This window comes from Arachis ipaensis, chromosome B7, assembly GCF_059453495.1.
Source record: "Arachis ipaensis isolate K30076 ecotype BB chromosome B7, ASM5945349v1, whole genome shotgun sequence".
Classification (NCBI taxonomy): domain Eukaryota; kingdom Viridiplantae; phylum Streptophyta; class Magnoliopsida; order Fabales; family Fabaceae; genus Arachis; species Arachis ipaensis.
In genome coordinates, this window is record NC_142442.1 from 21,584,011 (window position 1) to 21,656,099 (window position 72,089).

At 32.0% G+C, this 72,089-nt stretch overlaps 3 protein-coding genes across 3 annotated transcripts; 2 read left to right on the plus strand and 1 right to left on the minus strand.

Moving 5' to 3' along the window:
- Nucleotides 1-20,991: 20,991 nt before the first annotated feature.
- On the plus strand, nucleotides 20,992-22,724 carry LOC148550555 (uncharacterized). Its single transcript, XM_088494534.1, has 2 exons — nucleotides 20,992-21,633; nucleotides 21,738-22,724. Exons 1-2 carry the CDS (start codon nucleotides 20,992-20,994, stop codon nucleotides 22,722-22,724), a joined length of 1,629 nt encoding a protein of 542 aa, XP_088350660.1.
- Nucleotides 22,725-24,621: 1,897 nt separating this feature from the next.
- LOC107609251 (peroxidase P7) lies at nucleotides 24,622-29,891 on the minus strand. Its single transcript, XM_016311137.3, has 4 exons — nucleotides 29,594-29,891; nucleotides 26,438-26,629; nucleotides 26,012-26,180; nucleotides 24,622-25,368 (listed from the first exon to the last, which is right to left on the minus strand). Exons 1-4 carry the CDS (start codon nucleotides 29,804-29,806, stop codon nucleotides 24,974-24,976), a joined length of 969 nt encoding a protein of 322 aa, XP_016166623.1. The 5' UTR covers nucleotides 29,807-29,891; the 3' UTR covers nucleotides 24,622-24,973.
- Nucleotides 29,892-67,958: 38,067 nt separating this feature from the next.
- Nucleotides 67,959-68,432, plus strand: LOC148550556 (uncharacterized). Its single transcript, XM_088494535.1, has one exon. The coding sequence runs from the start codon at nucleotides 67,959-67,961 to the stop codon at nucleotides 68,430-68,432; it is 474 nt and encodes a 157-aa protein (XP_088350661.1).
- Nucleotides 68,433-72,089: the final 3,657 nt, after the last annotated feature.

The window sequence follows — 72,089 nt, forward strand, 5'->3', positions numbered from 1 at the left end:
AAACCTCATGCCCCTCTCTGTAATAGAGAAACTGGGAATCTATGGGGTGCAAGCTGCTAAAATCTCACTAGAGATGGCAGACAGCTCAAGAAAACAGGCTTATGGACAAGTAGAAGATGTATTAGTAAAGGTTGAGGGCCTTTACATACCTACTGATTTCATAATCCTGGATACTGGAAAGGAAGAGGATGAATCCATCATCCTAGGAAGACCTTTCCTGGCCACTACAAGAGCTGTGATTGATGTTGACAGAGGTGAAATAGTCCTTCAATGGAATGAGGACTCCCTTGTGTTTAAAACTCAAGGATCTCCCTCTGCAACCATGGAGAGGAAGCAGAAAAAGCTTCTCTCAAAGCGGAGTCAACCAGAGCCCCCACAGTCAAACTCTAAGTTTGGTGTTGGGAGGCCACAACCAAACTCTAAGTTTGGTGTTGAACTCCCATATCCAAGATCTAAGTTTGGTGTTGGAGAGTCTCAACAAAGCTCTGCACATCTGTGAGGCTCCATGAGAGCCCACTGTCAAGCTATTGACATTAAAGAAGCGCTTGTTGGGAGGCAACCCAATGTTTATTTATCTAACTCTATTATTCTTGTTTTTCATGTTTTCTTAGGTTCATGATCAAGTGGAGTCACAAAATAAATATAAAAATTGAAAACGGAGTCAAAAAATAGCAGAAGAAAAATCACACCCTGGAGGAGCATCTGCCTGGCGTTCAACGCCAGAACAGAGCATGGTTCTGGCGCTGAACGCCCAAAATGGCCACCAACCTGGCGCTGAACGCCCAGAGTTGTGTACAAGGGCATTTTACATGCCTAAATTGGTGCAGGGATGTAAATGCCTTGACACCTCAGGATCTGTGGACCCCACAGGATCATCCCAGGATCTGTGGACCCCACAGGATCCCCACCTACCTCATCATCTCTCTTCCCATTCATGATCATCCCTTCTGTTTTTCATTTACCACTCACATCCATACAACCACTACCTTCAAAATTCAACATCTCTCTCCCACCCAATCCCACCCATATGGCCGAATACACACATCCATCCATCTCCTCCATATCTTCTTCTTCTTCTTCTTCTATTCTTTCTTCTTTTGCTCGAGGGCGAGCAACATTCTAAGTTTGGTGTGGTAAAAGCATAGCTTTTTTGTTTTTTCCATAACCATTGATGGCACCTAAGGCCAGAGAGGCCTCTAGAAAGAGGAAAGGGAAGACAAAAGCTTCCATCAAGGGTCTATAGCTCAGTGGTAGAACATTTGACTGCAAATCAAGAGATCCCTGAGACACCTCAGGGGATACATTTTCTTCCACACAATTATTGGAAGCAACTAAGGGTGGAACATCAAGAGCACTCCATCATCCTTCATGAAATCAGAGAAGATCTAAAAGCAATGAAGGAGGAGCAGCAAAGGCAAGGAAGAGACATAGAAGAGCTCAAGGACATCACTAAGGTGGACTCATTCCTTGTTCTTACTTTCTCTGTTTTTCGTTTTCTATGTTATGGTGCTTATCTATGTTTGTGTCTTCATTACATGATCATTAGCAGTTAGTAACTATGTCTTAAAGTTATGAATGTCCTATGAATCCATCACCTCTCTTAAAATAAAAAACTGTTTTAACTCAAAAGAGCAAGAAGTACATGAGTTTCGAATTTATCCTTGAACTTAGCTTAATTATATTGATGTGGTGACAATGCTTCTTGTTTTCTGAATGTATGCTTGAACAGTGCATATGTCTTTTGAAGTTGTTGTTTAAGAATGTTAAATATGTTGGCTCTTGAAAGAATGATGACTAGGAGACATGTTATTTGATAATCTGAAAAATCATAAAAATGATTCTTGAAGCAAGAAAAAGCAGCAAAGAACAAAGCTTGCAGAAAAAAAAAAAACAATAGGCGAAAAAAAAAATATATATATATATATAGAAAGAAAAAGCAAGCAGTAAAAGCCAAAAGCTCTTAAAACCAAGAGGCAAGAGCAAAAAGCCAATAACCCTTAAAACCAAAAGGCAAGGGTAATAAAAAGGATCCCAAGGCTTTGAGCATCAGTGGATAGGAGGGCCTAAAGGAATAAAATCCTGGTCTAAGCGGCTAAACCAAGCTGTCCCTAACCATGTGCTTGTGGCGTGTAGGTGTCAAGTGAAAACTTGAGACTGAGCGGTTAAAGTCAAGGTCCAAAGCAAAAAAAAAAAAAAGAGAGTGTGCTTAAGAACCCTGGACACCTCTAATTGGGGACTTTAGCAAAGCTGAGTCACAATCTGAAAAGGTTCACCCAATTATGTGTCTGTGGCATTTATGTATCTGGTGGTAATACTGGAAAACAAAGTGCTTAGGGCCACGGCCAAGACTCATAAAATAGCTGTGTTCAAGAATCATCATACTGAACTAGGAGAATCAATAACACTATCTGAACTCTGAGTTCCTATAGATGCCAATCATTCTGAACCTCAATGGATAAATTGAGATGCCAAAACTATTCAAGAGGCAAAAAGCTATAAGTCCCGCTCATATGATTGAAGCTATGTTTCATTGATAGTTTGGAATTTATAGTATGTTCTATTCTTTTTATCCTATTTTGATTTTCAGTTGCTTGAGGACAAGCAACAATTTAAGTTTGGTATTGTGATGAGCGGATAATTTATACGCTTTTTGGCATTATTTTTAGTATGTTTTTAGTAGAATCTAGTTATTTTTAGGGATGTTTTTAATAGATTTTATGTTAAATTCACATTTCTGGACTTTACTATGAGTTTGTGTGTTTTTCTGTGATTTCAGGTATTTTCTGGCTGAAATTGAGGGACTTGAGCAGAAATCAGATTCAGAGGTTGAAAAAGGACTGCTGATGCTGTTGGATTCTGACCTCCCTGCACTCAAAGTGGATTTTCTGGAGCTACAGAACTCGAAATGGCGCGCTTCCAATTGCGTTGGAAAGTATACATCCAGGGCTTTCCATCAATGTATAATAGTCCATACTTTGGCCAAGGATAGACGACGTAAACTGGCGTTCAATGCCAGCTTTCTACCCAAATCTGGCGTCCAGCGCCAGAAAAGGAGCCAAAACCAGAGTTGAACGCCCAAACTGGCACAAAAACTGGCGTTCAACTCCAAGGAGGACCTCTGCACGTGCAACACTTAAAGCCCAGCCCAAGCACACACCAAGTGGGCCCCGGAAGTGGATTTATGCATCAATTACTTACTTCTGTAAACCCTAGTGACTAGTTTATTATAAATAGGACCTCTTACTATTGTATTTGACATCTTTGGATGCCTGGTTCTTAGATCAGAGGGGCTGGCCATCTCGGCCACGCCTGGACCTTCAATTATGTATTTTGAACGGTAGAGTTTCTACACTCCATAGATTAAGGTGTGGAGCTCTGCTGTTCCTCAAAGATTAATGCAAAGTACTTCTGTTTTCTATTCAATTCATCTTATTTCGCTTCTAAGATATCCATTCGCACCCAAGAACGTGATGAAGGTGATGATTATGTGTGACGCTCATCACCATTCTCCCCTATGAACACGTGCCTGACAAACACTTCCGTTCTACATGAAATAAGCTAGAATGAATATCTCTTAGATCTCCTAACCAGAATCTTCGTGGCGTAAGCTAGAATGATGGCGGCATTCAAGAGAATCCGGAAGGTCTAAACCTTGTCTGTGGTATTCCGAGTAGGATTCAATGATTGAATGACTGTGACGAGCTCCTAACTCGCGATTGCAGGGCGTTAGTGACAGACGCAAAAGGATAGTAAATCCTATTCCGGCATGATCGAGAACCGACAGATGAATAGCCGTGCTGTGATAGGGTGCGTGAGCATATTATTCACTGAGAGGATAAGATGAAGCCATTGACAAGGGTGATGCCTCCATACGATTAGCCGTGCCGTGACAGGGCATTGGATCATTTTCCCGAGAGATGACCGAAAGTAGCCATTGACAGTGGTGATGTATCACATAAAGCCAGCCATGGAAAGGAGTAAGACTGATTGGATGAAGATAGCAGGAAAGCAGAGGTTCAGAGGAACGAACGCATCTCCATACGCTTATCTGAAATTCCTACCAATGATTTACATAAGTACCTCTATCCCTATTCTATTAATTATTATTCGAAAACTCCATTATCAATTTATATCTGCCTGACTGAGATTTGCAAGGTGACCATAGCTTGCTTCATACCAACAATCTCCGTGGGATTCGACCCTTACTCACGTAAGGTATTACTTGGACGACCCAGTGCACTTGCTGGTTAGTGGTACGATTTGTGAAAAGTGTGATTCACAATTTGTGCACCAGACGGCTCACAACAATCTTCCATATGTTGTAGTCAATGGATTGGATGAAGATCATCATCCTCTCTTTCCAGTAGGCATAGTTCTTCCCGTTGAAGAAAGGAGACCGGTTGTTTGACTGGCCTTCAGTGAGGGTGTAGGCAACTGTGGTTGTGCCCAAGTTGTTCGCCATTGGATCTTTGCTCCAAGCGGTGAAGCTTGATTCTTGAGACCTTAGCTCTGATACCAATTGAAAGTTGTAGAAGGCCTAGAGAAGGAGGGGTTGAATCTATGACCTTCTTCTAAGTTACAGTATTAACCCTTTTAAAACATACTTGCTGTCTGAAACTGTTTGAACTAAGCAGCGGAAAATTTATGAGATAATTTCATTTTGTCTCATGAATATCAGAAAATAGGACAGAGCAGAGAAGAAAAAAGCTAACACCATCATGTATCCTGGTTTGGTTACTTTGTGCTATGCAACCTACGTCCAGTCTCCACCACAACAGTGGTGGAATTTTCATTATAGTTGAAGTATTACATACACTAATTCCACAGGATTGACACAATCCTTTCATACTCAAGTTCTAACCTAACTTGACATTGGCTATGCTAATACCTAACTCTTCACCCTTAGTGCTCACCTAACTAAGAAAGAGGTACCTCACTGGTACAAGATACAAGACACAGACTTACCTAAAGAAATCTGAAAATAACTCTAGGCTTTTCTCTCAAGTGTATCACTCAGCCTCTTTCCACTCATTGGCTTTTACTTGAGCTCTCTCATTATGCCTTTTCACTCAAGAAATTACAGAAAGATAAACATTGAAAAAAATTACAATCTGTAAAACATGAAGGAGATTGACTTCTTCAACAGCCTCTTTACTATGTGATAAACCAGATTTGCTAGTCTCTGATTCAGTTATTCATTCTGGCGGAATGCTCCTTTGACTAGGAAACACTGTCCAGTTAGATGAACTTCTTCAAAGAACATTTCTCAGAACAAAACCCTAATACACTGGTTATCTCTCCTTGCTTCTGAATGATGAAAAATCTTCTTTTATCTTATTGCATGTTGCTGGGTTCCTCTTCCTAGGTCAGCTTCTTGAGCTTTGTGCTTCACCAACCCACCAACTCACTTTTTCCACTAATCCTCAGAATAGAAACTTTGGTTCTGACCTTCTCTTGTTGACCGAACACCATAGGAAAGTAGAAAACAGATTTTTCTCAATGGTAAACCCAGATCTTGGCCATTGAAAAGCTACTTGGTCTCCAAGACATACTTGTGACCGTAGATGCACAGCAGTGGGAGCAGAGATCATCTTTCCCATGTATCTCAGAATGGATAGGCAGAACATTGAAGATGAAGAGAGGAAGATATGATGCATGTATAAGGAAATGGGTTACCTTTTAGCTCTGCCTTAACTTGATATGGTTTGAAGTGGTTGATTAGACTTCTGCCTTTCAAGCTTAATCTTTCTCTTTCTTGCTTCTTTAGTGATTAGCTTAGGGAAGAAGCTCTCTCTTTCTTCTGTGATTTCTGACCAAAAGGAAAAAAAGTAAACGTTGATTTGGTGAAAGCAAATGAGAGGGAATTGCTTGCTATCAGGCTTGGATCGGATCATTTCATTTAGCCCGTTTTGATTTCTCAGCTTTGTTTCCTTTTGGGTTTCGATTGTGTCACCAGCCCACCAGTCTTGTTCTAATTTCATCCAATTGGGCTACTGAATTAATTTGTGACCTGCAATGCTTAATTACAAATATTTAACATTAGTTAGATAATTTTCCAAAAATAATGTTTGTCATCATTAATTAATTTGGTTAATTTCTTAACTCAACAAGTATAATTTAAATTTAAAAAACAAATTGAAGTTTGATTTGAATATAAAAAACAAACAAACCTCTTAATTCAGTGAGTTTTTAAATTAAAAAAAAAAACTTAAATAAATAAAATGAATAAATAAAAATAATCTATGTACAAAAAATTGAAATTATCTTTTTCTTAAATTTTTTTCAGTTAAGGATATTAACTGAAAGTAATTAATTGTACTAAACAATAGAGATATTATATTATGTATTTCTAACTCGTACTTTTATAATTGACTTATAGCTAGAATTTTCTGAAACGTAATTGAGTTTGATTTAAATTTGACTTAAATTTATAGATAAAATAAATAAATTTAAGTTATAAACTCTAATAACTAACTAATTTAACACTATAATTCTTTGGAAAATCAAAGAAAGTAAAAAGGAATATAAGGTAACTAAATAATTACGTGAACTTATTTATTATTATTAGTTATTAAGTGAACTTAATTTTTTCAAAAATAATAATTATTAGTTTTTTTTCTTAAATAAAAAATTAATATTATTATAATTAAAGTAAAATATAACTATAATTTAAAATTTTAAAAGTAACTTTTAAAGCAAATAATTTATAAATAAAATTTTTAAATTAGCTCAACAATATTAAAACTAAATATCTAACAACTTAAGAAAGTACATTTAAAAATTTAAAAACTAACAACCTAAGCAAATAACTTAAAATTTAAAAAATAACAATCTAAGCAAATAACTTAAGCAAATAACTTAAAATTTAAAAAATAACCACCTAAACAAATAACTTATAATTTATAAATAAAATTTTAAAAATTTCTACTGACGACACCTAAAAAGTTTTTTCAAATTCAATGTATGAGCGACACGTCAAAAAAAAACTCTAAATTTAAAAAATAATAATCTAAGTAAAATAACTTAAGCAAATAAATAATGTTATGGATAAAAGGAGACGGCCACAACTTGAACATTTGAAAGTTTTTGTAAAAGCATATGTGGACCTGTTGCATTCACATTGGCCACACCACCAGTCTGGAGTATTTATAATATGACTTATAGTAGCTAAGACAACACAAACAGCATTCTGAAAAAAATTAATGATTTAAATTCCCTGAATTTGGTAAGTTTTTAAATCTAAAAGATATATCTAAATAAATAAGATGAATAAACAAAAATAATCAATGTACAACAAATTTAAATTAATTTTTTTCTCAATTTTTTTACAAAAAAAAATTATCGTATCTAATTCTTTTAACTGCTCAATAATTTTGCCTTAATAAATTTTTAATAATGCAGCCTCATTTAAAATTCTGCCAATATTACTCCTAGGTTCTTCAAATCTTACAAAGCTAGATAAATAAAGCGAAAAAAACTACGTTAGATAACACACACAATATTAAACTAATTAAAGAATTAAAAAAATATATATATACTCACCTATTTTTAAATTGGATGACATTTACTTCTTTAATATTGAAGAACATTTTTGTGCCATACATGAAATTCTGTAAAACAATTTTTCTTGAAAAGTTTAATTTAATACAAAATGAGTAAAAACTCACATAAAAAATGAGTAAAAGCTCACATATAAAAATTCACATAATTATGGATAAATATTACTGTTATATAATTTCACTCTAACAAATTGTAAGACGACAACAGTTCCATCTTTATTGTCGGATCCCAAAAAAATATTTAATTCATGTGCATAGTTGTCCAGAAGTGCGCACTCCATTATTTTTTTATGTCAAATAAAATGTTTAATGTTAAATATTTTTTATAACAAAATAAATAAAAAATAATCACAACTAAAAAAGTAACTACCAATAAAATAATATTAAATTATATATATTTTATATTTTAAAATTTAAAAATTAACAATAAAATTAAAACGTCAAACATAATTTTAAAAAATTAATAATTAATTTATTAATTATTTTAAACTCATAAAAAACTAACTACGAAAAGAATGCTTTTTATTAAAATTCTTTTTAAAAAAATATTTAAATACTTTTTTTCAACAATTCAAACTGATTTTTCAAAAAAATTAAATACTATTAATAAAAAACGTTGCCTTTTTTTCAAAAACGTTGCCTTTGAATAAAAATATTTGTTACCTATTAATAATATTAACAAAAATATTCATAATAAAATAAATTAAAATAACAATTTAAAGAGATGAGAATATCAAAATTTTTAGATTTATAAAAATAAATATATGATTACCCATCATTAATCTCTAATTCAATAACAACAGTGTATTTGGTAGATTTGTTCTCCTTTTCAAGAGTCCTCTTACTCCCAATTCCAACAAGATATCCAATAATATCTGAAATGATTTAAAATAAAAAAAAATTGTTGTCAATAAGTTTGTTAAAAAAAATACAGCCGAAATTATCAATAAAATAAATTATACTTTTTCTAAAACAATAAACTTACTAACTAAGTAGGTGTAATCGTACCCAAGAGTATTGAGAGTATCAAAACTCACAAAACTAAATCCATATCGTGAGATACTTGACGATTCTGGAAGTCTGTGCACATCGATACGTTGGTTTAAATTAACCACATACTCATGATGTGTAGTTTTGAAGTCACCCTCATTGAGTCCATCACCAAAATATCTTATTTGGTAAGATATTCCTTCCTTTAACACATTTACAAATCGGGATATCCTCTCTAAAATTGATAAACAAAAAATCAAAGAACAATTAGATGGGGATAAATAAACAAATTTAAAATATAAATAATATAAATTTAAAATAAAATAAAAAATATTAGTAGAAAACTCACGTTTTCATCGAGTCAAATCATCTCAATTGAGTATGACAATGAAGAATTTCCGTAACTTGTTAGGGTCTATAACCGTATCGTATACGTGCACGTAAATTATCGATTGTAGGATTGATTTCTACGATTTTGTGAATACCACCATTGAAATCAGTAGAGAAATTTTAGATTTTGGATGTATTTAAAGAAAGGATTTTATGTACTTTAAATTATGGTGCTACACATTTTTCATAACTTATACTTTTATAGTTGATTCATAACTACAGTTTTTTAAATTTGATTGACTTTAATTTAAATTTAAATTAAATTTGTAGATAAAATAAATAAATATATTAACAATTTTTAAAATTCTAAATTAACGTAAATATATTTAAATTTATGTATGTAGCTGCAATTTTTGAAAAAAATCTACAAAAATTTAAAAAATAGTGTTAAAATTTAAAAAATAACCACATAAGTAAAACAATTTAAAATTTAAAAAATGACAATCTAAGTACAACAATCTAAGATTTAAAAAATAACAACTAAAATAAAATAATTTAAAATTTAAAAATTAACAACCTAAGTAAAATAATTTAAAATTTAAAAAATTAAATAACAATCTAAGTATAACAACCCAAACAAATAATTTAAAATGTGAAAATAACAATCTAAACAAATAATAATTTATAATTTATAATTTATAAATATAAATCTAAAAATTTTTAGTAACGACATCTAAGCAAATAAACTCTTAGACTTAACATATGAGCGCCATGAACTCCCCATTTATATTACTATAAAGATAAAGATAAGAGTGTGCCGCTGTTGAAGAGCTGCAGCCTTACATAACCCTTTCAGATTCGAATCCCATGTGAAGCATCTTTTGTGAATGAATTCACAAGTGTCTTCTATTGTGATTCAGCATTTCCACTACCGTGGAGGCGTGCTGGTTAGCTGCCCGAAGCCCGAACTGTACTGGTTTGTGTTGAATCGGCTGCTCTGATCCGGTTATAATAACTATATTTCAGAATTTTTAATTTATTGGTAAAGTAAAGATGAAGTAGTGTTGAAAATTAAAAGATGTGTGATTGATTAATTAATGACTTTTATTAGAAAAATATTTATGTAAAATATAATTTTTTTTTTTTTGTAGTTTATTAGTAGTAAATTTTAAGTGGTCTCATGCATATTTTGATATGGTTATACTTATTTTAATGTGAAATATATGAATATTTAAAATTATGATCATCTCAATACTTTTGGTTCATTATAAATATATTTTGTTTAAAGATAATATTTATTATTTAAAAAATATTGTATAATATTATTATGTATTTATTTTATTTTATAATATTTGACTAATATAATTAGAAATACAGGATTATATATATAATTACATTACTAAATATTAGGTTTTAGAAAAAAATTATTAGAAGATAAATGTAGCCTATTTTAATAAACATGAGTAATAAAAAGCATAGCTTTTAATTCTCCAAAAAAATAGCTTTTGTTAAAAACATAGTTTTTTTTAAATACATCTTGTAAAGAGGAGTTAAATGTTTTTTAGAGTAGTTACTCAAAAAAAATCTTAGAGAAAGTGAAAAAAAAAGTGCAGAGAACACATATAAAATGACAATTTAAATAGGTTAAACTCATGAAGATTGAGTTTTACACCAACCAAATGAGATATATAATTGTGTGAGCTTTATTATATTTTGCTTGCTATTTTTAATATTCAAATAAAATTTTTAAAATATACAAAATTTATCATTTTAACTAATTTCATATTTATAATTATTATATATTTAATTTATAAAAAAGACAATGTGTCTATTAATACACTAATACAATATAAACATATTTATATGATATACTTTTACAGAACATCATATGTAATATACAACAAAATTTAATTTTTAAAAAGACTAGAATTAAGTATTTGTTATGGTACCTAAAAAATTAATAACAAAATTAAATGGTACATTAGTTCATGTTGTACTGGTAGATATTGTGCATAACTTTTTGTTCCATATTCAATTTATCCTAATAATATAAAAATATAACGTATCGGTTTTATTTTATTTATCTATTAACACCTATAAATTAGTGGCATGTACTCTTTTATTTTATCAGGAAATACACATATAATAGATTCGTATAGTAAATAATTAAATATATAAATACATTCATTTAATCTCTTCTCTTGGTTTAACATATGCAATTTGGACATGACAATCATTAAGAAGTTGAGGATGATTATTATTTTTCAAGACTTCACAACTTCTGTAGAAATTTTTTATAGTGTTATTATTGTTAAAGATATAAAAATTTATTTTCCAATTTAAAATTGAAGTTGATTTGTTTAGTTTTAGGATTAAATTTAAGTTTTATGTTTATTATTTTATTATTTATTTAATTATATTTATAACTACTTTTAGTTAGAATTATAATAAACTAATTTATATATAGATATAATAAATACTGATCGAATCTTTCATTCAAAAGTTATTATTATTATTATTATTATTATTATTGTTATTATTATTATTATTATTATTATTATTATTATTATTATTATTATTATTATTATTATTATTATTATTATCCCTTTAAAATAGTAATTGATTGAATTAGAAAATTTTAGTGTTTTTTATTACATTATGAAAAATGATAATGTCACTTTTACTTTTTTTATAATGTCAGTTCTCGCAATTTTTTTTTGCATTATATATTTTTATGAATTTATTAAAAAATAAAAAAAGTGTCATTATGAGATTATTATTTTTTTTTATAATATTATTAGTAGACGTTAATGTGCTTCAAGTAAGTTTGAATTTTATTCAATATTATTAACTTATTATAATTGTTCAATTGTCATCAATTAAAGGCTTGCTTAGCTGAGTTTATAAGAAAATATTTTTTTTCGAGTTATCTTTTTTTTAAAAGATCTTATAAAAAAGTAAAAAGTAATCTTATTTAATTATAAAATCTATTTTTTATTTTATAAATCATTATTTTATCATTCATTTATCATAATAAAAAACAAAAACAATAACGTCGTAATAATTTTTTTTGACAATTTTAATCGATTAAAATTTTATCTTTAATCTGTTACATTTGTATAGGGTTGTGAAATCGTGTTTCTTATAAAATCAACTCGATTGGAATAAAACAATCGATTGAATTTCAGATTTCCACAAAATAATCGATTGAATTTCAGATTTCCATAATTCAAGTGATTAGAATTCAGGTTCATAAAACAATCTATTGAATGTTGGATGATAGTATGGTTTTCTCAAAAATCAATTGATAGTAACTTTTACACAATCGACTAGATGATGATTAGAATGTGGATTTTTTCTAATTCAATAGTTTGTTCATGTTACCCAATCGATTTAAGTTTTCAAAGCAATATAGATTTTCACAATTCAATCGATTGGTTGCGTTATCCAATCGATTGAATTGTGCACTACGTTATATGTTACGCCGTTCTCAATTTTCCTAATCGTGTTTATAAATTATTATTTTATTATCGATCTATCTTATCTTTAAAATTCTATCCTCAATTTTTAAGTTTTTATTTTAATTTAGATACTCTAATCTTATCTTTTCTTTAATATTAAGGTTATAGATTGGTGAATGTAGAATTTTCACCCTCAACCCTACCTCTTTTTGCGTTTTTAGTTCTTACCATTTTGGAGATATTGGTTGGGTGGGTTTTGTAGGAATTTGGATGAGAATTAATAACATGTATCTAGTTTAATGATGAGATTGGAGAAGAAGAAGAGAGAAATTTTATGGATTTAGAGAGAGAAGAGAGGTGGTGCACAAATGGGGTTGTAAAATTTAAAAAGGGGAGGGAGACTGAACACGGATAGTTATCAGGCTTAATATATAGCGCATATCAAAATTCAATCGATTGTATTATCATACCTGAATGCAGGAAAAAACCTTATTCACGTCATATTTAAATCGATTGAATGCTCATATCAATCGATTGAACTGGAAAATACCATTAGCAGCGTACAAACTTCAATCGATTGTGTATCAATTCCAATCGATTGAATTTCTAACAAACACAAATTTTCCAATCTAATATGTATGTAACGGATCAACGATAAAATTATGATCAATTAAGATTGCAAATATTTATTACGATTAATGGAAGATCTAATTTGTTATTATTTTAGTTTTTTATTATTAATAAACATGACAGATGAATGATAAAATAATGATTTATAAAATAAAAAATAGATTTTATAATTAAAAAATATATAAGAGATTAATTTGTAATTAAAATTAGATAAGGACTATATAAGAGATTAATTAGATAAGAGATTTAGTAGTTATTAAAAGAGAAAATCTTTACATACAAGTGTTTTGTGTTTATAAGCTTTACAAGTCTGAGAGAACAAAACCTACTAAATGCGCTGCTTATGTTACGTGCCTCTTTAACAGACTTTTAAATCAATTCAAATCAATTAACGCGCAAATATATAACTTCTATTTTTCAAAAGATTTCGTTTCTTTTTTTGAGTTTCTTGCCAAATTTGTTGGATCTCCTTCGTGTGTTCTCTCTTTGCTTCGTTTTTTTTTTTTTTCGATTTTCATGGTTTTTGAAATCAAGCTTTGAAATCGTTTTGAAGATAATGAAACTTCATAAATACACCCAAACGATTACATAAATACACCCAAACGGTTACAGAAATACACCCAAACGATTACAGAAAGGATTACAGAAATACACCCAAACGGTTACAAAAAAATACCCAAAGAATTACAGAAATACACCCAAAGGATTTAAGAAATACACCAAAAACAGGGGGAGACAGTATATTTCTTCTTGAAATCTTTTAATGTTTTGTTGGTTAAGAATGAGGCATGAGGCACAGTAAAACAGTACCTTGAATAATGTTTCTTCGTTTTTTCTGGTGATTTTTGATAGAGATTTGTATCTCTTCTTCTTGATTTCTTCTACTCTTCGCGAGGAGTTGGAACGTTTCTGCAGAATCGTAGTTTGTTTCGAATGTCCCTTGAATATTGACGGTTTGCGTTTTGATTGAGGAAGAAGAGGAAGAGTGAACGTGTTGTGGAAGGGTGATTAAGGCGCGTGCGTTGGACGCTTGATCCTAAAAGAGTGGTGCGCGTGTTTTTTCTTGAATTTGGAGCAACTTGTATAGCTTGTAAGCCAAAAAGGCTTGTATGTATAGCAGGCATGTTATTAAAAAACTTAAAAAACATGTTTTGTTATGAGATCATTTAATGGTCTAAACGTTCTGAGACCATCGAATCCAGTGCCCAAAAAGATTTTTTTATCTATCAATTATGTTTGGATATAACGATATAAAAGTACTTTTTTGTTTATTTATTACATAAAAAAACATCTTAAAAAAAAGATGTAAATTACATCTTCTCAAAAAAAATATTTTTTAGATTTTTTTAATGCTTTTACTTTTACTATTAGAAATTTGTCAAACACATTAAAAAATAAAAAAAAAATTTTATTGAAAAAATATTTTTTTTATCAAAATAATAGCGCCCACTAGATCTACATGAACTACATTATAATCAGAAAAATTACAAAATCTTTGTTGTCTCAATTGTTTTTCATTGTTAATAGTCCATTCTTGTGAATAGCTTTTTCAATGCTCTTTACATTGCTTTTGTTCAAAGGTCAGTGTTGTCGACATAGATGTAGCCTCACCTTCAATAACAAGCAGTTCGCCATTCATGAGGCACCTTGTTTTGAACTTTGCACTGAATCACATTGACAAAGTTATTCCTTTTCAAAAAGAAAAATAAGAAATATTAATGTCAAGACAAAACTTACAGGTATCTGTTTTTATTTTCTTTCAGATTTGTTGCTTGTACTTCACCAGTAATATGGTCTCCAATATGCACAGGGAACTTAAAATTCAAGCTTTGAGACACATAAACAGCTCCAGGCTTCAATCAACCAATGATGTTATAATAGTGAAGGTTACCATAGAAAACTAAGAAAAGAAAATTTCTTCAAATAAATTTCTTCTCTGATAAAATTTCCATTTCAAATAAATAACACACTTATTTAAAAGGTTTTCATCAAGTTGGTGCCACAATTCAAAAAACCATTCAAAAATTTGGGAATAACATCTTTTATCTGAGATGAAAATAGAGTCCTTTATACGTAAGCATGCATAGAACCCATGATAATACCTAAAAAGACTATTTGTGTTTATTTCATATCCCATCTACCTATTAATAGCTAGAGAATGGTTATTAGTTCTGTTGAAGGTTGCTGAAATAATGTAGATGAAAAAGACCAAACTATACTTCTGTTACTTTTCATCTCACTCTAAGCAAGATCATATCATAGTCTAATTCATCCGTTTTAGTCACTCGATTTTGGTTTACCAAGATTGTTAACTAACACATTTCCATAATATTGATATCACAAATCAAAACAGAGAGATTAGCATGTGATTTACAAAATATGACGAGATGATGCAAGGAAACAGAGAAGCAATGAGCATCCCATGGACGAGAGGACCTTCGAATCCGACATCTCTGGCAGCCGTAGGATTAGTATGCAAAGGATTAGAATCATGGCTCACTTTAGAGTATTGAATGACATCTTCCTCGGTAAAAAGTCTTGATTGTCTCAAGACATCACCAGTTCTAAGAACTTGGGGAGTTGTTGCGGATGAAAACCATCTCTGACTCAGAGTCTTGCTGGAAACTAAACTCCAAATCAGGAACATTCTTGAAAGGGTTCAGCTCAACAAAACAAATAAAGCTCCAATATTTAGGGGTATTCATGGATCGGATCCGATCCGTATATCCGCGGTATTTATCCGAATCCGATCCGAAAATTGCGGATATGGATCCAATCCGCAAAACTTTTGGATCGGATCTGCACACTAACTGGATCGGATTGCGGATTTTGTGTTGGTATCCGCACATCCGATCCGTATATCCGCGTATCTGTAAAAATAAAGAAATAAATAAATAAATATTCTTTTTATGTTTTATTTCAACTAATAATTATCATATATATTGTATTATTTTAATTTATTATTTAAAAAAAGTATGTTTAATATTATTTTAAGAGTAAACATATTTAAAAGAATAGAAAAAATGAATTTTATTGATATTTTTTAATAAAAATAAACTTTTAAAAATATTTTTGTGTTTTGCGGATATATCCGATATCCGATCCGATCCGCACAGGATCCAACCATAAAAACTGCGAATATTAAATCCGATCCGATCCGATGATTTTAGTGCGGATCGGATCGAAATTTTGGCCATATTCGATCCGATCCGATCCGCGTTGGCAATATTTGCTACACTGATTGGAAATGAAGCAAAATTCGAGTTAATATCATCACAATTCACAACTAAAAACCAGATTTTTCAGAAAGGGTAAATCTCCATTACTGAGGGGTGTCCGCGGATCGAATCGGATCGGATATAGTTGAAAATTCGATCCAATCCGCACAATTTTCATCGGATCGGATCGGATATGATATCCGCACGTTTTAGTGCCGGATCCGATCCGATCCGCACATTTGCGGATCAAATCGGATATCGGATATATCCGCATAATTAAACATTCTCTTTTTAATCATATTTCTATGTAAAAGAATTCGATAAAAATATTTCTTTCATACTTTTAAACTTATTTATTCCTAAAATATTTTTAATCAAACTCTCTCTAAATAACAAAAATAAAATAATACAATATATGAATAATAATTACTAACTAAAACATACAAACAAGTAAATATAATACCAAACATATATATATTTATTTATTTTTAATTATTATAGTGCGGATTTGCAGATCCGCGGATCGGATATGCGGATGTAGAGCAGATATCCGCGATCCGATCCGCAAAGGGTGCGGATCGGATTCGATCCGATCCGATCAATTTGCGGATCGGATCGTATCCGCAATTTTCGGATCGGATGCGGATATTTACCGCGGATCTGCGGATATGATCCGATCCATGGACACCCGCATTACTAGTTGTAAATTAAGCCAAAATGCCAAATATTTACATGCTCTTAATTATCTAGAAAATGAACTTTAAAAGTTCCACCCTAAAGAAATAATAAATTAATAATAAATTCTTGGGGCCTTGGGGGGATTGCTATAATCATTGAAACATTTCAACAAACAGGTGAGCTGCATAGCAAAAGCAACCATATGAAATAAAGAACGAATTAACTTCCAACAAAAAAAATCAGTGGCCAATCGTGGAACTACTGACAAAACGATTTGAACGTAGATACATGATTCTTCTTAAGATACACACAAGACAAAACCATCATATTACTAATGAAAGAAAACAAAAATAATTGTTAATTAGCAGCTGTAAGTTAGCTTGGTAAAAGCACCGAAGCACTATAACAAGAAAAAAGATTGAAAAGTAATACCCGGAGCTTGCAACTTTTTTTTTTTTTGTTGTGGTTGCATACGGTATTCTACGCAACATAGGCCTGCAATAGAAACATGAGAGCCCTTTAGAAAGACATCTTTATAGTATACAAATGGGAAGCTCATTTGCTGACGTGGCGCTCATACGTTGAGTCTGGGAGTTTTTTTGCTTACGTGTCGTCACTAGAAATTTTTGGATTTATATTTATAAATTATAAATTATTATTTGCTTAGGTTGTTATTTTCAAATTTTAAGTTTGGGTTGTTTTACTTAGGTTGTTATTTTTTAAATTTTAAATTGTTTTATTTGTTTGGATTGTTTTACTTAGGTTGTTATTTTTTAAATTTCAAATTATTTTATTTAAGTTATTATTTTTTAAATTTTATTTAGATTTTACTTAGATAGTTCTTTTTTATATTTTAACACTATTTTTTAAAAATCTGTTAATTCTTTTTAGAATTATTTTTTAAAATTTTGTTGATTTTTTTTAAATTGCAGCTACATAAATTCTTTTAAAGAAATTTAGAGTTTTAAAAAAATTTACGTTAATTATTCTTCGGTTGTTACATACTAATATTACTATAAATAAAGATTTACGTTAGTTTAGAATTTTTAAATTATTATTTATTTAGGTTGTTATTTTCAAATTTTAAGTTTGGGTTGTTTTACTTAGTTTGTTATTTTTTAAATTTTAAATTGAAGTCAACCAAATTTAAAAAAATTTAGTTATGATGCAACTATAAAAGGATAAGTTATGAGAGATGTAAAACACCACAATTTAAAGTACATCAATCCCTTTTTTTACATATATCCAAAATCTCCATACTTATTCCAATGGCTGGTATTCACAAAATTGCTGACATCAATCCTACAATCGACAATTTGTGTGTACGTATACGAGTGATACGGTCATGGACACTATCAAGTTACAAAAATTCTCCATTGCCATACTCAATTGAGATGGTTTGGCTCGATGAAGACGCAAGTTTTCTACTAATATCCTTTTATCCATGACTCCAAGGTTATTTATTTATTTTTTTAAATTAAAGTCTATGTATATTGGATTAGATATTGAATAAGTCTATATTTAACTTTTTTTTATGTTATTTTCTTTTTTAAGTAGGTATCGAATAAAGCTTGATGTCATTGATGATTCTGACTATGCATGTTATGTAGTCTTTGACAAGGAGGCAAAACAAGTTTTGGGAAAGAGCTGTGTAGAGATACTTGATCCACTCCTATTGATAAGATCTTTCTCTTCATCGTTCAAGTTCAAATATCTGATAATCCACATTTTTCACCTTCTTATAAAGTTAAGAAGATAACTGATAATGTGGACCTCATAAATAAATTCAAAGAGGCTCACCCTATTCAAATTTTGAGTATATATAAGTGTACTTTCTATTAAAAATTAATTTATTTTTTGCTTCCTTGGTCATTAGTAGTATCTAATTTATAAATAATAATTAATTATAATTTTAGGATGTTGACTATATCGGTGGTTTGCTTCCAATTTCAAAGACATCCTCAATCATTGAAGGGGAGAAAGTAGAAGGTGCTAAGGTATTTGTTCAAAAAATAATTTTTTTTTTGTTTGTTCTCTCAAAATTAGATCTTAATTTTATTCAAAAAATATTAGTGAGATAAAATCAAAGGTTAGAAAGAAGTCTTTAATTTAACGTGGTTTTTTGTAAAGAATTTGTTGCTTGAATTCCAATGAAGTTGCGGCCAATGATGAATCCGAATTGTTGGAAAATGCTATTACACCAACTAAGCGACTATCCTCGGAGTCGGAAGATTCGAAGGTGGAAGGAGATACCTCAACTTGCAAGAAGATCAAGATTGAGAAAGAAACTTGAGAATTTTGATGCACATGTTTTGGAATCCCTTTTAGAGTCTATCTAATAGAATAATGCCAAGCATATGTTTGTTTTGGTGGAAACATTGTCTTTTCTTGAGTTGTTATTTTTCTTTTGGTTCTTTTCGATTTTTATGTTTGGAATTTAGAATTTTTTTAAATATAAATTGAAGTTATTTGTAAATAGAATTATCAGTCTTATTAAGATGTGAAGTTATTTATACTATTTTAAAAAAATATAATACTGTTTAAATTTTAGAAAAAGTATAATAAAGTTAATAATGTTTATGATAAAACTAAAAAAAATCATTTTTAAATTTACAAATTTCTATATTTCTAATGGACAGCGGACAACGGACGTTTGATTAGAAAAATTTATTTAAAAATTTAAAATTTATATTAGCTAATTAAAAAATTTTATTTAAAAATTTTAAATTTGAATTTCTAATACTAATTTCTAATTAAGTTTTTAACCATTTCGATTTTTAAATTTAAATTTTTTTACTTGCCATATTTATAAATTTTTATTATTATCTTTTAGATTGTAGAAGTACTTTCATCTTTTTCTCTTTTTTTAAGTATTTTTTTCTAAATTTACGTAATTTATAAGGTTATTAATTTTTAGATTATATTTAATTTTATTTATTTTTACCGATAAATAATAGGATTGATACTATTTATGACGAAACTAATAAAAATTATTTTTAAATTAACAAATTCCTATTTTCTTAATGAATAGCAAACGTTTAATTAAAAAAGTTTATTTAAAAATTTTAAATTTATACTAGCTAATTAGGAAACTCTATTTAAAAATTTGAAATTTAAAATTTTAATACTAATTCCTAATTAAGTGGCTTCTTAACCGTTTTGATTTTTAAATTTAAATTTTTTTATTTGTCTCATTTATAATTTTTTTCTATTTACTCCTTTTACATTGTTATTTTTTAGATTATCCCAGTACAACAATAGAGGTACTTTCATCTTTTTCTCTCTTCTTACTTATAAGTTATTCATTTTCAATCTCTTTATTTAAGGAAATAAAAAAAAAAAGATTTTAACTATAAGTTGAATTTATTGATTGTGAGATTAAACTTATATTTTTTTTGAAAAAAGATACTTTTGTAGAAAAATATATATTATTTTCCGTAAAATATGTTTAAGTAACTAAATAAATGAGAATAAAAAAGAAATTAAAGCAGCCATTGAAAATAAAACCTGTGCGATTTTACATAGACATAAGAAGACACTAATTTCATATTCTATTTGGTAAGTTAGACATGAAAAAAATTATAAAAAAATTAGTGTCTCAAGTTAAAAATTAGTGTTTCAGCATTTTATTTTAGAGAGACACAAAATACATGTTTTTAATGGGTGTTTGTGTATGACTATGTCTTTCATCATTTTTATCTCAATAAACAAACACCATACATGTACTCCTGTGTACTCCTGTGTCTATGTTTTGATGGACATGTATACCAAAAACAATCGCTGTCATATGTGTACTACTTTATTTTTTTTAATAATATAAAAAATTTGATAATAAAAATGTATTATGTATAATGTATATATATTTTTAATTGGTTAAAAAATTTATTTATTTAATATTTTTAGGTATATATTGAAAGATGCAAGAAGTCCAAAGAGAAGCAAGATTATATTGAAGAGAAAATTGATATTAAAAGACAAAGAAAATACAAAGCGAAGCACAACTTAAAGTAGATTTCATATAAAAAAATAAATTGATTATTTTATCATTTTTGTTTTTAGGTTAGAATAATATATTTGGTAGATCCTGTTCAGCACCCAAAATTTTTTAGAGCTGTATCTACATATATGATTCATGGACCATGTGGTAGAGCATTCTCAAAATCTCCTTGCATGAAAGATGGGTATTGCACCAAATATTATCCCAAGACATTCAGTAAAAACACAGTTATCGATGATAGTGGATACCCATCATATAGAAGACGAGACACAGGGGTGGTTACTGAGAAGAAGGGAGTCCATATGGATAACAGGAATGTGGTTCCATACAATGCATATCTGCTGATGTCTTATCAAGCGCATGTTAATGTAGAGTACTGCAACAAGTCGAATGCTATCAAATATTTGTTCAAGTACGTGAATAAAGGTCCAGACAGGGTAGCAGTTGGAGTTACAAAGGAAGTTTCCAGTGGAGAGGATGCTCAGGTTATTGATGAGATCAAACAATTTTATGATTGCAGATATTTGTCTGCATGTGAGGCTGTGTGGAGAACCTTAGCGTATGATATTCATCAAAGGTGGCCTTCAGTGATGAGATTAACCTTTCATTTGCCTGGAGAGCAAAATATCATCTTTAAAGATGATGATGATCTTGAAGAAATCGTGGAAGAAGAGGAAGGAAAATGTACAATGTTCTTAGCATGGATGGAAGCTAATAAAAAATTTGAAGCAGGTCAAATTTTGACGTATGCTGAGTTTCCAAATCAATTTGTTTATGATAGAGAATCAAGGGAATGGCATCCACGCAAAAGAGGGTATTCTATCGGGGGGTTAAATTATGTTCCACCGGGTACAGGTGATATTTATTATATGAGATACTTCCGGTGATTCCGAAAGGAAGTAGACACGATATATTGGCATCCGCTATTAACTCATCCCATCTGTGGTCATTTTGTAAGGTTCTGAAACTGCATACGAATATGAGGCTTCTAATGTCTTCTTCGGATCAAGATGAAGGTGAAATGAAGAGATTTGCTAATTGGATACTTGATGTTGGAAATGGAAATATTGGCTCTGTTGTTGGTGATGAATCAGAAGTTGAAATTCTAAATGATCTATTGATTACAACTACTGATGATCCTCTCCCTCATTTGGTAGACTTTGCATATCCAAATTTATTGCAAAATATGTCAGATTACAGGTATTTTCAGAGTAGGGCAATTCTTGCACCCACGCTTGAGAGTGTCGAGAAGGTAAACGATTTTGTCTTGACAATCTTTCCAGGGATGGAAAAGGAGTATTTGAGCTCTGACACAACATGTCAAGCTGATGAGAATGAAGATGTACAACAAGAGTGGTTCACACCAGAGTTCCTAAATGACATCAAATGTTCGGGACTACCCAATCACAAGTTGACTTTGAAGCCAGGAGTCGCTGTAATGCTACTGCGAAACATAGACCAGACTTCAGGTTTATGTAACGGGACAAGATTAATAGTTAACGAACTTGGCAGCAACGTAATTGGAGCGACGGTAGTGACCGGTAGAAATATTGGAGATAAAGTGTACATTCCAAGAATGAACTTGATCCCTTCAGATTCAGGATTGCCATTTAAGTTCCAACGGAGACAATTTTCATTGACAGTATGCTTTGCAATGACCATTAACAAGAGTCAGGGTCAATCATTATCACATGTAGGGCTTTATTTGCCAAAATCAGTGTTCACCCATGGACAACTTTATGTTGCTTTGTCAAGAGTTAAGAGTCGCAGTGGCCTCAGGGTTTTAATTCTAGACGAAGACGGCAATCCAAAGTCATCAACAACAAATGTTGTGTTCAAAGAGGTTTTTAATAATATTTAGGTAAGAATAATATTATTTTTATTTTAATAGCATGTTATGATTTATACTTTTGTACAAATATTTACTATAGATATAACTAATTTATCTATAACTCTTTTTTCAGATTTGAAATGAAGTGTGTAACAAGGAGCCCAACATCCTATGCCAATTGCTTTTCTAATGAAGTTAGTAAGATACTAGATTATCGATCGATAAATTTTTATTAGCTTTTTATATAAAATTTAGTGTAAAATTAACATGCTATTATTACAGTTATATATGTTCTTATTTTTTTCATATCTCCCTCCTTATGCTTTAAGAATATTATAAACTTCAAACTCTTCTATTTATATTTTACTTTGAATAAAGATAAAATAACATATTTAACACGTTTATTATATAACGACGATGATAGTGTTATACTAAATTTAAAAAATATATGGTTATAAAATATTATTTTTAATTTAACTTATCAAATTTAAATATAAGCCCGTGCATCGCACGGGTTTAACACTAGTATTTATATATAGAAGGATAAATATTAAAAAAAATGTTTGAGAACTGGTAGAATTTATTATTTTTTGTTATCAGTTAATTAACAATATTTAAAAATGTGGGTTAAAAATATATTATTAAATTATTAAATTAAAAAAATTAGAATAATGACTAAAAATGCTAGACAAAAATAATAAATTATGCTGGTTCTAAAGTTTTTTAATCAAAGATTAAATAAATGTAAGTTATATTGCGAAAACAATATAAAAAACAACACGGAAAATTAACCAGTCACAACTCAATCACATGGAATTCAACCTATTTGAGGTAACATCCTCAAGAACAACTGTAGAATTGATATATATTTGGTCACTAATCTAATCATGCAATATATAATAATAAAGCAATATAAACTTCAATTGAAAGACATATATACTATATTGGTAGAATTCCCCTTCTCTGTTGTTTACGTTCACCATTGCATCCTAGTTTAACCTCAATATTCCTTTAGAGTATAATTCTTTGTTACCCAACTTCTTCTACCATCCAAAAGGTATTCAATTGACTCTCAAAGAATGTTGCTAATTTATGCATTTACAATTTCTTGCAAAGAGAATAAATATGGATTATATGTATCCAATTGTAAACAAACCTTACAAGGATGTGAAGAAAAAAAATTGATGTCTAGCTTTTGCTTTTGAGTTATGCAAGTTGTTCTTTGACAAGCATTTTAGTTGACTCATTTAGTTATTTATTAACCATCCAATTCATTTACATAGACTGTATTTATTTTTTAAGACTGAAATTAAGAGACTGAGACTTACTATTATATTTAGTGACTAGAGACTAAAACTAAAATTTCAGTTTTGGAATATAAAATTTCAATCCCTTCAGTATCTCAAAAAAGCAAAAATACAGGTGATTGAAATTTTAAAAAATGGAAATTAAAATTTTAATAACATTTCTTTTAAAAGCTACTCTTATTTAATTTTTCAAATTTTAAATAAATTTACAATATCATATTTATCTTAAATTAAATATAATACTAAAACATAACTCAATTCTATATATTTTTACTAAACATAATATAAAGACTTAATTTACTAATTTAGTCTTTGTTTCTTAGTCTTTATATTACCGTTTCTGTCTCACCGTCTCAATTTCCTTTCGAAACGCAGTCATAGAGTTACTCATAGGGATCTGATCTCTTTATTCACTCTCAATATGTCCAATAAGTGTCGATAGTCTTTTTAAGTGATAGACATAGTCTTCTCTCTATTGGAGTTATCTGTTAAGATGAAGTTAGGTCCTCTAAATGACGATAAAGAGATGTATACAAACAAGTGCAATTTTGATTGCTAAGTGGTGAGGTTGGTAATAATTCTAAAACTACTTCAATAAAACACCATTTGAAAGGTGGCACTTATTAAAACACTCTTTGTAATTTATTCCTTACAATATTTTGATTACAACAAACAAATTTCCAAAGCAAGAGAAAACAACTAAACAGTTTAAAACTCACCTCCCCCACTTTTGGGGGTATATGTACTCAAAAGAAAAATAAAAAAAAATAAAAAAGTAAGGGCCTATTTGACTTTTGTTCTCATTTTCAGTTGTTTTCTGTATTTTGTAAAGAAAAAAATGAAAACAAAAAACAAGATGTTATTTGTTTTTATTTGTTTTCATGGCTTTTGCTTTTATTCTTCCAAAAATTCAGAAAATCAAGAACCAAACAGGCCTTAACTTATCTTTATCTGATTTTTTTTTTCTTCTTTCTAATTTGCTCTCCTACAGTTCCTTCTGATGATCCCTTGTGAACCAGTTAAGGGTTTGATGTTCCCCATCTTAATCATTGCGGTCGCGAAGTCGGCGAAGAAGGCCTTCTGATTGTTTGTGTAAGTCCTAACCAATGAATCAGTGGATCCTCCATTGAAGAGTTCTTGGTCAGAATGAAGGAGACCCTTTTTGTTCAAGAGATTACTGTAGTAGCTGTTGTCAAAATGGTTTGGGGTTTTAAAGTCCAAGGGTGCAACATTGTTGTCCTTTGGTGTTCCAGTAATTATTGGACAATTCTTCTTTCTGGCATTGGCAAATGTTCTGTCAATGTTGGTGTCATTGTATATGCGGCTTCTATAGACAGTGCACCTTGTCTTTCCAATTGTGTGTGCTCCTGAAAATCACAAAGATTTACGTGAGTCAAATTGGTTATTCTGTTAATTTTTTGCTTTCTTAAGACATTTATCAAACATGTCCCCAATACGTTTGAATTTGACCAAATAATGATTGCTCAATAATGACATATGTTAATCTATTGTAGAAATTGAATGTGTGACAAGCATATACAACTAAAGTATTTATTAGTGTCCCCTAATGCTATACCTTATTTACTATTTTGCAAATGAAAGAATATATATTTAATGTGCTCCAAACATAACTAACCAATTAGTTAGCCAAATTTTCTGAGTCTACTCAACAAGCTTATCTGTTTGTGTTGAATTATATTATGGGGAGTGCTAGGTAAATAATGATCATTTTGAACAACATGAACAACCCCCAATCAAATAAAAATACACTACATCCTAATTTAATGCTACTAATTAAATTAAAATTAATTTACTCTTTTAACCCTATTAATTCACATTATTCACACATTATTAAAAAATGTTGTTGTTTACCTATACTTTTTCTTATATTATAGAAGTGACATGTTTGAAAAGGAGTTGTGCCTCTTGGTTGTTTAAATGTCATGTCCAGGTCCACCATATGAAATCATAATGTGTCAAATAATGGAAGAGAAAGAGAGAGATATGTACCAGATAAGGCAGCCATGTCCTTGGTAGAGAGGCCTACAGCTTGAAACTTGGAGATAAGTTGGCTGAGGGTAGCAGTTGGAGGTGGGAGCACACCACTGTTTGCAGCTGCCAAGCTTGCTGTCTTTGAATCCCTTCTTCCTAGTTTTACATTCCAATTAGGCCCTCCAAGCTGCACATTAACAAACACGCTAATTTACTAATTATATTTAACTAACCAAGTTGGATCGGTCTAGTTGTTTGCTCACTAGTCCGCTTAAGTAAGTGTCATGAATTCGAATTTCGCCTTATCACAAATAGTTAAAAACTAAAAAAGGCATTTACTTAAAATCTTTTTGTATCCTTTAAATGAATGTAACTGAGTGCGAATTGTATTCGAATATATTGATCTAACAGCAAGAAATGGATGATCTGAATCGAAGAACTTACAAGAACAACAGAATCTCGAGCTGTAATGGCTAGAATATCAGCACAAGAAACCACACCAGGGCACACTGATTCCACCTTGGCCTTTATGGCATCAACAACATCAAAGCCTCTCAATGAATTATTGTTTGGACCTGCAGTCTTCTCTCCTTTGAAAGAGGATGTGTCATCAAGTAGCACAGATCCATCACAACCCTGTTCATAAGCACCATTATCAACCGAAATATTAGTTAGTCGTCAATATTTTTATTTCATGGTTTTATGAAGTAGTGCATTGCAGAAAGAAAAATATAAACATTATATCTAAGATTTTGAAGTTTATTATAATAATAACAATAATAAAAAAAGTCAAAAAACAATTTACCAAGATGTGGTTGATGATGTTTGAAAGCAGAGTATAGTTTAATAGGAAAATCAATCACATGGATAATTATGATTATGATGCATTTTGAGTTTCACTTGCACAAGCATGGATATGGTCGGTGCTGGCTACTATAGAACAATACTGTTGAATTAATATTTACATAAAACTGTATATATAAATTACTTTTTCATAAAGAAAGATTTCCTTTCTTCAATATGATTGTTATAAAATAAGAATCAACCATATTAGTTTTATACTAAAATTAATTATCAAAATAAAATATACATTAAAATATAAAATATATAATAAAAATAAATTAAATTAATATATATTTAATAACTAATTTTGATGGATAAATAATATATAAGAATATTTGGATGTTATTAAATTTTATCCATGACAGTGATTGAAACCAATGGGCTGTTATTCTTAGTCCTATGCCTTAAAAGAATTTGTGCTTATAGAAACCAATAATAACCATATTAAGGGTGATTAGGCCATTAAAATTCCTTTGTTATATGTGTTTCACTTGTTCCATTATTAGAGATGTCACATCGTTGTCTACCTAAACAAAATGTCACAACATTCAATAATGAAGACATATGAAAGAGACAAGAAGAAAATAATACATGGATATGAATGGTGAGTAGCATAACTAACTACAAAAGAAAAAACATGCATATATTTTATATGGCATATTAAGTATTAAGAAAAGTATAGGGTACTAACATATTATCTGCCAACTTCTCCCAACTCTTATTTATAATTGTGTTTTATGGAAGTGTGGTCGTAGATGTGTCTAATAATTAATATATTTTAAATACATATATAAAGAGACACATCCAGAAAATATATCTATAAAGACACTTCTATTAAACACAGCTATAAAAAAGACATTTTTATTAGACACATCCAGGAACACACTCTCATAAAACACAATTATAAATAAGAGTTGGCAGAAGTTGGCAGATATACTGTTAATAACGTAGCGAAACCGTAAGTATTAAATACAAGGGTATATAGCAATAGTTTAGTGAGATTATCCACATACATACAAAGTTTACGCTGTTAAGGGAAACTCAAATGAAATTTCTTCATTTTCATAATACCGTATGTGATTGGCTTACAACCGGGGACGGTTCTATGTTTTGTGTTGTGGTGGCCGGGTAAGTGTCTTTATTATAATTTGAAAATTTTTAAATAGTATAGGATAATAATATTTATTTATTTTTATTAAATTATTGAATTTAATTTTATAATAATTTTTTATTTAATTTTTAGTATTTAATAGTTAATTTAAAATTTTATATTAAATATTTATTATAATAATTAATTCTCAATTTAAATGAAATTAATATTTTTTTTAGAAATTAACTCGAAAGAATATTATTTATCTTTTTTAAAATTAGTTTTAGTTTTTTCTGTAGCAATTATATTAATTGAAAAAAAAATTTAACAATAAATATTAGTAAGATTGAGTTGAGTTCTAATTATATGAAAATTATATTTTTAAATAATTATTTAGTAATATATATAGAAAAAAATATTTGAATTGTATTATTAAAAAAATTATTGCTCAATTTTTATAAAAATATAAAATCTAAAAAATAAAATTTTAAATTATATATTATTATTTAAATGACTATTTTAGTATTTTAATTTGTAAATTAAATATTTTAAAAATTAATCATATTTTATAATAAAAATATAATTATAATAATAATCGTACTATATATATATATAAAAAAGAATCACCTGTATATAATATATATCAAAATATAAAATATACATTAAAAATGAATTAAATAACATATATTTATATATAAAAATATAATAATTAATAGATAAGTTAATAACTAATTTTTATATATACATAATAATTTTATTATAAAAATTATTATTATATTATATATTTTGTTGTCAAAATTTTTTGAACCCATCACTACTTACAACTAAAGCATTGTAAACGGAGAAAGCTCATGTCCAAAAAAGAAAAAGAGAAAGCTAATTGAATATTCCCTATATAAAAGAGTTTGTCTAAAACATTCCAAAAAGAATCAGAATACCACTTATTTGGATATAAAGAATACATACATCTCTTGGAGAAAAAAATATTATATTTATATTATAAATGTGTAAGAAAAATTGAATTTAGACTAGAGATATAAAGATATTAAAAAATAAAAACAATACAAAAATTAGTATAAAAAACAACAAAAATGTCTTTGTCTTAAAGAGAATTTTTATCTATCTAAAATTCAATAAAAAAAAATTCATCTAAAAAAAAAAGAACTTGTCAAGTCTCTGAGTATATATTTCAATATTTTTTTCAAACCCACTAATAAAAACATAATTAAATAAAGACTTCAGTTATTAAAAACATCAATCATATCAAGTATACAAAAAAAATCAATAACTAAATTAATTATTAATATAAAATACATATTAAAATAAATTAATTAATACTATATATATTTATATATAAATATATACACATAATAATTGATTTTACATGCACATAATATTTTTTTAATAAAATTATTATTTATATATTAAAATTAGTCATTATATATTTATATATAAATATATATATTTATTAATTTATTTTTAATATATATTTTATATTTTAATATATATTTTATACTAATAATTAATTTTAGTAATTGATTTTATTATGTATCTAGTATGATTATTTTTTTAAACAATTAAGTGATAATACAGAGAGATAGAAAAGGAAAATAAATGAGATAGATTAAGCTAACTAACTAAGGTGATGAGGGAATGAAGAAAATTACATTGACAAAGCAATCATGAAAGTGAAGACGAAGAAGAGAAGCAGCCATGCGAGGTTCTTTAGCAACAGCAGATCGAACAACAGATCTTATTGCTTTAAACACATTCGGACACTTCTTTGAATAGAAGTTCTCATTTGAGAGTTGACCTGAACAACTTCCTACAAGGACAACCATCATCATCAACAAACCAAACTTCCAAGAAATTCGCGCCATTTTTGTATGTATGTTAAAGCTTAAGATACAAGATAATAATGAAGGAATTGAATAAGTTGCAAGAATGAGATATGTTATGATGAAGGAATCATATTACAATTTATAGACACTGCTTTTTATTATTTTTTATTTTTTATTTTTTCTTGTCTGCTTGTCTGGTTTTCTTTTTTAATTTATTTTAATCATCTTTTTGACTATTCTCTACATACCTTTTATTATTGGCTGTTGAGATATTCCTATCTATCAGAAAAATAAACAAACTAAAAACTAAAAAATTAATAAAGAATTTTAGCTTACAATTATAAATTATTAAATAAGTCTAATATAAAAATTAAAAATTTTTTGTTGAATTTAAATTTTATATTTTTTAATTAAGTTTTAGATATTTTTTATATAAAAAAATGTTAGAAGACTATCAGAATTTATTGATTTTGACTATTATTTTTAGTCATTAATCTAATTCTTTCGATCTAGTAATCTAATAATATATTTTTATTCATATTTTTAAATATTTATAGTTAATTGATGACTAAAAATAACAAATTATACATGATGACTTTCTAACATTTTTTTTTTGTATATGTTAAAAATTGAATATTTTTTAATATTAAATATTAATTGTAATATTAACGTACGATATAATATTGATTTCTAAGACTTTTTAAAAAATATAGAAAGAGGGCGTATATATGTCTGTGGTTAAATATGGCGGGCCAAACCGACGCCTAATCATCAAAATTCGACAAATTTAGTTAGTGCATGTCATATTATTTCTATTCTATTATATATCAGACTACGTCTCTCTACGTAGAGAGATGATTGATGAGGATGACAATATAAACTCTCATTTCTTTTAATTTAATTAAGAAACAAAATTCGTCAAATAGCATAATTTTTTTATATTTATTTAAAAAATTGTGAATTTAAGTTTCATTTCTAATAATTAAAAAGATTAAGAAACAAAATTCTTTATGCACCGTCAATTAAGAGAATCGTTTGGTTTAGTTTTTAATTTGAGAATATAATTACATGATTATTTGATGTTAGTGAAATTAAACTAATTAAAGTATATAGATCTTTCTGTATATGTTAAATTGAATTGAATTTGAATCAGATTAATCAACGTGTGTTACATTCCGAATAATATTATTATTCTTCTTTTTTTAAAGAGAAATATTGTAAATATAAAAGTTTAAAAAGCTTTATTTTTATAATAAAAAATACAATCATACTAAAATATTATAAATAACAGAATATTTTAAAAATAAAAAGATACTTAAATTTAAAGATTTAATCTTTAAATGTGACTTTTTTAATTTAAAAATAAATATTTTATTAATTATAATATTTTTTACACGATAAGATCTTAATTATAAAATTTAAAATAATAGCATAAAGATTCAATTAAAAGTTTTTAAATTATAAAAATTTAATTATAAATTTAATAAAAATAACAGAATTATTTATTTATTTATTTATTTATTATTATTATTATTATTATTATTATTATTATTATTATTTCAAAATATATATGTTGAAAGTTTGATTTGTAATTTGAGAGGCAAATGCATGTTGCAGTGAATTGAAGATTGTGGAAGCAGGGTCTTATGATTGAAATTGTATGGTCACAATTTGGGGTGTATATGGGTTGGATGAAGTTGGGTTCTCTAGACTTATATACGATTGGGTCTATTTTTGATATTTTTATTTAATTTTAAATTCAATAAAATTATATTACTTTTGAGTTATACTAAAATCGGATTTAGACTGGTGAAGTTCGAATTTTAATAAACTTTATGTCAAAAAATTATGATGCATTTATTTATAAAAAAATATATTTGTTACTAACAAGTTGATATCCATATTTAAATTTAAATTTATTTATAAATTTTAATTTTATACTTCTTTAATTTATTTTTTAATTTAACAAGTGTGATTAAAAATAACACAATAAATTTATATTAATATAACATAATATTAAAATTAATTTAAAATATATATACGTTTTTTTAGCTTCTTTTGGATGCACATAAGACCGGATAAAGTTAGGTTCGTCTTGACCTGGTCTCGATCTTAAATAATGATTTAATCTATTTTTAAAATTTTTACCCAATTTTAAATTTAATAAAATCACACTAAATTGATCCTTCAAATATTCATATCTAAGTCAAATTTTCGAATTGAGTCAGGTCATATGCACTCCTAATCACAATAGACAGAGAGACGCCTGTTGCTGTTGGGATTAATTAAAGAACATAGCGCATGTTAATTTGACGACAAAATAGCAACGGAACCATGCTCCTTATTTTATTATTATTTTTTTGTTACAAAATTAAAGGAGAAATGCCACTTCTCTTTTGCTTACATCTTAGTATTTATTTTATCACATACAAATTATTAATTAATTGAAAAGTGGCATAAAAAGCTTGCATTATATTGTGATTCGTTGCATGTATATATGGACATGCATTGATTAATGAAAAATAGGTGACACAAAATCGAATCTCTAGACCTAATAAGATTATTTATTATGCCCTCATCTAATGGAAATTTAATTTAATTTGATGATGACATTAAAGTTATATTTCATGCAGATCGAGTGAGCCTAAATTAAATAGCGAAGTTGACAATTCATAAAGTTGACACTTGCCACTTTGCCAGAGCAAACTACATAACTGCAATTATATAAAAGGAAAAAGGTAATAAGCATAATAATAAATATTTGAACTTTATAAAAAATATATACAAACTAAAGATGATGGAGCTTTAATCAAAATTTTGAGGCTGGAGTTTATGGGAATATATGCTTTGGTGTTTAATATACTTTTAGTGTTATTTATAGGTGGTTTTAACGATTCTATAATAACGATACTATTCAGCACTCAATATATTTTAATATTTGTAATGATTTACAAATTGAATGAGCAAACTTCGTTATTTAATTTGTGGCTAGCTTGTTTAATAAAATATATATTTTTTTTAAATTTAAGTCTTAGGTATATAACCCTATTAAAATTAGTAGAGTTTCATATATCATTTAATAATTTTTAATTATTTTTTATATCCACGTGAGTTTTTGCTATTAAAATTCAAAAGAAAATGTTTTGTTATTCAAGTGGTTTTATATTCTTCTGGATCGGATCATGGTAGTTTTATTAAATAAATAATCGTGTTTATTAAATAAATAAAAAAAATCCTATAAGATAAGGTCATTGGAATAAATGATTGGTATGTAATAAAAAAAATAAAATGGACAGAAACATTTTTTTAATGTTTCAAATCATGAAAAGTCATATAATAATAGCTGGCAGCAGTTGATATAGAAGCCATCAAGGCTCGTCGATCATATTTTACTGGGAGAATTTTTTGGTGGTCAAGAATATAACGATAAAGAGTGATCAAATTTTGACTGATTTGTGTTAAAACTTAAAAGAACAACTGGTAATATTATTGAAATTATTTTGACTAATAATAATCATTAATAATTCTATTAGGTGGGTGACTGCTATAAGTTTCAAAAGTTCACTTGCAGGATACATTTATAATTATATTTTTAGAAAAATTCTCAAGGTGTATGGATTTTATATGTAATTAGATAAAGATAAATATTAAATAATTACTATTTTTTTTAAATTAATTTAATTGTTAGTCGAAATAATTATTTTTGAAACGCTGATGAAGGATTAAGAGAGAAGCAGAGGACGAAAAGACGTATGTGCAGGAATTAATTGAAAGTTATTTGACATAGACTTGATTTAGACACTTTGTTAAATCGAATAAGCACTCCAATGAAGAATCGAATAGTTGTTCGAATCGAGAATCGAGCGGTTACATTAAGTAAAGAAGTCGAAGGCTTTTTTTGAGTGAGGAAGTTATGGGTAACATCCGTGGACAAATATTTATAGAGTAGGTTTCGCTTCAAGACTATTAGAATCGAACCACCATCGATTTGCTAAAAATCGACAAAACACTAATATAAGATTTAGAGTGAGTTCGTCTAACCCCGATGAACTCTATAATTTATAGAGTGCGCCAGACCCACGAATTTCATCTAAATTTTTGAAAATTTCAATTTCTAAACCATTATCATCGTCTCCAACATATATAGAAATACACAAAAAGTACACAGACAACAAACATGACTTCTTCAATATCACCAGCACCAATGACCACCATTATCATTATCTCCAGAAATACATAGGTACACAGGAATAAGTCATATTTAACAAAGATTTTTTAATTATAAATTAAAAAAATATACTATTTTCCAAAAAAAATACCACTTATTCTTGTGTACTCTTGTATATTCTTGTATACTCTTATGTACTCTAGTGTAGTAATAATATTAATGGTTGATAATATTAATGGTCAATATGAATTTTACTACTAATATTTTGATTTTTTTATTAGAAATTTAATACTAATTATCACCACAATATTCATATTTACTATATCTTATCTGCTAATATTCAATAATGTCGTTTATTGAATATTAATAGGTAATTTTGTATATATATTGTATAACTATACACATTATTGTGTTAATTGATATTCTAAAGTTAATTCTTTGTAAAGAAATATGATATAATTCTTAAAATAATAGCTTAAAAAAACGTATTCCAATTTTTTTTAACACATAACTAGTAATATTATAATAAATTATTTTAAAATTTTTGAAAAAAATTATTTAGTGCAATATAATTCGAATAAAGTGAATTTAAATTTTATATATAGAAATTTGTGTGTAAATCGAATAAGGATGGGTCGATTTACCTTGAAGTATGTTTACATAAAAATAGTTCACTATATCAATTAACTATGGACGATCAAACCCAATAATTTGAAGTAATCTCATTCGAATTACTAGCTGCTCTAGACCATGCATAAATCTAATAACACTCATTCGATTTACTATTATGGACAACATGCATAAATCAAATCAGTTCAATCCGATTTGCATGAAAGCCTAATAAATCGATGGAAAATGCACATAAAATTTTTAATTTTGGGGAATTTACGTAATTTTTTTCTTGAGCTAGTTTAATTATATTTTTTGCCCTAAAAAATATTAGAGAGATAAATAATTAAGATATAAATCCATCACATAATAAAAAATAATATATATAAAATTATTAAATTATATAATATTTTTTATTTTCTTAGACATATATCCTATATGTAGGTATAGTTCTTTAAAATTTTGGAGTGGACAAAGTCACTACTACCCCCTATATGTTATAATAAAAGATGAAAAAAACTTAAAATTTAATAAAAACTGAAATTTAAATTTTGTATTTAACTCGAACTCAACAAAAAAATGTTTCTACAAACATATAACTTTAAACCATAAATTTTGTTTTTAAAAAAAGTTACTTATATATAACTCTCCAAAGTGGCAACTGTCAGCATAAATTTTATACATTTTAGATTTTAAAATAACAAATAATTATAATAAAAAAAATTTTAAAAGTCTAAACTAGATTTATACAGTAAAATTTTGAAAATATTAAGACATAACATTAGTAAAATTATTATTTAACTTTTAAAATAAATATGATATAGCAATGCTCTCGAATGTTTATGTAACTCTAAAATTTCTTAAATTTAAGCTCATGTCTCCTATATCACATGAAGGGTTATATACCAATATTTTACATATATCTTTTAAAAATAAAAAATTTCGATAATAATTTTTTAAATAGTAATTAATTAAATAATAAATTTTATAAAAATATTAATCGTTTTATTGAAAAATCGTAAATTTAGTGAAATATTAATTTTACTAAACTTAAACTAAAGCATGAAATTTATATTTTTATTCGTATAAATTTATTTGTTAATATTTTCTTTAAATCTAAATAGAAATAATTTTTTAATAATATTTTATTTGAATATAAATAAAAATAATTTTGTATTCAAATCTCTTTGACCCTGCTTTTGGAGTTTTTTATATGTAAACTAGTATTTTTATTCGTAATAATATTATAAAAATATAATTTTTTTAAAAATAAATTGGTTTTATCCTGACATTATACATTATGACACTAATTTTACAAAAAGTTGTAGTCGACAAAAGTTCCTGTCGACTAAAAAGATCAAGGTCTTTGTAGATAAAAGAAAATAAATAATGAGCCTTTTAGTTATTATTTTTTTGTAAAAGAGTTTATTTTTTTACTAACAAATAATTTTAGTATTCATTATCTGAAACTTAAAAAAGTTTAATGTGTATACTTTTATATTTGATTAGTTGTTAAGTTTGTTACAGAAATAATAATATTAACTTTCATACTTGTTATTTAAAATTAACTAATGTATGTTCTCGTACACTGCACGAAATGATTCATAAAAATATTTAGTAATTATCACTATAAATATTTTATAAAGCTACAATTAAAACCAAAGTTTAACAGTTTTCAATGCTAAAAACATTAAAAATAATTAGTATTTAGTTGACTAATTATCTCACTCATCTGCTTAAATAAGTATTAGGATTCAAATTTTTTTTGTAGTAATCTATCGGCTAGTGGCAGACCATTAAATGGACTTATAGATTAGTCCTCGACCCACCGAGTTGAGAAATACCGTAGAAAAAATAGTATTTGTCTTTAAAGACTGTCGAGTTGAAAAATATGGTAAAAAAATAGTATTTGTCTTTAAAGTAGATCAATTTTAAATCGATAGTAATATTTACGGAGATTTGTCTTTGTTAAATTTTATCTGGGACAATTTCATTTGTTGGTATCATATTGATTTTTGAAATCAAACGAATGTATCAACATTATTATCTTTTGAGACTTCACATTTTACTACCTAATTTTGAAGCTTCCAAAATTTGATGATTTATGGGATTTTTTATTTAAATAATTAAATAAATATTTTACTTATTGAAATAAATAATTATAAAAATTTTTACGATATAAGCTTGCACGTATCTCATTTACACGGTAAATGAGATAAAAGTAGTGTACGTGACACATGTGTATCTCGTTTACAATGTCTCGTTTACACTGTAAACGAGATATATGTTTAATTAAAGTGTTTACTGTTTAAACAAGATACATTAAGACAAATTTCTAATTGCTTTAAAAGGATATGCAACCATTGGGATTCTCCACATACATTTCATATCTTCTTCTCCTCTATTTTTCTTCCAAAAAATAGGCAAAAATGTCCAAGGTGGTACGCCACGTCCTACAGGGTGATAATGGCCTCACCCACGGCAGATGAAATGTATGGGTCTCCGAACGTCATCGCTCCATGAATGCCGTGATCAGGGAGTTGTCGAATACGAAATCCCTGAGAGGCACCTTATTGCCGAATCTAGCCTCCCTCACTCGTCAGGATAGAAGTAAGTGAGGCCTCTAACAACAACAAAAAATATGTTACTGAAATTATTAAAAATAAAAAATTTCTATAGTTCCATCAACAAATCGATGTATTTTTGGATAGTGAATCATTTATTATATTTTGAATTTCTATACAATTTTTCACAAGTACTCCCCATTTTGCCGTTGCCGCTTGACCGCGGTGCACCTTTTGACTTGATAATCTTCGGATCCAAAATATCGCAACCATTTGCAGCAGCATGCTCGAAAGTTGAACTTTTGACCCCGTTCAAAACTTCTGCTTTAACCTCTTTTAACAGTTGCACTATCTTTACAGCAGCGTACTCAACGTGGCAAGACGTTGTGCTGCTAACAAACTGGTGCACAAATCCCCACACTTACTACAACTGAATCAGCAAGTGCACTGGATCGTCTAAGTAATACATGAGCGAGTCAGGGTCGATCCCACGAGGATTGTGGTTTGAAGCAAGCTATGGTTATCTTGCAGATCTTAGTCAGGCGGATAGAAGAATTGATTTGATCGTTTGATTGCATAAAAGGAATAAAGAAAAGGGTATAAAAATACTTTGTGAATTCGAATGTAACTAGTGATAAGAAATTGGTTAAGGTTTGGAGATGCTTTATCCTTCTAGATTAACTCTGGTATTACTGTCTTCTTCAATTGTGAATGATTTTTTCTATGGCAGGCTGTATGTGACTGACGCTGGTTTGAGCAACCGCCAATACTCCTCCAGATCTGAATCCCACGGTTAGTGCGGATCCATTCTGATTGAGGGTGAAGCTCCTGCAGTTCATTTAGAGGATGTTGCGCCTTGGTTCTAGCCTCTACCACAAAGACCCCAATCTCCCCATACCTCGGCTGAACTGGTGTCTCGAGAAGTCCCCAACGAAGTCGTGGATTAGCCATCTATGAGATGTATAATCAAGCTGGTGGTTCAATGCTTTCCACTTAAGTATTCACACGAACCCAAGAAGAACACGGGTGGTTGTCAGGCACGCGGTCTTAGTATAAAGAACGAAGATGATTGTCACGGGTAATCTCATTAATCAAGTTGAAGAACGAAAATATATCTTAGGATTAAATCAAACACGGATTGAAGAGAAACAGTAATACTTTTATTAATCTATAAAACTCAGCAGGGCTCCTCCCCTTAACCTAGGAGATTTAGAAACTCATACTGATAGAAAATACAATGATGAATGAAAATATGGCCTCCTCCCTTTATGAAAGGTGTAAAAGTTCTTTAAATACTAAGCTAATGACTAAGGATTACATAAGAAAAGGTAAAACAGTCTTTTAGTGCTAAACTCCACTTTTGGGGCCCATTTGGTGAGTGTTTGGACTGAGCTTTGATGAGATCCATGTGCTAGGAGGCCTCTACGGCATTGAACGCTAGCTAGGGGGTCCTCTTTGGGCGTTTGGACGCTAGTCTCTTTCTTTGGGCGCTGGACACCTGGAATGGGGCAGGAGGCTGGCGTTGGACGCTAGTTTTGGGCCTTCTAATCTGAAGCAAAATATGGATTATTATAGATTTCTGGAAAGCTCTAGAAGTCAGCTTTCCATATCCATTGAGAATGCTCCATTTGGACTTCTGTAGCTCCAGAAAAGCTCTTCCGAGTGCAAGGAGGTCAGATCCGGACAACATTTACAGTGCTTTCTCTGTCTCTGAATCAGACTTTTGCTCTAACTCCTCAATTTCAGCCAGAAAATACCTGAAATTTTACAAAAAAAAAAAAAAAAAACTCAAAATAGAATCCAAAAATATGAATTTAACAGTAAACCTATGAAAACTTAATAAAAATTAAACAAAATATGCTAAAAACTATATGAAAATGATGCCAAAAAGCGTATAAAATATCATCTCATCACTCCACATATCTTGCATAAGCCTCTTCAACCCCATGAAATTTGGCATCAGCCAATGCATCCACGTTTGAAAGCATGGAAGTTTCCAAATCATCACTTATTTGATCGCCTGAAGCACCTGGTGACTCCGATGAAGGCATTGTGCCAACCTTATCCCCTAAACCAGATACATCAACTATCTCTATCGGCTCGCTCTCCTTGCTCACTCGTGATGGTGACTCTAACCCCTTCGATACCTCTTCCTCGTCGGAGTCACTACTCCATCCATCAGTCCATTGATTCGAAAACTCCGAGTTCCCTTCGCTCCCACTATCCATTCCAAGGCGTTCTTAAGTACATGCATTACACAATTCAAAATTAAACACACTGACAACAATGAAGATAACATAAAACTCCAACATTTGATTCACAACATGGATGCCAATTCAAAAAAGTTTAATGTTCAATTCTCATGAGAATTTCAATTCTCTTCAAACAATCAGACGAACAACAGAGTACTAATTGGCTTTCCTAATGCTTTGAAGATAATTTAAAGCCTTTAATATGTGTAGGGCTAATTATACAAAAAGAAGCAACTTTATACATAAGGGAATAAATTCAACAAAGAAAGATACATGTCATTTTATTTGCCTAATCAATTCTTGTGATGGGTCTGGTACCCCAACCCTTCCACAAAAAGAAGAGAAAAAAGATAAATAAGAAGTTATTTGAACTCAGATATTGCATAAGAAAGAGTACTAGTAGAACTAAAGCATAATTCAAAAGTAAAAGGTTAATTTTGTGCGAAAAAATTGAAAATCAAAATAAAATAAAATAAAATAAACTCAAATAGATACATTAGATCATAGCTTGCAATGGCATTTGTGGAGAAGTCTTCAAATCTCTTTCAACCCTTCCAACAAAAGAAGGAGAGAAAGAAGATAAACAGGGAGTTAATTTGAACCCAGGATATCGGAAAAGAAAGATTACTAGTAGAACTAAAGCATAACTCGAAAGTAAAAGATTTATTCTTTATGAAAAAAATTAAAGTTCAAAATAAACTAAAATAAGAATAAGAAAAATTAAAATATATACATTAGACATAGCTTGTAGTGACATTTATGAAAAAGTACTCAAATCTCCTTCAACTCTTCCAATAAAAGGAGAAAAAGAAGATAAACCGAAGTGTGTATTTGGGTACTATGCTGGGTTCTTGTTGATCCATTACATATTTGCAGGAAAACTTTAATTACTTCTAATGCTTTTATTTATTCTTAAATATTTTTTTAAAGGGCCTAAATAAACACCTTTTATCTATTAGTCGAACAGATTTTAGCAAGAAACCTACATTTCATTGGATGGGCACACTGAATAGAGAAGTAGAACTAGCTATCAGAAATTCAAAGGTTTTGTTATGGATATGGCTTTGATGAGCTCTCTCCTAGTTTAGTGATCTCAGCAGTGGACTATGCTATTGATGTCCGCACATCGATATTCTTTGTTCCTGAACCGATAGAACTGCGGAACAACAAAGAGTTCTTGACCAGTTTCTCAAAATGATAGATGTTCTTCTAACTTTTGATGAGGTTTCAATTATAGCTTTTCTCATATATAGAATACATATATCCTTAATACTGTTATGATGGTCTATCATTATTGTTTTTAGCTCGTGCTCTACAGTTTTGGGTATGATGTATAACATTATTTTCCTTACTTTATAAATTGTGGGAACTCTACTTTTGCTTGTATATCTATCTTCTGTGCTATATCATATTTTACACTTTTCTTTTGGATGATGACAAAGACTCTATATTGTTACTATCTTCAGTTTCTTATTCTGAAATTAAAAAAAATTAATATTCATACTGTGGAGAAGTACTCAAATCTTCTTCGACCCTTCCAACAAAAGAAGGAGAGAAGAACATAAATAGGATGGTTTATTTGAATTTAGAATAGCTGAAAAAGAATGAATACTAGTAGAACTAAAGCATAACTCGAGAGTAACAGGTTTATTTTGTGCGAAAACATTTTAAAATCCAAATAAAATAAAATAAGAAAAACTCAAATAGATATGTAAGATCATAGCTTACAATGGCATTTGTGGAGAACTACTCAAATCTCTTTCGACCCTTCCAACAAAAGTTTCTAAAACGACCACTTTTTATGGCCACTGACTCTCTCTAAACAACCAATGTAAAGGAATGAGCCATATAAGTAGATGGTATGATACATACATCTTCCCAACAGCAACAAGCTAACCAACTTAACTAATAATACTTTCGAAAGATAGGAAGAAAGTGAGGGAAAAATTAGATTCATGAATGCTGAAGAATATACGCACATTATTGTTAAACTTTTCCTACAATCACATGCCATATTTTGGTACTCTATTGAATTTATCCATGTCGGAAACCAAAATAAATGGGACACTTTTATTGAAGTTTCAATAATAATCCAAAAATGGCCAAAATAACATGCTTCTAAGATCCATACTTATTCAACATACTAACAACAAAAACAGAGGACTCAACAAGAATGGCAGGGAGAAATTGAAAAAGGATGATAACATATATGTGAATGTAGCGACTGCCAATGCCACTGGTATACCCGTTGCACCAACCCGCTCCCGACACCTTGATGTTCAAATCTATGGCCACAACCTTCTCTGATTCACGCCTAACAGGTGGGATATCAACGACTCATAACGCTTGTTTCCCGATTTCACCTCCGAAAAGTGCCATTCAATGCCGCCCACGACATAGCCCCCGCTTCTGACACCTTGCGAAGAATCCATGCAAATCACCTTCTCTGATCAATGCCTAACAGGTGTCTTACCAACGACCTAGAACGATTGTCCTGGATTTCACCAGACGACCGCTAGCCACAAAAGGAGGTCAAGAGCCTTCAAAATAACCACTTCATCTGACTCACTACACCACCCTTAGACTAAGTCCTCTGTTTGAAGTTGGAACCCTAACGGTATCTTTCAATTTATTTTATATTTTCCCAATAAAATTTTCTCCAAAGAAAAATTTTAATTTCATGATTTTGCCCTCCATTCATGTTACCAACTATTATTATTTTTACTGTAGTTAGTAAATTCACTTGGTCATAATGCTGGTCAACCCTAAGTTTTTACTGTAGGTGTGTACAAAAAACACAGCACACATCACATGGTCACCTTAGCCACCTTAACTTCTTGGCAACTACAGAACTTTCCATTTTACTATACTCTCTACTTTTGAATAATGGACTTCTCTCATAGAATTATAGAGTAGAAAGATCGAATAATATAGAGATATAGATTTTCTCAAATCACTCGTGTAAAAAAAAAAGAGAATTTAGTAGCAAGCAGATGCTATAAAAAAAACATTGAGCACTGTCAAATTTATTGTCAACATTACCGTCGAAATAATTCGTCGATAACCAATTGATTTTTCGAGTAGGTGATCCACCGGAGAGTCCGACGGTAATTACCGTCGGATGAAATAAATCTGACAATAAATATTTACCGGCTAAATTTATACCATCTAATTATTTCTGACGATACTCGGTATTTTTTGTAGTATCACTGCTTAGCAAAACTTGCTCTTATTATACCATTTGCTGTGTAAATAAAAGAATCATCTGAAGAAGTCTCTAATGTGATCTATTTAGATATTCTAGGCTCTCCTAGTTGATTGAAATCTTTATACAGCATTACATTCAAAAAAAATATTTGAAACAAGTAATTTCTAGTATAATATCAAAATTTGTATGATTACTACGAAAAAAATATATTAAAAATATTATTATTCATGTATTTTTTACTCAAGTAAGTTATTTGTTCATGCTGAGTTTGAAAAAACAATTATTTATTGTGATGACAAATATTTGATTGATTGATTAAAAATTGATTTTAATTTATAATGTCATTATTTGCGTTATAAAGTTTTAGGATTAGCATTAATTTGTATGGTAATTTGTTTGATTTAAAAATGATCAACCATTAAGAGTAAGATATGAAAGATATTAATGTTGTCAAATAAAAAAGGAAACATCGTGACAATTATGAGAGAGATTAGACAGCAAAAACTAGTGTGAGATTTGATTATGTTTGGAAATAATCAACTATCAAAGACAAGATATGAAAGAAATATAGAAACTTGTGCTGCTATCCAAAGTAAGAAAAGTATTAAGTTTTTATGAAAATTGATTTGTTGCACTGGCTAGCAAAAAAGTTAGGTTTGTAATATAAGAAGAATCGGGTTTTAAGGCTCTCAAGGAGAATATTCTAAAAACGAAAGATAACACGTTGAGTGTCTTTTTTTTCACTTTTGGTCTATATTTGATATTCAGTTTTTTAGTTTTACTAGTGTACAAAAAAGGCTTATGTTTCATTGAGAGATTATTATAAAAAGCCTATGAGTGAAAAGTCATAAATTAGGAAGAAAAGCCAACACAGCTTCAAATTGAGTTTATCTTTTGGTTTTGTTTGGTCTTGGCGTTGGTTTGTGAAACACAGAATTGTTGCTTCACTTGTCTTGGCATAGAATCAGTTTGGTTCTATTTGTTTTTGTCTTGGTCTTGGTCTTAGCATTGGTGATTATAATCTTGAATTGGATATAGTAAAATTTTTGCCATTATTGTTGTAAAGACTGGACGTAGACCTCATTGCATTTCGAGGTTGAAACATGATACATATTGATGTCGTTTTCTTTACTTTTTCTCTTTTATTTTCTGCTGTTGCAAGAGATTAAACTGAAAAATATCCTTCTTATTTTATTACATGCTTCAAATTCTAAAAAGGTGTCTTAATTCAACCCCCTTTTTAAGGTCTATAAAACCTTTCGTTCATACTAAAATTTATTTAATTTTTCTATGTATTGTACTATAGTATATATGATTTGTGATAGTATAGTGCTAATACTATTAATTAGAAAATAATATATTGATTTTGAAATGATAACACTATCTGAATCTACGAATATTTGCTCCACACGCTCTAACCCGATTAGAGAGGGTAATTATCCACCTCGCATTGAGACAGTTTGTTATTATAGCATGTTTTATTATGGTTAGGGAAAGGTTAAGGTCAATGTGTATCTACTTTTATTATCTCGGTACATATATCATTACAAAAAAAATGCTGAGTGCCATTGAATTTACTGTCGGATTCATCAAATAAATCCACCGGTAAAAAGATTATCGTCAGATTTACTGTCGTCCTTGAGTTGACGGTATAAACGTCGCCGAAAACTGCTTACTGGCAAATTTTCTTATCCGACGCTAATTACCGGCGGATTTACCATCGATCTTTTTCAATGGTTTGTCAAGTTTGTGTTGATGGTTACCGTTGGATATATCCGACGGTAATATTATCTTTATTTTTTTATATTTTTTGGTACTGTTAAACCACAATTAATAGACTTTTGTTAATAAAATATTAACAAAAATTTAAAGTTGCCAGAAATGAATAAATTATTTTATTAAAAAATAAATGGTATGAATAAAATAAAATATCTCATGTAGAATGCAATGATGTAGACAAATAAAAATGCTTAAAATTCAAAAATCCTACAGATCCCGATAATCTTTGTTGTCGTTGTCGGTGGCGTCGTGATCTCCCTGCTGAGGCAGCAGTAGAGTAAGTGATGCCATTGGATCCCCACCAACAGCATTGCTACTGGAACCGATAGTGTCGCTACTTCTAACGTGTATCTGTTGGCTGTACTCCTCCATCTGCTGTCGCAACCAATCGAGCTACTCCAGCTTCATTGTCAGGTTCGAGATGACGGCAACAGGTGCAAGCAAGTCTCGATACCTCTGCTCAGACTGCTATGCTTACTGGTGAAGCTCCTGTGTTAGCTTCTGCACCTCCTCCCTCAAGTCGACAACTTGCTGGGGATCAGCAGGGCTAGTGGCAGCGGCAGACGCAGAGGATGCCGCCAACGCAGAAGAGCAGAGGCCACTGGCGAAGAACGACCCCAACCCGAAGCAGCGATTCTTCTGGGGTTCGGATGCTGTCTCATGCCAAATCCGATTAGAATCCACCACTGAGGTCTCAGAACCAGCTTTGTTGGCCCCATTAGGTGGCTAAAATTGCTGGGTTGCGGCCTCCAACCTTTGCGTGTACTCCTCCTACGTCATACACGTTAGTTGTGATTAGGATAATAGTTAAATAATTGACTTTAAACTAAATAAAGTTGAAACTTAGGATTAATTTAAACTTACGTAATGGGCCGCAGACTGCTCGTCAGCAAATATCTCTTTGTTTGCCTTCAAAGTATGCGTATATTTGAAGGTCTCTGCCAGTGTCACCTCATAATCTAATGACTTAATTAGGCTACAAATTAATATAACAACTAATCAATAAAATAAACGAACAAATTAAACAATGACAGACAAATATATATGAACCAAATTATAGAAAATCTTAATTTTAATTTTGAAAACAAAATTTTAATTTTTTCGATTTTACTGAAAATCTTATAAAAATTTCGACAGAGTATTCCCTCAAATTTGGATTTAGCCACCCTTAAAGGGTTCTATCCAAACCAAATAACCATCAAACCTTCTCAACTTATTCATTTATTCAATCATTATTAAGGTAACATACAAACAGGTCAATCATTATTAATACAGTCAAGCATTTTCCAAACAATCTCAATAGTAGGAATTAGCAAACAACTCAATAATCCAACATTTTCCAACAATTTCAGACCCTAATCTAACATATTCTAACCTATCATAACCACTTAAATCCACTAAAATAGAAAATTATACTAACTAAAATCTATTAACTGATTAATTAACTTGATAATAAAAAAGGAAATTAAACCAATGAAGCAGTTTTATATCAGCTCAGCTCAGTTCAATTCTTATCGCTGACCCATCTGTGTACTTCAACGACCTAAGCGAAGCCTTGTTAGCGATGTTCATCAGACGGCGATGCTTGAACTCGTCGTTATCTCTAAAATAGGCCTCCAGCTCATGCTTGATATTTGGACGGATCCATCTCGTCAGGTGGTCTTACCCCTGACGCACATCGCTCATCATATACTGAAACCGCTTGGCTACCCGGTGGTCATAGTTCTTTCTGATTATGACATTGTGTTCTGCATCCCATTTGAATTTCAACTGCACAAAGTGGTTCACCAAGATTAGTTAGATAGAATAAAATACAGTTCAAATATAGTTAATTAATTCAAATACAGTTCAAGATTAGTTAATTAATTACCACCCACTTTTGAAACTAGCGCTCTCTGGTCTTAGCCGGGATCCGCATATAGGTCGGCCATAGGTGGTCATACATGGACTTAATGACCTCGGATATCTCCTGTGTACAAGCATTGAGATTTGGTGTAAACCTGATAGAGAAAAAACCTCACATTAACAAACACAAAAGATAAACAAACTTAAGATAAACAAACTTAACATAAATAAACTTAACAAAACAAACTTAACATAAGCAAAATTAACATAAACATACTTACAAACTCAAGATAAGAAAACTTAACACAAACAAACTTAAGATAAATAAATTTAACACAAACAAACTTCAGATAAGTGAACTTAACATTAACAAACTTAACACAAACAAACTTAAGATAAACAAACTTAAGACAAACAAATTTAAGATAAGAAAACTTAAGATAAGCAAACTTAACATTAACAAACTTAAGATAAACAAACTTAAGACAAACAAATTTAAGATAAGAAAACTTAAGATAAGCAAACTTAACATTAACAAACTTAAGATAAACAAACTTAACACAAACAAACTTAAGATCGATAAGTAAACTTAAGATAAGCAAACTTAATATTAAAAAATTAAACTCACGACTGCGTGGCATCGAGCCAAATTTTCATCCGGATAACGGCTGGTGGTGGAGGAGCATCCTGCTCGGGGGCATCGGAGGAATCACCAACCACAGGCTCCATTGATGTCGTTGTTGTATCTACGGGGGACGTAGCAGAAGGAGGCACCCAGTTCGGGTTTGAGACCATGATGAATTGCTAGTCTGATGGACTCGATTGTGGCGTCACAGGGGTCGACGGGGTAACCGGGGTCGAGGGCGATGGCTGGAAAACCACGTGATCCATTTGACCTACCTTTATTACCTGTCGCTATGTCTGTACAACGCATTTATTAATAACATATTAATAACATAACAAACACGAATAAATAATAACATAAGAAGAAACTCAATAAATAACAAAAAAATTCTGGAAGTGTTTTAGTTTAGTAAATTAAAAAAAAGGAAAATTACATTGTGTTTTAGTTACAAAATAATTAAATTAAAATGGATAAGTGACTTAGCTCGTTAGCAAACTAACAAGTGCCTATAGAGTAATAAACGTGTAATTAAAAAGGAGAAAATTTTCTTTCATAAGAACTAAAATGAATATATACATCTATAGTTTTCTTGTAAATGCCATACATATTTCTCATAACACCAAAGTAACAAAATCAAGAATATGAACTAATTTTAAAATATCTATTCAAATTAACAATTGAATAGAAAATACAGCAACCCAACAAATAATTATAACAATTTTGAAAACATAATTTTAATTTTTTTCGAATCCACTGAAAATCTTATAAAAATTTCAATAGAGTCTCTCCTAAAATTTGGATTTAGCCACCCTTAAAGAATTCCGTCCAACCCAAATTAAATAACCATCAAACCTTCTTAACTTATTAATTTATTCAATCATTATTAAGGTAACATACAAACAGGTTAATCATTATTAATACAGTCAAATATTTTTCAAACAAAATCAACAACAGGAATTAGCAAACAGTTCAATAATCAAACATTTTTCAGCAATCTCAGAGCCTAGTTTAACGTATTCTAACATATCCTAACCACCTAAATCCACCAAAATAGAAAATTAAACTAACTAGCCTCTACTATCTAACTAATTAACTTGATATAACAGAATTTGAAATAACAGAGTTCAGATATTAAAACCTTGAATGTAGAACAAGAGAAAATGGAGAAGGGGTGGACGTACAGTAGCGGCAAAAGCAGAAGCGATAGGGGCAGTAGCAGCGGCAGGGAGGTCTAGTAGCGGCAGCAATGGGGTTCCGCAGCGGAGACAGCGTCAGAGGATATGTTACAGGCAGCGGCGCACGGAGGAGGTTGACGTAGAGGAGAGATGAGAATGTTAGAGAGAGAGAGGAAGGTGAAAAGTTAGAGAAAAAGAGTGACTGAATTCGAAATGAAGGACAAAAGGGGTTTGTGGCGCCAATTTAAGGCACCAATACCATCGGATTTATCGACAAATATTTTTGACGATAATACGGTGCGAATCACCAAAATGCATAGTTCCATTAAACGTGTCTATTGTCGGATTATTCCCATAATAAATCCGACGCTAAACTTGGCGCGTATTTTGTGATTTTCGGCCAAAAGTTATCGGTAGCTTTACCATTGGAAGTGACTATCTGTCGATAATTATTTGGGTTGACAAATTTCTCATCGAATTGTCGCTAAATTCGACGGTAAATTCGACGGTTATCAGCGTTTTTCCTTTAGTGTATAAAATAAATAAATATAACTTATATAATTATGATATTCATCATTATACATAAATAATTATTAAAAAAAGAATTTTAAAATATATAGGGTTATAAATTAGAATTTAAGTCAAATATATACACATTTTGTCATATATATATAAAAATCTTAGTCAAATATATAGCAGAAGACTCCTTAGCTATGAGTGCTTCTTCGACATTGCAGAAGACCGGGGCCGAACTGTGTTTGCGGTTCTACGAGACTGAAGACCACATCCGCGAGTTGATCGCTCACCTCAATCAGCGTAAGTTGGCCTGGCATGAGAAAGAAGGGACGATAAACACTACAACAAACGTGGTAGATGGCAACGGCGGTTGTATAAAACCACTGCAAAACTGAAACTAGCGGCGGTTGAAGCGGCGGCTATGCGGGGCGTTGGTAGTCGTTTGCCTTTTAGCGGCGGTTACAGTTTAACCGCCGCTAAATAAACATAATTGGTGGAAGGAAGGCTGATTCAATGTTTACTTTTTAGCGGCAGTTTTAATCCAACCACCGCCATCTTTACCATTTCCGTTAACTTTGATATTTGGATGTTATATCCTTTTAAAGACTAACAGAGTATAAACTACTTAATTTCTCACTAGTTTCTTTGCTATTGTAATTGAAACATGTTATCTTTCATAAAATTAGAGTTTTCCATTAGTAATTAAATTGAGTTTGCCTGTATTTTAATTTTTTATATATTCTAACGAGTTTATTTTGACAAATACGTTTGAGTTATTGTTACCTAAACCGTATCACTTGTTTTACATTTAAAAAAAAAATTAATTTTAGAATCTATTTAATTAGGTGAACAATCTTGAAAATGAGATTTTCTCATTTAGTATAAGAACTTATATGTTTGTATTCAAGCATAAATCTAAAAGAAATACATAAAATATGTATAAATTAATGCTAATTTCAATTGAGCATATGTTTATAATAGGCTTCTTCGAACTTATACCTTACTAATCATAAATTAATTAATTATTAAAGTAGTGAAATAGGTAATAATGCAATCCAAACCATTAAATTAAGGGACACAATGTAATTTGTTTGAATAAAAGGTCAATTTTTCTCGTTAACATCATATTGACCTGGCCAGAAATATTTTGTCAGGAATCTACTGGCTTCATGTGACACAGGATCTGATAGGTCATCTCCAAACCATGGTTTTTTGTTCAAATTGAAGCGCTGTTTTGCAACATGTACGTCATCTTCTACTTGTTGGTCATCTAAAGTTTTATTGTCTTCTTTCGACACCTTATTCAGGTCAAATTGCATGGACATGTCAATGCCAGTGGAGGAGATGTTGTCTAAATTGTCTGCTGAATCAATCTCTGCCCCATCTAGAGTGTCGTTAACTATTTTGCCTGAATATTCAGGTAGTACTGAAAATATGAATCCACATACAAAAATCTTAGTATAATCAGAAGATGCCAACAACTTCCAAGTCATTAGATAGTATTTTAGGAAAAAAAAGGTACATGTAATTTTCTAACACAAGGTTCAAAACTAAACAACAATAAACAACGATTACCATCTCCGTTGTTGACAGTTTGGGCAGATTTTTTGAAAAGAAGCTCTATAATTTGCAATTCTATAAATTTCATTTCCTTTGTGATGCAATATCTAACTCAACTGCATACTTGTTTGTAAAGCGCATCTATATAATAAAATTGATAGTTCATTATCTTTTTCGGTCATCACTTGTGTCTTTATTAAGAACTTTGCATATAATATATTTTTTTTACCTTCAATTCAGCAAGTATGTCTTTAGAGCTCTTTCCAGATGCACATGTCACAAAAATATATCCAAATTTCTTCTCGTACATTGATCCCCATTCATAAAGTTCCTACAAATATGATTGTTGACATTGCAAATATTAACACAGCGAATTTGTTATCATATTTCAACTTAACATATGTATTGATCAAATATAGTTTAAGACAAGTTTAATAGGGTATGCTTGATGAACAAACCTGCATGATAGATTCATTAGCCATTTCCAAGTATTCATTGAAACAAAAGCATCCTAAAATAGCCTCCAACCAACACCATGCATTCATTTTGTGAAACCATATCTCTCTAGCAACAAAAATTGCATGTTCCAATGAAGAGAATGGTGAGGTCATAGTCATCTCTTTAGCGAATGTTGTGCTTGCACAGCATGATGAAAAATCCTTCATTTTTATTTGCCCTGTTACGCTATCATTTTATGTGCATTAATATTTAGTAGCGATAACAACATTAGCATTGATTATATCTAATAATTTGCATAATACAATAATAACAAAATTAATACTTCATTGTAAGCTAATTATTTCTAACAAAATCATAAAAAGAATTGGGATACTACTTTTATTTATTAAAACCCACTATTCAGTCAAGATTTAATTGAATATTGAAAATACCAATCGTGATATAACTATCAATCTACATACGCCATGAACATTAAGCCACACATTGATCATAAAAAGACCGCTATTAACAATCGTTGACTTTAACCCTAGTTCTGTTATGTAACCTCGTCGGTATTTTCATCTGCATTGTCTGTGGGGTCTTCTATATCATCATCCTTGGTCAACTGCAAGTCTCCAATGTCACCCACCGCTGAGAAGTTCAACCCTGGTTGTGTAGAAAAACCAGCTTCAGCTTCTTCATTCTCTTCTCCCATGTCATACAAGTTTCATGGCTTGACATGAATCACTACACTCCATTCTTTATCTACTTCATCATCCACATAGTATACAAGATGAGCCTTTGATGCCAATATGTACGGCTCATGGTCCTCTTGATCACCGGTGTGTATCGAACGAGAGAAGTTAACACTAGTAAGACCCAATTGATCTTGTTTTATGCCCCTACTAGTAGTCATATCCGCCCAAACACACTTGAACAACATGACTGAGAATCAACAGCTGTAATTCAACTCAATTATGTCTACTATTTTGCCATAGTATGGAACACTACCAACAACCACTTTTTTGTCAAGCATGCTTACATAACTTCGTGTATTATACCCATTGACATTGTATGCCTCATAACGTGTTGCTTGACGTATCGGTCCACATGCAAGCCATTTAATCTCGTTGGATACTGGGTGCTCTCCATTGGAACCTACTACTATATAACAACCATTCTTAATTTCATCAAAGGTCGTTTTATTATAGTAAATGTTTTATGCTATCAAGGCAATTGGCATAATGCATACTCTTTGCTCACCTGTTGCTTGAACCACTGAACAAATTCCTTGTGCACAATGCTGCCTATTTTCGATTGCGACCTTGTTTGATCTCGTAACTTTCTCTTTGTTTTAACTATAAATGAACTATATGGAATTGCAGAACATTATTCGCAAATAGTGCACGGGTTATATTATTTATATCCGAGATTTGAAATATTACATAAGATTACTTACTTAATAAAGTCAGAAACAGCCACGCAGTTGACTAGCACATGACGATGTGCTTGAAATCATTCCATTTGATTCAGTTTAAAATATGTTGCAGTACCTATCGCCTTTCCAACTTTCGGAAACATGGTTTCATATGCATTATGGAGTACTCTGCTAGGTTCATCATTAACTCGCACCGGTCGATTCATTCTAGTCTCAATGTTATCCAGATATCTAGAGTAGAAAGTTAGAATTTCTTTCGACAAGTACCCCCTCCGCAATTGAGCCTTCTGTTTGAGCCCTGTTGCGCACATACTGCTTCAAACGACCCAGATACCTTTCAAATAAAACCAATTCGTATGCTTAGGATCATAAATTGTTCAACTGCATGTTGTAGATAAGGTTAATACACTCTTTGTGCTCGTCATTCCTCTTGGCTGTAATTGTATAAGGTCTTCCATTATTTTCGGTTGGTCTGGTCCTTATTGAGATCACTCCTTTGCTACCTTTGTCGTGAGTTATTCTATCATTATTAACTTTTCAATTTATCCAAGGAATATTCTATCATTATTGTTTTATTTAACATAATTTAAGTGCTTAAGAAATTTGTTGTATATTTATTAAAGTCTATGAAAATTGATAGTACGCCTAATGTTAGATTTATGGGGTATTGGATAGTCAGGAAATTTTGTTAACCCATTGAAATTGATAAAAGCTTCTAGCTATTTTACATTTCTTTTGATTGAATTCATTTTTTATTTTTAGTTAATTAAGTTCAGTAAATTATTGATCCCTGTTAAGGGATTCCTTCACTTAGAATAAAAGAGAAAAAATGAAAAGAAACAAATTTTAAACTTTGACTAATATTAAATATATTAACTTTATTTTCAATAATTTTTTAATATTTGTTTTATTGACCGAAAACCTTTAAATGTGATAAAAATTACAGATTAAAAGAAAAAAAAGGGTATGGTAAGTAATTTAATGGCTAAAACCAATTCTACTATAAACAGAGAAGGTTGAAACTACTGCACTAGTGCTGCTCCAAATCACAACCCTTCCTTAACTAACTTGGATTGCAATCTTTGAATATGTTTTTTCTCAAACACTTCTCATTCGATTTAAACCCTTGTTAGAAAAAAGTAGAAGCAAAATTCTAACAATAATTGGTTAAGTTCTGTTGAGTCAACTTGTTAGGCTTTATTTAGTCACTATATTAAAATAATGTTAAGATTGTAACCTCAAGTTCTTGAACATGACAACAATGATTGTGGTCCCTGATGAACGGATATTTTATACGCTTTTTGGGGTTAATTTCATATAGTTTTTAGTATATTCTAGTTAGTTTTTAGTTTATTTCCATTAGTTTTTAGGAAAAATTCATATTTCTGGACTTTACTATGAGTTGTATGTTTTTCTGTAATTTCAGGTATTTTTCTGGCTGAAATTGAGAGAGCTGAGCAAAAATCTGATTCAGGCTGAAAAAGGACTGCTGATGCTGTTGGATTCTGACCTCCCTGCACTCAAAGTGGATTTTCTGGAGCTACAGAACTCAAAATGGCGCGCTTCCAATTGCGTTGGAAAGTAGACATCCAGGGCTTTCCAGCAATATATAATAGTCCATACTTTGCTCAAGGATAGATGACGTAAACTGGCATTCAACGCCAGTTCTCTGCCCAATTCTGGCGTCCAGCGCCAGAAAGGATTAAAAGCTGGAGTTCAACGCCAGAAATGGATCCAAACCTGGCGTTGAACGCCCAAAACAGCCTTATGCACGTGAATTGTTTAAGTCTCAGCCCCAGCACACACCAAGTGGGCCCCAGAAGTGGATCTCTGCACCACCCATCATAGTTTACTCATTTTTTGTAAACCTAGGCTACTAGTTTAGTATTTAAACAACTTTTAGAGACTTATTTTGCATCTCATGACATTTTTAGACCTGAACTTTGTACTCTTTGACGGCATGAGTCTCTAAACTCCATTGTTGGGGGTGAGGAGCTCTGCTGTGTCTCAATGAATTAATGCAAGTATTTCTGTTTTCTATTCAAACATGCGTGTTCCTATCTAAGATATCCATTCGTGCCTAACTATGGAGAAGGTGATGATCATTGACACTCATCACCTTTCTCAATCCACGAACGTGTGTCTGACAATCACCTCCGTTCTACATCAGATTGAATGAATATCTCTTAGATTCCTTAATCAGAATCTCCGTGGTATAAGCTAGATTGATGGCGGCAGTCATGAAAATCCGGAAAGTCTAAACCTTGTCTGTGGTATTCCGAGTAGGATTCAGGGATTGAATGACTGTGACGAGCTTCAAACTCGCGAGTGCTGGGCGTAGTGACAGACGCAAAAGGAGGGTGAATCCTATTCCAGCATGATCGGGAACCTCAGATGATTAGCCGTGCTGTGATAGAGCATTTGGACCATTTTCACAAGAGAAGGGGATGTAACCATTGACAACGGTAATGCCCCAACACACAGCTTGCCATAGAAGAACGTGCGTGCGTGAATCAGAGGACAGAGGAAAGCAGAGATTCAGAAGACAAAGCATCTCCAAAACTCCAACATATTCTCCATTATTGCATAACAAGTAACCTTTAATCCATGCTCTCTTATTTATTCGCAATTCAACTGATAAATACAATTGACTTCCTGACTAAGAATTGCAAGATAACCATAGATTGCTTCAAACCAACAATCTCCGTGGGATTCGACCCTTACTCACGTAAGGTATTACTTGGACGACCCAGTGCACTTGCTGGTTAGTGGTACGAGTTGTGAAAAGTGTGATTCACAATTCGTGCACCAGTCCCTAACAGGCCCACTTATTGACCCATTTCCATCAAAGCCAGCGCAAGAAGAACTTGGATATTCATCCTTGTTTATAAATGCTTTCGATGAACAATCTAAATGATTTCGTGTACATGTTCCCATAAGTATCTTAGGAAGCTCATTTTGTGTGTTCCCCTGCACAGTTTTCATTTTGTCAAATCTATGGTATCATTTTGATTGCAAAATTTCAATAATAGATGTGATTTTTATGTAAGGCATGTAATCTGTTTAGTTACACTGAAAATTTAAATTTATTCCATTTTTATCATTGGTTTTTTGGTAGATTTTACTCTCTAATAAGTGTTAGTAGTTTGCTTGAAGGTTTGAAAATATGCCTATGAAATCGCGGTACAACTGTAACCCTAACGCTGGCACTGTTGACAAAACTCAGCATATCAATGTTGAGACATCTGGAAAAAATAGATCATTCCATCCACCGCGTATTGAAACACAGCTAGCACCATTTTTTCAGAAAGATGCTGATGAAGCTTCTGCACGATGCACAGAGACTGAACATGTTGCTGAGCTTGCCCAAAGTTCTTTGAATGATGAAGATTATGATCCCGAGGCTAATGAGGTTGATTCATGGGATGATTACGTTGATGTCTTATATGCTGAAGAAGAAGCTGTACCCCGTAACAAGTCCAATGGACGCAAGGATACAGATTATTGAAGTGTTGTTGTAAGCGGTAAAATTTCTATCTTTAGTCTAGATTATTTAATTATAATTGGATGACTTTGGTATTCTTTTTAATTTTAAGGTAACACTAATGCAACTAATCCTTGTAATTTGTTTCTTAGATGATGGCGTCACAAGAACGACGAGTTTGAGCGTCAAGGAGGCTAGAGTACTTCCTCCTAGCAGACAAATCATTCTGGAGTTTAATGCAGAGTTGTAACCGATCGGTCAGGCAGCTAGATTATTGAGTGGGTTTCTAGGGAGCCTGGGTGCTGACTTTCAATATTTTCCATCAATGAAGAGAGTTGGAAGACAATGGACAATGCTTTAAAGGAACATGCATATGACACAATTAAGGTATGATATTAAAATAATTTATTATGTTATGTAAAATTAGATCAAATTCCTTACTTTTCCATTTGTGGACGTGCATCGCATTATGTCTCAAACTTTTAGCGCACTTTTCGGTATGAGAAGGATGACAATGGAAAAAAAAGCGAGTAATGATTCAAAGGCTAGGAAAAATCTGAAACGAAGCAAGAAACCACTTGTTTCACAAGGTTTATGACGAGGAAGAGAGTTTCGAAGAAAATACCAAGCTTAAACCATCAGGAATAGATGCACTGTAGTGGAGATGGTTCCTTAACTATTGTTTGAAGGAATCTACGAAGGTAATTAATATTGAATTGGTACTCCATTTAGTGTTGCAATTTTAAACATTTTTAATACCTAAATAAAATGATTTGTTGAAAGTGATAGAATTAAAAAGCCAAAAAATCAGTCAAATAAGTTCAAACCCTAAAAAAAATCCAGAACACTATAAGGGGTCATTACTTTATAAAATTCATTGCATGATCAACTGTACTTGTGTCTTTATTTATAGAAAAAGTGTAGACAAAATGCTCTAAATCGGTCGAAGCAACTATATACACATACTGGGGGCTCTAAGACAACGACAAGGCTAAAGGATGAAGAAGTAATTATGTGTGTATTATCTTTCATACATATTTTTGTGGTTTGTCATATTCTTTTGTAACATGTATGATTGCGTAAATATTTAACGTGGTTATAGGAGAAAAAATAGCAAAGGCGCATTAGTAGAGGAGAGATGTTTATTATAACTCATAAAAAAAGGGATGGCTCATATATGAATGATGATGCGCGTGTTGTTGGAGTAAGTATTGGTTAAGAATGATTTACATATCTTGCTCTATTCATGTTGCTAACTTCGAAAACACAAAAACTTAACTCTGGTATGTCTGTAGGAAGCGACTGCGAGTATCGAGAGCCAAGATGGAACCTCGAAGGAGATTTCTGTTACTGATTCGCTTGCGCAAGTCCTTGGAAAGGAGCATTCAGGACGAGTTCGGGGGTTAGATTCTGGACCATATCCAACCGAAATTATTCGTAAGACTACACAATCGAATTCTGGAGTGCAAATTGAGGAGTATCAGAGGGATATTACAGAATTGAAGGCAGTGACAGCAAAACAAAAGGCAGAGATTACATAATTAAAGGCAACAACAGCAGAACATAAGGCAGAGGCAGCAGAAGACAAGGCAAAGATATAGACCATGGAGAACCTGGTAAAATACATCATCCAACAGCAAGGAGATACTTTGCCACCTGAAATTGATGTACAGCTGAAGCCTTTGGGGAGTGGAGCAAAATAGGGGTCTTAAACACAATTTATTTTTTTTTTTGTTTCCTTTGTGAACAGTGCACTTTGAGAACAAATTGTTATTAACTATTTTTTTTTGTGATCTATATATATCAGTTGGAATATCTTAGCATTGTGTTTTAAGTCAAGTATTTTTTTTAACTGTAATTGCAAATATAATCAGTTAAATTAAAATGTAACATTTTAAAATTAAAAGATTTTTTAAATATTCATTGTGATATGAACCCAAAATTCAAATAATCAATTTAAATGAAAAAAATTACCCTTTTAGCGGCAGTTACTATGGAACGTCGCAAAATCTTATTTTTTTAACTAAATTAAATAGTGGCGGTTATCTAGCCGCCACGAAAAGGGTCTAAAATCAGTCCTAAAAGATAGCAGCGGTGATTCCTGCGATCATAAAAAATCGCCGCTAAAGGTTTATCGGCGCCCTTACTATCAGCGGTTGACCAACCATTGCAGAATGTTTAGCGGCAATCAGAAAACTGTCGCCATCCGAAGTTCCAACCGTCGCCATCTGCCACGTTTGTTGTAGTGAAAGATGGCTCATGTAGAGATCCTGAAGGACCGAAAGAAGATCCGCAAATGAGATAGGAGATGACCGTCTATTATGAGATGATGCAAGCTCAGGGGTGGGATCGTCATTAACAGTGGTGCCCTAGCCGTAATAACAGCAATAGGATGATCAAAATCACTAGGAGCACGACGTCAACAACTAGGTTGACGCATATGACGTTTATTTTGAATAATTGACATTGTTAGTTTTATCTGTACGCTTTAAAATAATTGATATTATCACGTGTATAATTTAGAATAATTTAATTCTTATATTTGTGTTATTTGTATTTGTAGTTACTATTTTAACAAAAATTAGAATCGATTTTAGATTTGTTTAAAATAGACCTACAATTATGTTTAGATCACAAGACGAACAAACTATAATGTAGTTGATTAAATTTTGTGGAAACCAAATTTGACAATAACTTAATATTTTCTTTTAATTTTTATATATTACCGTAGAATTTAGTGTCAAATTTTTTCGACAATAAATAAATGCTAAAAACTTTTGCAATGAGACATTTTTGTCAGAATTACTGTAAAAAAAATATTAATGGTAATGAGCACAAATTTTTGTCATTCTTAAATTAGCTTTTTTTTTGCAGTGTAACTTAAATTCTATTAATTTTAACAAAAATAATGACCAAAATATATTTTTAAAAATGGATAGAATCAATACATGTACTCAACTAATTAAGTTAAAGTAAAAATAAAAAATGTTAGAAAGTTATCAGAATTTTGTAGTTTTGGTCATTACTTAGGTTGCGTTTGTTTTTAAGGACGGGACACTGAGACAGGGACACGAAAACACAAAATTGTGTTTGACAGATAAGACATGGACAGAGATATTGTGTCCAGGGACACTGAATTAGTGTATTTTGTGTCCATCCTGACAGGAAGGACATAGAGACACAAACAAGGAACACAACTTATTTTTTATTTTTCTTTCATTACTCTTGTTAATTTTTTATAATTATATTTTTTATTATTATATTTTTCTTCTCAAATTTTTTGAATAAAAAATGAGAATAAATTAGATTTTCATAATTTGTTCTAGTTTATCACCAAACAAGATACAAGAACACAAAATTTTGTGTCTCTGTTTTTTGTGTCTTGTTCTCAATATCTTGTCTTGTCCTTTTCTCAGAAACAAACGCAGCCTTAGTTATTAATTCGATTTTTTAGTTTAATTTATTTTGTTTAATAATTCAACAATATACTTTATCTTATATTTTTAAATATTAATAGCTAATTAATGGTCCAAATTAATAAATTTTAATGGTGACATTCTTAAATTAGCTTTTTTTGTAGTGTAAATTAAATTCTATTAATTTTAACGAAAATAATGACCAAAATATATTTTTAAAAAAGTGGATAGAATCAATACATGTACTCAACTAATTAAGTAAATAAAAATAAAAAATATTAAAAAATTATTAAAATTTTTTATTTTTAGTCATTACTTAATCGACTAAAATCTCAAAGTGGTCCCTGAGATTGGGCGAGTTACCCATAATCGTCCTTGACTTTCAAAATTTTCTAACAGTATCCCTCACATTCAGCTCCGGGACCCATAGTTGCCCTGCGACCCTTTCTGGCGCACAATCAGCAAATGGAGTAATGATCTGACACCTCCCATGCCATGCTGGAGCCAAGTGAAACGACGCAGTATCGATTTGGCGCCCAATGAAAAAATAAACGACGTTGTTCATACATTGGAGCCCTTGAAAACAGTTTGCCTTTACCATATTTGTTTGAACACTCTCACACTTCGTCTCTTTTCCTCCACACTCAGTCTTCGTCTTCCCATTCTCTCATCAATGGCACCAAGTTAGCTTCGTCTTACCCGTCTCCTCCACCGTCACACTTCGTTTGAAGAGTTTGGTGTTCCTTTAGAGGCAAGTGGTTTCTCTGTCTTCTGCGTCGTTGAAGGTATGTGTTGGTTGAAATAATTTTCGAATTTATTTCCTAAATCAATATATGATGAAGGTGTATCATTGCGTTGTTAGTGTGTTGGGTTGTCCTAGAGTTTTATGGCTGCATTACTTAAAGGATTGTATTTACGGATTTTTGTTAGGGCAAAGGGTTTGGTGTGTATATGTTCTGTTTTCAAGCAATGAAACAGAGATTTTTTCAATATTTGGTTAATGCATGGTGGTAACTGTGATATTAATTTATAGGTTTTTAATATGATGTTGAAGTCCTCTGTTACGATTGTGTGTGATTTAATGGTTTTGAGTTGTTGGTGCAGATGTATGTGTTATTGGATATAATGTTTCATCATGGAGGAAACTTTGAGAAAGATGATGAAGGAAAATTGAGATATACCTCTGATAACTTAACTTGCCTAGGTGATCTGGATGAGGATACTTTGGAAGTTTTCTTCATAAGAAATTATTACAAGGAGTTAGGCTATGACAAGATCCTTTATTGTTGGTGGCTAGTCCCCGAGAGGACGTTAGAAACTAGATTAAGGAATCTAAACAGTGACGACGAGCTTAGGGAGATGTGTTTCCTTACTCACAAGAATAATGGATTGGTGGATGTGTATTTTGAGCATGGGGTGTCATCTCCAGATTATTTACAAGATCAGGGGGAAAAGGCAGGCATGAACAATACAGGAGTGGATGTTGCAGAAGAAGAAGGTGCTACAGTCACTCCTAATGACAAAACGAGGAACCCCAGCAATCAATCCCCCCAAAACAAGCCAACGCCTATCAAAACCATTGACATTCCGAACCCTCCTATTAATCCAATACCTCCTACTAATCCAACACCTCCAACTAAGCCAGAATCTCTCACAAATCCAAAACCTCCAATTCAGGAGAAGCCTCTTGCCAATCCAAATGATCAATCCCAGGCAAAGCCTCCTAAAAATCAAAAGCCAAAACCTCCCACTAATCCAAAGCCGAAGCCTCCTACTAATCAAAAGCCAAAACCTCCTACTAATTCAAAGCCGAAACCTCCTACCAAGCCTATTCTTTCTAAAAGTGTGTCAACAGCAACACCCAACTCCACACCCAAATCCACCCTCAAGAAGAAAACACCAACAACCACCCATAATTTTAGGCCTTATACGAGGAGTGTTGCTAAGGGAAAGGCAGTGATGCAAGCACAATAGGAGGGAGGTGATGCACTATCCTCTGATTCATATGATAGTGACGAAGATAGTTTGTATAAGCCAATGATCCAAGATAGTTCTTCTGATGATGATGATTATGATAATGATGTTTGTAAGGCTAAGACTGTTAAAAAAGACATCAGATTTAAACATGCTCCCGCTGCTGCGTTTGCTAAGGATAAAGACCAAGTTACTGTTGAGGATGATGCATTTGTTGAGGAGGTCTCAGATGGGGATGTGGACCTATGCTTTGTGGGAGGAACAGGGGATGATGCATATAATGCATATGATCCAGGGGCTGACTCAGATGGGGCAAATTCATGGCATTCTGAAGAAATGAAGACTCCCCCGAATTCAGAGGATGAGGGGACAGATGAGGAGTCCGAAGATGTTTGTCCTGTGTTTAGAGAAGGTATAAGGTTTGGAGAACTACAACTGGAAGTTGGCATGAAATTCAACACAAAATGGGACTTTAAGGAGGCTGTTAGGGAGTTCACAATCCAAGAGGGCAGACAGATTAGGTTCAGGAAGAATGACAATGTGAGGATGAGGGCTACTTGTAAAGTGAAAGGATGTCCATGGGTGGTGTATGCATCAAAGGATCATGAAGATACTTGTTGGCAAATAAAGACCTTCGTTAATGATCATACATGCCCAAGGGAGGATAAAAACAGGGCAGCTAATAGAAATTGGGTGGAGAGAAAACTAGTCAAGAAGGTTAGGAAATACCCAAATTTCAAGCATTGTGATGCTGCCACTTACTTCAAGTCAAGGTTTGACTTGTCCTTGAACAAGAACTCAAAATCAAGGGCCCTCTTTGATGCAAGAAATGTGGTGTTTGGGGATGAAAAGGAACAATACAAAATGCTGAGGGATTATGGTCTTACACTTCTTAAGACTAATCCTGGATTAACAGTTGAAATTTGTTGCACTCCCCAACCTCAATCTGATTCAATGTTTGAGAAAATGTATGTGTGCTTGAATGGATGCAAGAATGGTTTCAAATTCGGATGCCGACCATTGATTGGACTGGACGGTGCTTTCCCAAAAACTCAATTTGGTGGGCAAATTCTGTCGGCAGTGGGGCAGGATGCTAATCACCATATCTACATCATAGCGTGGGCAATTGTTGGCGTAGAAAACAAGGAGAATCGGAAGTGGTTTCTTGAGTTGCTACACCAAAACCTTGGAGACTATAGGCAACATGGGTGGTGCTTTATATCTGACTTGCAGAAGGTATTTTTTTATTCATGAGTATGTAAGAAAAATGTTCATTGTTATCCATGAGTAGAGTTGAAAATTGTATGCATTGTTATCTCTTCCATGTATTGAACATCTATGCTGTTTATTCATCAGGGAACTGCATGAATTGTTATTCATGTCTATGCTGAATTTTAATACTTAAGATAATGAACGATAGATATGATGGACCTATATGAGTATCGTTTATCAAAATCAGGGACTATTATGTGTAAATTATCAAAAGTCAGGGACTATTGTGGTGAGCGTGAATGAGAGTTAGGGACTATTAGGAAAGCACCTTTGCACATGTCAATTTTGGATGCTGACAGGTTGATTTTATTATGTGGAAAGTAACATTTATTCATACATTACTACCATACACTAAGTACTAACTTGATTCATTACTGTTTTGGATATAGGAATACCCTGTGTGCATGCCTGTGCTGCACTAGTTAGGGTGAACAAAAATCCAGAGGAGTTTTGCCACAAACTAGTTACTATGGAATCCTATAGGGAGACATATCAGCATCATATCAATCCCATTCCTGGGCATACCTTCTGGGAGGTTTCAGAATCTCTTAAGCCCCAACCTCCAAAGATTAAAAGGGGGCCAGGTAAGTTACAACAAAAAAGGCGGATGGACACAGATGAAGCTAAAGGTGGCCACAAGAAATTCAAACCCACTTCCACCAAGGACAACACAAACCTAAAGAGGCAGCTTGCACCATTCACATGCAACTACTGTGGAGAGAAGGGCCACACAAAGAAGGGTTGTAAAGAGAAAAAATTAGCAGATGCTGCTGCTGCTGCAAAAGCAAAAGCTGCTGCTAAGAATACAGGTGGAGCTGAAGCTAATGTTGTTGAACATGGCCCAAATGCTGCTGAACCTGATGATGCGTGAGCATCTTGTCTATCTTTTCCTAGTGAATTTGCATCTAAATTGTTGAATTTAATTAAGAATTAATTATATTTTAGCCACTATGGATGCTATTTTGAGTTTTGTACAATACTGTTTATTTTAGGTAGCATTTGGCAGAATTTGATGGAGTTTCTGCAGAGAAAGAGAAGAAGCCAAGGAGATGACCAGCGAATACCGACGCGGACGCATGGCTCACGCGACCGCGCGGAATAGAGGAAATCACAATGACGCGATCGCGTGCCTGACGCGAACGCGTGGACTGGAATCTGCACAAATGACGCAAACGCGTGGACGACGCGGACGCGTCACATGCGCCACGTGCAGAAAAAGTAGAAAAACGTTCGGGCGATTTCTGGGCTGTTTTGACCCAGTTCTTAGCCCAGAAATCACAGATTAGAAGCTGCAGAATGGACAAATCAAGTGGTCCCACCCATCAGCTGAAGACTTGTTAATTAATTCGAATTTAAATTCAAATCTTATTTTAGGAAAAGATATTATTTTAATTTTAATTTTAGAAATTTGATTTTTAAATTATTAGGATTAGTTATAAAAGGGGATCCCAATAGGGTGGTTCCAAAGGGGAGATTCCACAACATTATTCCATACAAATTTATATTCCATATTCCATGAGCAACTAATCCTCCACTGTTAAGGTTAGGAGCTCTGTCTATTGTATTGATTGATAATATTATTTTTCTATTTTAATTCATGTTTTGATTTATATTTCAATAATTGTTTTCGTTCTTTATCTTATGAATCTGGGTGGAACGGAAGTATGACCCATGTTCTATTTGAATTCTTATAAAACTTGGAAAAGCTCTTTACTTGAATAATAGCTTGAAAACATATTATCCTGAATTTCTAATTGTTTGTATTTAACGGGATACGTGACATATAATCCCTTTATTTTTTGATAATTAGGATTCTTGTGGCATATAAACTAGAATTTGATCATTACCCTCTAATTGGAATTAATTGACCAAGGAATTGGCAGTTGATGAATTTTAGAGGAGACTAGGAAGGTCTAAGGAATTAGGGTCTAGTCACAAATAGTTTGCCATGAATTAAATCTTGCATGATTAAAATAGTTAATAAGAAAAGTCAATCAGGAAAATAGATAACTCTAAAACCTTAACTATCTTCTCCATATATTATTCCCAACTTAATTACTTGCCCTTCTTCAATATTTTTGATATTGTTTAATGTCTTTTATACTGCATCTCAAACACTATTTTTTGCTTGTCTAACTAATCCTATCAAATGCTATTGTTGCTTAATCCATCAATCCTCGTGGGATCGACCCTTACTCGCGTAAGGTATTACTTGGTACGACCTGGTGCACTTGCCGATTAGTAAGTGTGGTTGTAAAATACCGCACCACCTGACCCCAATGCTGAACCTGATCCGAATGCTGCTGATGATAGGGATGGCAATACCACCCGAACCCACGGGTACCCACCCCGCCCTTACCCGCTCGGGGCGGGTAATTACCCGCCCCACACCGGGGCGGGTTTTTAGTGGGGCGGGGCAGGGTCGGGTTTAGGTAATACCCGCCCCCGCTATATATATAATATATATAATATATGTAAAATAATTAGTAAATGATTAATAATATTGTATCATATTTAAATTTTTACTTTAATTTATGTTATGTATGTGATGATGGTTATATAAATTTTGAAATTTAATTTTATTTATTGGATTTTAATAATTATAAGGGCGGGTCGGGTGCCCGCAGGGGCGGGTTAGGGTTCAGCGTTTTACTACCCGCGGGTAGAAGCGGGGCAAGTTCTATGCGGATTGTTGTACGGCGGGGTGGGGTCGGGTAGAACAAAAACCCGCCCCTACCCGCCCCGTTTCCACCCCTAGCTGATGACACCAATGTTGGTAAAGATGCTCCAGCTGACTCAACAAACACTAATGTCCAACTAGTTAAAGTTGAGCTTTCTCAACCAATTTACTCTGAACCAGAGAAGTCGCAGCAGGTAATCAATTTATTTTTCATTTAATGACAACTTGTAAACTGTTTAGTGTTATGTAATTATAAGCGCATCTTCTGATATACTATCATTCTTGTAGGATGCTAAAGTATGTACCATCACTAAGTCAAGACCGGATAAGCTGCCACAAAAAAAAAAATCATCTAACTCGCCAACTTCTGCCCATATGCTAAAATCCGGCTCTACCGGTGCTTATGTCAATCTCAATATAAATGATTTTCGGTTTTAATAGAAATCACAAGGTTAATTGTCTGTCAATATTAGATTGCTTCATCTCTACTCTCTCTATGTGTGGTGTGTCAATTTTTTGGGTCAACTTTATGATGTATATAGTCTTCGATGCTTTATATTTAATTATTTATTTATGTTCGATCGTTTCTGTGCAGTGTAGAATAAAAAGATAAAACGTTAAATCATAGAAAATGTAGTTAAACAAGAAAGAGACGTAAACGTCTCCGGATAGAAAAGCACATGTTCAAGTAACTATTAGAAATGATTAATGAAAATTACACAAAGCAACGTCGTTTTCGTTTTGGCAATAAGGGAAAAAAAATAGAGATTGATCGATCAGATAAAGGAGAAGGATAATTCAGAAAAAGATATCCAATTGATATTTCACAATTTACATAATGAGTGTTACAATACATATATTTTATACTATTGTTCATTTATAATAAAACTACTATTTTCTATTATAATTAACTAGACCTTAATACAAATAATAATTGGGCTAATTTAGACTTCTTATCCCAAACATGTTCTTGTTCAACATACATGGCAGCCGTCATTATCAGTCAAGATCAGCAATCTGTTAATTTCGTAGTGAGAGAATTATATTTAAGGATCAACTTCAAACACGAAAAAAAATTTAGTGAACTAAATTGGGTCATGTAAATAACTCAACATGTGAGTAATATACAAAATAGAATTAAATAAATTAAAGAAACTAAATTGGATCAAATTTTTACATTTTGAACACTAAATTTTGATATAATATATATCATCACATATATAAACTTAATTTTTGATCTTTCTTTTGAATTTGTTGAATTGAAATTGCTTGATAGTCCTCTTCGGAAATACAATATATTGATTATTGATTATTGGCTCGAGTGTTTTGGTGTCCCTTTGCATACGTGGTCTGAGGAGGCGTTCAAGCTGATAGGCAGTCAATGGGGAGAAGTTGTACGATGCGACGAAGCCACGAAATCATGTCTCTCGTTTAGTGTGGGACGGGTACAAATCGATACTTGTCTTATGGACATTATCAGTGAGTGGATTCACATCACTATTGGTACTAGTGGATTCGACGTTCTAGTTAAAGAGGTTGGGTACGAGAATTTTGGAACAAGTTGTAAGTTTCAGGACGCCAGCAAAACTGATCCCCCAGAAGCTTGCGAGATTATGGGTACAAGCAGCTTGAACTCGATGGTACCAGTGACAAGCGGAGATCCGATAGTTGATGAAGGGCCAGGAGAGGGAGAAGCTGATAAGGATAGATTGGTAATTCCCGAAAATATTTTGAATGAATGGAGTTATTGCAATTTAATTGACTTTAAAACTCGGAGGGTAACGGAGGATGCTGTTATTGATGGCTTAGCTGAATTCAAGGGATGTCGTGATCTGGTTACTGATGGTGAGTCTGAAAGAACGGCTAGTTGGGATTATGGGCTTGATGGGCATAAATCTGGTGGCTGTTGTAAGAAAAACCAAAAGCAAACAGGGCTTAGGGGCTGGCCCATTCAGGAGATGGATGGCACAAGTGAGATAGCTATAGTTTTGGGCTGCTTCACACCATCAGAAGGCCCAAATGATGCTGATGATGCAGGCTGGACCAAGACAACGGGTCGGGTTGGACTCCACCCGGACACATGCATCCATTCTTGTGAATTGCGCGTAGCTGCGTATACCTGTGCTGGAGGGATGCGTCTGGATGCTGGTGGCGCCGGTGAAGCACGATGCAACGGCAACTCGCGAGTCTTCGATCAGGATGGCTGTCGAGTTGAGCGCGGCTCTGCAGGTGTGGTGGCTGGACACGACGCGGCTGGTTTGGACTCGCGAGCCTTTGATCAGGATGGCTGTCGAGTTAAGCGCGGCTCTGCAGGTGTGGTGGCTGGACACGAGGCCGCTGGTTTGGATACATTGGACCGAACCTCTTCGTCCTCGGTGAAGTCTCTACCGGCGATAGAAGTGTTCGGTTCCTCCAAAGCAGATGGGCTTGAGGGAGAGGCCAAGGAGACGTGTGTAGGTGGTATGAATCTGGCTTGTGCAAGGCTTGATGAGGGAAGTGGTGATAATGGGACAGGTGTGGCTATTGAATCCGGGAACCAGGTGCTCAGTGGTGATACGAATCATGAAAGAGAAGCGCAGATGGTCAAAAATAAAAAGGCATGGGAGCTGGTAGTCGAATCCGGAGCAGTTCAGTGCGATGAGGATGATGACAATGGCGATTCTTCAAGAACAGAATGAGGCGCTTGCTCAGAAGAGGAGAGTGGCTAAGCAAAAAGAAAAGGCACGTCGTTGCAGATCGAAAAAGCTAAAAAAGGTGTGTAACAACGGTTTAAAATGATTTTCAGTTCTTGGAATGTTAGGGGGTTAGGAGGGGTTGGTAAGCTGAGTATGGTTAAAGATCTAAAAAATAAACAGAAGCTGAATATGTTAGGTCTTATTGAGACTAAAATGCAAATTGTCACTAAGTTTGATGTAATTCGTTATTAGGGGAGCGATGCTGTGGGGTGGGAGTATGTAGGCTCGGATGGCACGTCTGGGGGGCTGTTGTTAATGTAGGATGTCATGCTATTTAGAATGAATAACTGCTACAAAGGGGAGAGATGGTTATGTGTCGAAGGAGTCTTATTGAAAAATAGTTTTCCTTGTGCTTTCTGTTTAGTATATGGTGCTCATACTAGAACGGAAAAACTTGTTGTATGGGAGGAACTGAGCTTTATAGCCGGGTTATGTCAAGTTCCAATATGCTACATGGGTGACTTTAATGAGGTTACTCAGGTGAAAGAGAGGAAAGGTCAGGACAGGTTAACAGGGTCTGCAGAAGATTTTAAGTGTTGGATACAAGACATGCAGTTAGTGGATCTACCATTGAATGATCGAAAATTTACATGGTTTAGAGGCCGCTCTTACAGTCACATTGATAGAGTTTTACTGAGTATGGAATGGACGGAGGAGTTTCCAGAGATTCGGTTAAAAGGGGGGCCGAGAGGCCTGTCAGATCACTGTCCAATCATCGTGGAGGATACCATATTCAGAGGTGGCCCTCGACCCTTTTGTAGCTTGGATTCCTGGTTTACACATGACGGTTTTCTAAGATTGGTCAGAGAAGAATGGAGGAATCTTGGTGCGGTACAGTTCACAGAAAAGCTGAAGGCTTTAACAGTGCCTTTGGGAAGATGGCATAAGGAGAAATTTGGTGACATGGACAAGAAAATAGTGCTTTGAGGAGGAGATAAGGAAGATAGACGACTTGGTAGCAAATGGAGTTTATGATGGTACTATGGAGGCTAGAAGGAAGGCTCTAGTAAGCTGTTGCAAGCAGTGGTATGTCAGAAAAGAAATACACTGGAAGCAGATGTCGCGTTCAAAGCATGTGAAGGATATGGATAAGAACACCATGTACTTCCATAACTTGGCGTCGGCGAGGAGAAGAAACAATAGACTTGATACACTGGTAATTAATGGAAGGTTGATAAGAAATCAAGCTCGGATCAAGATTGCCATAAGAGATTTTTATAAAGATCTGTATCACCAGGAGAGATCACCGGTTGTGGGTTTCAGGAATGGACTGGTAAATCGGATTACTGAAGAAGACTCGATAGCTCTGGAGAGAATACCGACAATGGAGGAGATTAAAGAAGCTGTTTGGGATTGTGAATCATCCAAGGCTCCAAGGAGTGATGGGTATAACATGAATTTCATCAAGAAGTGCTGGGATGAGATTGGGGCAAAGTTCATGGCAGCTGTTCTGGATTTCTTTCTATCGTCAAGATTGCCTTCTGATTCCAACATTACTTGGGTGGCCCTTGCACCTAAGTTCACCGGAGCAAAGGAGATCAAGGACCTTCGGCCTATCAGCATGGTAGGTTGTGTTTATAAAGTAATCTCCAAGGTGATGGTTAGGAGGATGAGATCAGTCATGCCAGGTCTGGTAGGAGAGACTCAGAGCACATTTGTGAAGGATCGGAAAATACATGATGGGACTCTTATTGCATGTGAAACAGTGCACTGGTTAAAGGCAAGGAAGAAGAAAGCGGCGATCATTAAACTAGACTTCCAAAAAGCTTATGACCGGGTAAAATAGAATTTTGTGGATATAGTGCTACAGAAGATGGGCTTTGGATGGAGATGGAGGGAATGGGTGAAGGAGTGTATTGGTACAGCGTCTATGTCGATCCTGATTAATGGCTCTCCATCTAAACCATTTAAGTTGTAGAGGGGCTTGAGACAAGGTGATCCACTATCTTCATTTCTGTTTGTTCTGGTTGTTGATGTTCTGCATAGGATGATAGGGGAGGCAGTTAGGAACAAACGGATTCAGCCACTGCTGATTGGAAAGGACAATATAGAGTTATCACATCTACAATTTGCAGATGATACTATATTATTCTGTCCACCAGAGGAGGAGACCATCAGAAACTATGCCAGGTTGCTAAGATGCTTTGAGATGATGTCAGGGTTAACCATTAACTTTGATAAATCAAGTTTAATCCCAATAAATTACGAACAGCAATGGTCCTACAATATGTGCAACTTATTAGGATGTAAGGAGGCCAGCCTTCCAATCAGATATCTTGGCATTTCCTTAGGAGCTAATCTTAGACTGGTTAGGACTTGGAAACCGGTAATTGACAAGGTTGAGGAGAAGCTCAGCTTGTGGAAGGCAAAAGTACTCAATAAAGCGGGTAAGCTTGTCCTTATTAAATCTATGTTAAATAGCATGCCGGTGTACTACTTGAGTCTGTATAAGATGCCGAAGGCAGTGGCAGAAAAGTTGATATCGTTGCAGAGGAGATTCCTGTGGAGCAAGGAGGAAGGTAGAAATGGTTTGCCACTTGTTAAGTGGGAGTTGGTTCAGGCACCTAAGAAGATGGGAGGGCTGGGGTGGGTGATGCAGTGATTAGAAACACTGCACTTCTTTTCAAGTGGTGGTGGAGGTTTTCAAAAGAGGAGTGTCCTTTATGGAAGAAGATCGTGTGCTCTTGCTATGAGGGGGGCCATGGAAAGATATCTGTCAGATGCAGATCAGGGATATTAATGTGAGGAATAAAATCATTACGAGGTTATTTATGGAGGTGGGTGATGGTAGGTGGACTCGTTTCTGGGAAGATGTCTGGCTACAAAGTGGTTCGCTAAAGATAAGTTTTCCGAGGCTTTTCTCTGTTTCAAACCAAAAAGGATCTGTTATAGGGGATTGTGGGTTTTGGGATGGGTTAGAGTGGATTTGGAACTTCCAGTGGAGGAGAGACTTATACCAATGGGAGTTGGAATTAGTGGATCAATTACACGAAATTTTAAGGCCAATTAAGCTAGCACATGATGAGCATGACAGAGTTGTTTGGAAGTTCGACAAGGAAGGTATATTTTCAACTAACTCCTTTGTGCAGGTGGTGCAGTCAGAATCGCTCCCGGAGGAAATAACCAGCTACAGCTTCACCAGAACTATTTGGAAAGGCTTGGTTCTGCCACGAGTGGAGTTGTTTATTTGGTTTGTTTTGATAGGAAGAGTGAACACTAAAGAAAGATTTCATAGAATGGGAATTATTAGTCATGGTGATAACATATGCGTACTGTGTAACAAAGATACTGAATATATTCATCACTTGTTTCTAGGCTGTGAGTTTACTTGGCAGGTATGGTGCCAATAGTTATCTGACTTTGGGAGATTGTGGTCTATTCCGGGTTCACTAAAAGAACACTTCGAAAGTTGGACAGGTGTTGCTAACAGGAAGGGGGAGGGCAACAAATGGCTCATATGTTTTTTCTCGGTTATTTGGAACGTTTGGTTAGAGAGGAACGAGCGGATCTTCAATAACAAGGAAGGCAGTGCGGAGGAGGTGTTCCGGAAGTCCATAATCAGTTATACAGAGTGGTGTGGTTTGGACCCCTTTTGTTGTTGATGGTAATGCCGAAAATAACACTAGGGATAGTTTTTTGTTTATTTTTACTTGTTCTTCATTTTATTAGTTTACGCTCCACTGTATTGTGTTGAGCTCTTTGTTCAAAATATATATATATATACACGCACAAAAGAGTATGTATCCCAAAATCCAAATGATTGTTTAATTTTGTCTGCCAAAATTAACAGCAGCCATCATCCATTCAACATTGGGTAATTTGAAGACAGTCCTTAGCTTTAAGAGCACATAGATATTATATATAAAATAAATATATATTTTAAAGTGATAAAGTTTGATTTTTGGTTTGGAAAAGTCATCTTGGTACAAAGTAGAAGAACCGTGGTTTGTGGTGAACTATTATTATTAAATATTAATTTATTATATGGCATTCTTTTCCCTTTTTCTTTTCAAGGATAAAAAAAAAACCCCATCATGTTAGTTGGTTAGCTATCCAAATCATATTTATTGGAATTCCTCCCTCATCACTCAATTGGGTATTAAGAATCTTAGCATACAATTCCAGTCCAAGAAGAAATTAACATACAGTAGTTAAGACTAAAATTATAGAGATTCTTGACTTTAAGAGGATTATAGCTGTGGGCACTAGTTACTAAATTTAAAAATATTATTTATAAATTAAAATTAACTATTAAAATTAGTTATTATATATTTTATATAAATATATATATTTTAATTTATTTTTAATATATATTTTATATTTTATATTAATAATTAATTTTAATAACTAATTTTAATGTACATCTGATTATATTTAATAATTAAGTACGTACGATCTATCTGATACTCTTTTTTTTTTTTGTTTAATCAACTTGCATTGTGTTATTGATATAGTGTATGACTATTCATATCGTTTTTTATTAGATTAATTTTTTAAAATAAATAATTTTTTTTATTGTAATATCAAAATTTTTACGATAAAAAAAAATAAAGTTTGGCCCTTCTTATCTCAAATGTAAAAAAG

What these genes read in the sequence shown, in the direction of transcription:
- LOC148550555 (XM_088494534.1), top strand. Translation starts at nt 20,992, where the DNA reads ATGATTCATGGACCATGTGGTAGAGCATTCTCAAAATCTCCTTGCATG. An exon ending in CTGAGTTTCCAAATCAATTT is followed by an intron (nt 21,634 to 21,737) that starts GTTTATGATAGA and finishes TTATTATATGAG; the next exon opens with ATACTTCCGGTGATTCCGAA.
- LOC107609251 (XM_016311137.3), bottom strand. Translation starts at nt 29,806, where the DNA reads ATGGCGCGAATTTCTTGGAAGTTTGGTTTGTTGATGATGATGGTTGTC. An exon ending in TTCATGATTGCTTTGTCAAT is followed by an intron (nt 26,630 to 29,593) that starts GTAATTTTCTTC and finishes GCTTATGAACAG; the next exon opens with GGTTGTGATGGATCTGTGCT. An exon ending in CTCGAGATTCTGTTGTTCTT is followed by an intron (nt 26,181 to 26,437) that starts GTAAGTTCTTCG and finishes GTTAATGTGCAG; the next exon opens with CTTGGAGGGCCTAATTGGAA.
- LOC148550556 (XM_088494535.1), top strand. Translation starts at nt 67,959, where the DNA reads ATGGGTGACTTTAATGAGGTTACTCAGGTGAAAGAGAGGAAAGGTCAG.